At 45.1% G+C, this 72,089-nt stretch overlaps 1 protein-coding gene across 1 annotated transcript; it reads left to right on the plus strand.

Moving 5' to 3' along the window:
* Positions 1-14,240: 14,240 nt before the first annotated feature.
* On the plus strand, positions 14,241-16,923 carry LOC120699264. The gene is made up of 2 exons (XM_039983195.1): positions 14,241-14,612; positions 15,637-16,923. Exons 1-2 carry the CDS (start codon positions 14,278-14,280, stop codon positions 16,715-16,717), a joined length of 1,416 nt encoding a protein of 471 aa, XP_039839129.1. The 5' UTR covers positions 14,241-14,277; the 3' UTR covers positions 16,718-16,923.
* Positions 16,924-72,089: the final 55,166 nt, after the last annotated feature.

A 72,089-nucleotide genomic window follows, 5' to 3' on the forward strand; every position in this document is an offset into this window, starting at 1 on the left:
GCAAAGGGCGTTCGATAGTCTAAAGCAGTATCTGATTTCGCCACCAGTGTTGGTCCCACCCTAGCTGGACCAACCATTTATAGTGTACCTATCAGCCGATGAGGTTTCCATCGGCTCCGTGCTGATCTAGGAATTTCAGGAAAAGAGAGGGTTGTGTTCTACCTCAGCCGACGTCTGCTTGACACAGAAATAAGGTACAACGAGATGGAACGCCTTTGTTTGTGTCTATACTTCACATGCACCAAGTTGCGGCATTACCTGCTCAACGCGGAGACCCGCGTTGTCTGTAAGGCTGATGTCATCAAACACATCCTGTCGGCACCTATCCTCAAGGGGCGGCTTGGGAAGTGGATGTACGCCCTCTTAGAATTCAACGTCCGTTTTCAGCAAGCCAAAGTTGTCAAAGGTCAAGCTTTGGCAGATCTCATCACACAAAGGGAAGCACCATTGACTCAGTTTGTCGGTGTCAGACTCTGGGTTTTGTTCTTCAACGGATCAACCTGCGACCCCATGTGCAGTATCGGGCTCCACATCGTCTCTCCACGTGGGGTGGTTTATCAGTTCGCATTCCATTTGGTGTCCAAACTCACTAACAACTAGACTGAGTACGAAGCTATTCACAGGGGTCTGGAGTTGCTTCTCGACACCGGAGCCAAAGTGGTAGAAGTCTTCGGCGATTAAAAGGTGGTGATTCATCAGCTCATGGATGATTACAACTGCGTCAGTGATAATTTATATCCATACTTCATCAAGTGCCATGATCTGATGGTGAAATTTCATCAAGTCACTCTAACTTGGCTACCCCGTGAGTAGAATGATGAAGCAAACAGGCTGGCACAAGTGGCATCTGGGTATGTACCGCAGATAGATGACATTTCGACTGAGATATTATAGCTGGACACTGCTCACTGGAGAGCCGATCTCCTCCAATACTTGGAGGATCCGGCTCGTGGGACAGATAGGAAGACACGATGCCGAGCACTGAGGCATGTACTGGTTGGTGAAAAGATGTACTTTTGCACCATTGATGGAGTGTTACTGAAGTATCTCGGTGCGATCGAAATTTTGAGCATCATGCACAATGTACCCATCAGTCTGCACACAAGATGAAGTGGTTGATCAGGAGATCGAGATTCTATTGGCCGTTGATGCTGGAGGATTGCTTCAAATATTACAGAGGCTACCAAGATTGCTAGAGATTTGGCGCAGTGCATATGGCTCCAGCAGACTTGCTACACTCGATCGTCAAGCCATGGCTGTTCAGAGGATGGGGTATGGATATGATCGGCCAAATCAACCCTCCGACCAGTAAAGGGCACAAGTGGATCCTAGTAGCCACAGACTACTTCACTAAGTGGGTCAAAGCTATACCAACGAAGAATGTCATGGTTAAGGATGTGGTAAACTTCGTCAAAGAGCATATCATATACAGATTTGGCATATCTTAGACCATCACTACGGATCATGGAACAGTCTTTACAGTAGAGGAATTCAGGAAGTTCGCCAAAAAGATGGGCATATCTCTGATTCAGTCATCGCCGTACTATGCGCAAGCCAACGGGCAGGCTGAAGCTTCCAACAAAAGCCTGATTAAGTTGATCAAGCACAAGATCGACGAGTACCCGAAGCAGTGGCACGAGCGTTTGGCAGAGGCATTATTGGCTTATCGGATGTCGTGCCACGGGTTCGTCAAGTGTGCGCCATATCAGCTAGTTTATGGGCAAGAAGTCATGATGCCCTGGGAGATTAGCATCGGCTCTCGGCGCGTTGCACTACAGGACAGGATATCAGCCGATGACTATTCTTCCCTCATGAATATCAACACTTAAGATCTCACGGAACTTTAGCTCTGGGCTCTGGAAAAACTGAACTTTCCTCGGTGATCTCTTTCCTCAGTGCAGCTTCACTTTGCCGAGCTGCGACTTGTCCCGATGCGGCCGTCACTTCCTCTCGGTAAAAGTTGAGGTTGGCGGCGTAATGGAGCACTTGCCTGAGATCAGAGAGAAGATGCTCGGCTTTGGCATCCAGCTCCACACAAAGGCGGTCCTCACTTTGATCCAAGTGGTCTATGGGCATCTCCAGCAAGCTCACCATCTCCTTCAGCCGATCTGTGAAATCGGCTGGCACGTTCCCCCGCGACGAAGAAGGCAGCGCAGCCTTAATGGTGGCGCTCGGAAGAGAAGGGGCAGAGTCAAGCACGGATGGTGGCACCGAATGCTAGGCGTAAGTCAAAACATCAGTGCCGGCAGTATGAGAGGAGCCAAGTAAAGATGCTATATCAGTGGTTACCTCTGACGCCGATGGTACGTCATCCTAGGAGCTTCCTGGTATATCGGCTGAAGAGCCGATGGTTGGCTAAAGGTCTGGTGAAGGGACGTTAGCAAGCGGAAGCTCGGGCAAAGATTTGTCAATGACTGAGAGCAGCAAGCTAACTCTGTCCTCCGTGAGTCCATCGGTCTGCAAAAGGAAAGAATAATCAGAAAAAGCAGAGGTTTCAGAACAAAGACTCTTCTAATGCATAGTTTACAGGGACGTCTTCAGAATCAAAAATCGAGAGAATAGCAGCCTGTTTCTTCCTAGTAACTACTTTGGTCATCCTAGGTTTCTGGGCTGATGGTTGACATGCAGCATCGCACTGACGTCCCGTATCGAGGACGGCAAAAAGGATCTTCTCCAATGGTGGAGCGCTTCTCCCGTACAAAGATACTGGTGCTGTCGGCATGTACTAGAACAGCTCCCCCTCGGCATTCTTGGGGGCAGCTTTCTCATCAAGCTATAGGGAAGATGCAGTCAGTTCAGTAATAAGGATGCAGTTGAGCCTGGAGAAGACTGGATTGGTAGATTCACCTCATCTTGTGTTGGCACATGCGATGGGTCGATGCCGATCAGGAGGATCCCGAGTGGGCCGCAGAAGAGATGTGCTTTCCAGTGGGTCCACCAAGCGCTGAAGCCCTCGGATGAATATGTAAATTCTAGGTCATGAGGCATCAGGATGACTAGTTCAGAGAAGAGATTATATGCACGACTGGCTATCAGGCACTCAGTAAAGTTGGCTCGGCTTTGGAAGTTCTCATGGATGATGAAAGAAGGAGCGATTTGATTTAAGCCGAGTTGACGCGCAACAATCACTAGATGGTATGCCTCGTAACCTGGTTTGGTAATCCGGTTGCTGGAACTCATGCTGACAGGCAAGAGACAAGGGCGGATTATTAGCATGTACTGATCTCGTGTGTCATCATCATCGGCAAAGGCATCTTGTCTGTAGATGGAGTGGTTTTCAAAATTCTGAGATTCAGAGTAGATAGAGAAGGAGATTTGCGTGTGATCATGATAAAATAGCTTGAACCATCTAGCTATTTCCTTCTCGTCTGGCTTACTGCCAGGATGCCGATACAAAGCCTGTCCGAAAGAGGTGCAGCGGATGAGCCTGCCAGTAGAATTCGGAAAGGAAAGATCTACCAAGCGAGGGAAGTCAGGGATGCTTGGAGAAAAGTACAGTTGGCACCACAGTTGCAGAAACCACCATGGTCCACCGGCCTTGATTCGGTCGCAGGAAATGAGCCGGACATTGTTTAGAGATAAGTGGCAGTACAAGACGCCCAAGAAAAGTTTCCCTAGTGCCAAACAAGTTCCATGGGCCAAGGCTTTTGCTAGGTTCAGATAGTTCTTCATGGGTGCTAGAGAAGAACCAAAAAAAGGAAATGATCTAACCAGAGATTCAGGAACGCTGTATGTTCCCGGTGGTCAACGGTGACTTCCGATTTTTGGTGGTGCTCGATATATTGGCCCCAGTTGCACGCTGCAGCCTTGTCAACTATCTTATATGTGCTCTCCATTAAGGCAAAAGGAGATGGGCAGGTGGAGTAGATATCCAGATCCAGTATCATGACTACATCCATCAGAGTCAGGGTCATGGGGCCACAACCTAACATGAAGCAGTTCAGGGTATCCGACCAAAAGTAGCCGATGGATCTCAGAAAATTTTCATGTTTCTCTATGGAAGAAAGGGTTAAAGAAAGGGCATCGGCTATCCCTAATCTCTACCAGTTAACCTCATGGTCTCTGGCTACACGTTTGTACCAGTTCACCCAACCCTCCATGGGGAACGGCCAAGCCCGTAATTGGTGGATCCAAACATTCGGATTAGGATCTTAGGCCATGAAAGGGATTCTCTGCAGTTCTGCAGAAATCAGATCTAATGGTGGCTCAAAAGATTGAGGGCCCAAGCTAAAGGATTTGGAAGTAGGGGACTTGAGGATCAGATTGTCGCTCGCCTCAAAATTCATGAAAGAAGAGCGAGGTTCAAAAATCAGGATACTGTGCTCTCAGATTCGCAGAGGGGGAAGGGCCAAAATCTTACCTTCAGGCCAAAAAAATGGCTGATGAGAGTCTCCTAAAGATCCCATGCTCGATGAAGAAGCCATTCGATTGGTGAGATTAATGGCAAAGGAACTGTGCTTTGAGGGTTTGCTTTTCTGCTTTGGAACGAGTAGGGAGGTTTGCGCAACTAGCCTAAACAAAAGGCGGGATTTTTGGGCTAGTGGAGCGCAAGTATTTTCAAGTCGTGGTTTTAAAGCTAGGGCCTTGGGCCGCAGTTTTGGAGAAGCTGACGGAATTATCGGCGTGAAAGGATAAGGATGAACGGTTTCCCATCGGCTAAATGTGGCGGAACTACCCAAACAAACTGGGCCCATGTTCACGATTCAATGTTGCCAAGCAATGATGATACAAAAATTGCACTCGACGGCAGTTACACGAGTGAAGCCTCGATTAAAGCTACGCTTAACAGGATCGTACAGACAACACTCACACGAAGGTGAGCATAGAGATTACAAAACAAGACATTTCATACATCTCAGAGTTCACAGCAGAAATTTATTTATTACAAACCATGTTCTGAAAGTAGTGAAGTACCACAGAGTCTTATACTACATAAATTATTTCAGTCTCATTGTTGCAGTGGAAAAGATAAAACGATAGGTAGCTAAGCGAGGGTGCCTCGATAAGCCCATACGAGACATCACTCAGTAAGAGGAGCGACAGCACCTGCTGAGGAACCATCCCACTCGACAGACCAACCCGAAGGCAAAACACACAGCCAAGTAAGACTCGCAATCATGTCTTCAAAGTTAGTACCTAAAAATAGTGCCATAAGCAAGGCTGAGTATTCTAATACTCAGCAAGTCTTACCCTTCATCGAATATACCTTAGTCCGTTAACTAGACATACAAGTCTTTTGGGTTGGAGGGGTTCGTTTTGTTGAAGACGCGACTAGAAGTAAGTCCTTAGTTTTAGATTTTACTTTTCAAATTCTATTTGATTTAACCGTTCTACGTTTGCCCCTATTGCTAAGCATGCATGGTTGAGCAATCCATTACACATACATCTATTATTCTTTCCATTGGTTCCACTTGTTACTCTATGTGACAGAAATTATTAAGCAGTCTCAAACCGTGAGAGGCGGATGATACCGTTACAAGCATGGGAAAAAGATTAAACCTAGTATGCTAATATCAACCACAATTTATGGAGGATGTTCCCAAGGGTTTCTGTAGCTCAAACTTTTACAAGAACTACTACAAATGATATCCTTCCAACTATAGTTTTTCTAGAATTTAATTAAGCATATAACCATGGTAACAAAATAGGCATATGCATAACTAAGTTAATTTCTACCGAGAGTTCCTTAGGGTTTCTGTGTACCAAATTTTTACTATGGTTTACCATCCACCTAAAAATGTTCTAGTAAAAATACCAGCATTTATTTCCATTGATAACTCCAGTTAGTATTTATTCAATTAAAGACATGTATAAATAACCCAAATAGATTTTGTTAAGAACACAAGCTCAAACTTTTTGTACAAAGTTCTTATCAATCCAGGAGAAAAATCACAAATAAATCAATGTGATAGCAAGTGTAATTCATTTCTTAGGTTCTGTTCAAGATCTGTTCCCAAACTTTTCAGGCATGATTATATACTAAAAAAAATCTTTGGTATAAATTTCACATTTTTCTAGCTATGCTAACTAAATTCCATGATTTATGGCTATTTAATGAGGATTTAAGCACATAAATAGCTAAACAGTTTTAGAAATACCCAAACTAGTGTAATGATGTTCATTTACCAAAATCAACTCCTAGAAAAAGTTTCATGATCACATCTGCAGTAGATCTATCACAAACAAAATGTGAAGCTCCCTAGTACACTTACAAAGGTGAAATGTTTCATTTAGTTTCAAGGATGCATTGGTGTTTAAATTGTTACCAGATACTAGATCTAGCAAGAGGAACACTCTAGTAAAAAATCACTCAAAAACTCTAAGCCAAACTCCTAGAACAATTATTCCTCATTTAATCTTGCATTTATCCTAGAGAAAAAACTATTCTGATTTAGCTAAAGTGACTGTTGAGAAAAATGTAGATTTCAGTTCAAAGAGTTCAACCCAACTGAGTTTACATTTTTAGGATTTTTCTATGATTTTATACTAAATTTACAAGTTCACTAAATTTGAATCTAGGGTTCATGTAACATTTGCAAACTAACCCCTGGAATCTAGTTTTTAAATTGCAATGTGGTCCTTGGACTCGGCGGACCAGAGCAGGGAAGGCTCGCCAGCACGATTCCGGTGATGGCTGGCCTCAGCGGCATGGGGTAGGTGGGGGAAAGTGTAATGGAGCTCTTTGCGCACCTTAGGGTACTCAAAATCAAGCTCGGGGTGGTCGGGAAGGGGCTCGTCGGCGGTGAGGGGCGAAGCTCGGGCTCGGTGCTCGCCGGCGAGGGGGCTCCAGTGGCTCTAGGCTTCGGTTCTTGAGCTCCTGAGCACCACCAGGTGATGTGGAAGTCGAGTACAGGGTCGGTGGAGGGAATGCGGGGCTGTGCAGGCAGCTCCACGGGCGACTGGCGACCGCCGAAGGAACTGATCCGCGGCGGTGGCGCTCCGGCGTGGAATAGGTGGGATAGTTCGGCGCGGGAGCTTCAGCAGAAGCTGAGAAAGCTATTGGTGGGGTCTATTTAGATAATGTGGGGCTGCAGAGGGCTGGCCACGATGAGCTCGAGCTTGCCAGCGTTAATGGCGGGGCGGAGCAGGGAAGGAGGGGATTTGCGCGTGCAGGGGCTACCCTTTTTTATAGGCGGCCAGTGATGGGGAGGGTGATCTTGGGAACCATGTGCAACGCCTGGGGGAGGCTGAACTGGGCTGGTCGAGTTGGAACGCGGTGACGGCGAGGTGGCGACTCAACAGTGGCGCTGCAGGACATCGGGGGGTGGCGTGGCGCGTGCTCAACTGGTCCTGGATAGATGGCAAATGACCGTGCGGCCAGCTTGGGAGCCAGGAGGCAAACCCGGGGTGGTTTTCACCGAACCCGGGGCGGGTTTCTGTCACCGGACGGCCGGCGGCGTACGGCGCCGATAGCGCGGGGGAGGGGAGGGAGAGAGATAGAGATGAGGGGGGGTTTTGTAAATAGAGAAAAGTTCAGGGACCCTGCTATAAACTAAAATTTTCTCCTTCTTCATGGGCTCAATTGAAAAACTTTTGAATACCAATCTTGTTCAATTTTTCAAGATCTTCAACTTTTGTTTGATGCACTTTTTCATTTGAGCTCTAGTTTATGAATTAATTTCAAATTTCAAATTTACACAAAAGGGCTTCAAATTTGAGGCTGATTTAAAAAGAAAAACTGCACACATCAATGGAGCACATGTCATTTAGTGTACCATTTTCATCCACTAAATTTTTTATGCCTAGTTTGGAATTTGATTTAAAAGTGAATACTTATGAATTAAATTCATTCACTTGCTTTGCTAAAAAGGGAAAATTGAGTTTAAATTTAAATGAATTGCCTCTCATAATTAGATACTCTCCCCATTATGATGTAATTAAATTTAAATGTCTTGTTTAAAATATTTTAAAAACCTAGTGTGTCACACTGAATCGGAAGTCAAACGCAATTGACTTAGAGTGCTGGGTTTTGCCGATGTGAGGATAAGTCTGATGCGTTGCCATCGGGCCGAGAATATATATACAAGTCTGATGCGGTGCCATCGGACCCAAAAAAAAGAAGAGAAAGAGAAATTCATATGAAGATTAACAGCAAGGATAAGTAGCTTCATATTGATATTTTACAAAGATTATTTACATAAGCCATGATGATTTATTCATCACTATCGGCTTCGCTACTGCTACTTTTCCTAATGCTACTGGTGCCTTCATCATCGCTGCTGGAGCCGCTTGATGGAGAATCGGCCGACGACGCCTTCCACGACGACTCCAAAGTGTCGCCATTCTTGCTACCGTCGCTGGTGTCTGCCGAGGTTTGGCCTGCGGTCGACGAGTTGGATATGGTGGGGGAAGCTCTCATCTGCGACGTCGCCATCGTGTCCCACCAGCTGCAACGGTCGTCGAAGCTGGAGGAGCTGATGGTTGTGCCGAGTAGGAGACTTTTGAGGTCCTCCTCGGCACTCGTGAGGGGCGACGGCGTGTGGCAGCGGGGATCGTTGTAGCTCCATGATTTACCGCTGTCGTCATACCACGACGGGAGCTCTGCAGGAGGAGGAGGTGGAGGCGCATTCCATGGCAATGAACCCCTAACAACACTGGAGTTCATTGGGGTTTGAGGTGAACCCGGGAGGAAGTGGAAAGATGAAGAGAAGAGGGAGGAGGAGTCCTCGGACCTTTGAGGAGAGAACCCCAGTGGGTACTCCGGGATAGGCGGTGAAGGAGAAGGAGAGGGGAAACCTCTCGGGGTCCGTGGAGAAAACCCCGGAGGATACTCAAAAAATGGAGTCAATTGTGGAGAGGGTGAAGAAAGACTCGGTGTTGATGATGGCGAAGAAGGTGGGGTGGAGTTGCTATCGCAAGAAGAGACCTTCGAAAGATGAACAGAAAGGAGATTTTTCTGCCGATGGAAGAAATGTGTGGAAGCGGGGCAATAGCGAGAGATTATAGAGGCACCGAAGGGAAGATGAAGAGGTCTCGGACTCGGTTTCCGCTGAGTCATCGACAGTCAACACGGTGTTGTGGGTTTCCAAGGAGTCCTATGCTGATTTCGCAGTAATTTTTATTGACGAAACCAGGGGGGCATGTGTTACCACCGGTATTTGGCCAAGACGGATATGGGCTGGTTCGGATCATCCAAGGAAGAGGCAACTGCAGTCCGTACAAAGGAGCCGATGGGCTCTATTTATCTGTAATTGTTAGAGATAGGCTAGTTTTTCCATTCGTTTAAACTAGGGTTTGTTTAGCTTGATTATCAAGTCTCTGGACTATAAATATGTACCCATTCGCTATGAATAAAATTGACAGAAAATGTTCCCCAGCAGCGGTTGTCTCCAACATTCTCTCGGCGTATCGCCACCCCTAATCACATTAGAGTTTTCCTCAAGGTAAACATCATGTTTCTCTAATGATTCTCTCGTAGTATCGTTAGAGCATCATGGCTCCAGGCTTTTGCCTTGGTAGATCCTGTACTGAAGCATTTTTATGGCGAGATCTGCTATTTATCCTGGTTACCGTGTATGCTTCTCGATCTACTTTTGCATCTGTTCATTCAAGCTTATAGATCATCTTGTCATATCATTCGGAACGCGTTACCTAGCCGTTGGTTACAATCCACGACGTGCGCTGCAACACGTGCATGCGACCTGCCGATAGGATAGCACGTGCTGAACACCCTGCCCGATATGTCTTAGATTAGATCTATTTATGTAGATGGATTTCTTTGGAGATCCTGGGTTATGTTCACGTATGCTTAGATTGTTCTATGTTGTGCGTAGCAAGAGCCAATCTAGATGGATAGATTTACCTATATCATGTTCTGGAGCAGGTTTATACTCTTTATAGATGCGGTTTATATTCTATTTATTTTTTCTTTATCGAATGCATCTATAATCGGCAGATGTGCCGATATGCCTGTGAACATCCCCCGATCGGCTGATGATCCGAACGATCTGGCAGGAATTTGATATTTACTCATGTGACACAAGGAAAGTAGAAGACGAAAGCCGCATCACTCACCCCTTCCTGGCTGCAGGTCAAGCCAGGTGGCACGCCCTGAACCTCCACCGCCAGTACGAGCCACACGAGGAGAGACGAGGATAGCAGCAGCGCGATCTCCCGGCTCATCGATGTGTTGACTGCCGGATCTTTGTCCGTCAATTTCCCACGGCAACAATATCCTTACAAATTATTGGATGTCTGGTGCATTTTACTCTTTACGCTAATAGGAGCCTATAGGGACTGAAATGACCATGTTGCCCTCCTATCTTTCCCATACCCCGTGTAAGTATGCGACAACAATGTCTGTGTATCGCGTCCAATGAAAACAAAACTGAGAGCCTTCAAATAAATAGCTAGCCATATTATTGAAGGTTTTAATTAATCATCTGATTATATGAGTATGTAGTCACTTAAGTAGCGAGTCATGTGGCACATCCTTGTCTCTAGCTACTAGCAGCCTTCTGAATAGCCATTGCTATGTCAGTACTTGTTCGACCATACCATCCATCTACAATTCAAAAATCACAATATTAAGTCACTGTAGTTTTTCAATGCAACACACATCCATTTCATTATCGAATCCAGAGAACGCTCTCTGTTTTCAGCTCTCAATCCACACCTAACCCTAAAAATCAAGCAAACATCATTTGTTCGGATTTTACACCCGCAATCCTAGCTTGTAAAAATATACAGAAGGTCACAGAAACGTTTCGTCCCCCACATCACCCACCAGGGCGGCTTGGGTAGAAACCCACATCCCCGGCTGCCAAGCCCTCTTCTCCTCCTTCTCCCGCCATTGCCGCCGCTTGAGCGCTCTGCTGGAAGTCCACAGGGGCGCGAGGAAGGCGACGGTGGGGATCTCTTCTTCCCCACTCTTCCTCTCTATCCCATCGAGGCCTCATTGCAGCGGCAGGCGGCTGGCGGCGAGGCACCAGATCTGACCCCTTCATGCCTTTTTCAGTGCTCCCTTACCGGACCTGGCTGCTTGCAGCCCGCTTCGTGGTGATACGGTCGGGGGGGGGGGGGCGTGCGTGGTCCGCGCGCTGGGCTCGGCCAGGGAGCGGCAGCGGGCGTGCGGATGGTGGCGGCGAGCTACGGCTGGGCACCGATTCGGTAGCTGGTGTGTAGGCCATGGTCGCTAGCAGGGGTGAGGCGCGGCGGCTGGCAGCTATGGCTGTAGGCACTGTGTGTTATCCCCTCCCCCAGGCGTGGAGGATTTGTTGTGGTTCCACGTAAGTGGACAGCGTGCGACGATAGCAAGCGGCGATGGTGCCTTGATGGAGGTGGCGGCGTGAACCATGCTTGTCAGCCAATGTCCATTTGGTGCGCTCACATGACATGCATGGTCATTGGGGTGATGAGACTGATGCCTTGCCACTCTTTTTCTCAATGTGAAGCGGGAGGTGCTGGGCAAAGGCCCTGCACGGCTCTAACCGGTGCCGATGATGGCGACACCCGTCAGTGCCGCTCCTTTTCCTTGGAAGCGTTGTCGAGGTACCTCTTCCCTCAATCTTTTTGAGTCTCTGGAGGAAAGTTCTGCCTAGGTTCTACTAGGCGGGTGACAACGGCACTCAGCGTCGTATCCTTTCCAGAAGGCGTTGCCTGGAGTCTCCAACACCGAGTTGTGTGGTCGCTAGCTAGTGTGGGATGGTCACTGCTCTTCCTTGGCAGGGTGTTTTGGCAAGACCTTCACCTCTTGAAGCTTCACCTTTGAGATCCTTTGGTCTCATAGGCGACCGGATTTCAAGTTTATAAGAAAACGAGAGATGTGCTGGTTTCGTGCTGCATAAAGACTTTGCAAGGATGGAACTGGAGCGAAGAAAAAAATTTGAAGTTTAGTCTTCTAGATTTATTTCTTTGTTTTAGAGCATTCTTTATTGTATTTTGAGGTCCTCTTTTGAGGTTTAGAGTCTAAGAACTCATGTGACTCTTGGCAGCATATATCTACCAGTTTGATATAGAGGTCGGTTTATTCCTTTATCTAAAAAAATACAGAAACCCGAATTTTCTATTGCATACCCATTCATTTTTCAACGTCTTGTGTCATTCTTTGTTGCCAACTAATGAGCAAATAAACAACAGGGATGCTACCTCGGTGGTGCAGGTTGTGGAGCCACGAGGGGCACAGCATGAGGGCCAGGCCCGTGCATCACGAGGGACAGAAGCACAAGAAGTCGCCAACCTTGGAGGGCCTCGTGCATCACATTTGGTGGACCTCCATTGAGCCGAAACTGGGGGCACGTCAGAAATTGACAGCACTCAAGAGGACGGCAATGGTAATAGCTTGTACAAGCTACGTAGTCTGCTTATGTGTAGGTGAGAGATAAAAGAAAATACTATTTGGACCCACACGCTCCTCTCACACATTCTTGAGCTGCGTGAAATAGATAAGTTATTTGCTCATCGCTAGTAACTACTCTCTTCCCTACTTTTTTATTACCACATCAAATCTCGTTAGCTATTTAGCTAACCATTGCGGATGCCCTCAAATGACCCCCCACCTGTTGCCCTGGTCCCTTCTGCGTCTGCATTCTGCACTCAATGCCCAACCACATCAGAAGAGGTTCAGCACCCCCGGCCCCACCCCTATACCTTTGATTTCTTTTACTTTTCAACATACTACCTCCATTCATAAATGTATGAAGTTTAGGACAAGTCATTTAGTTCAAAAATGAACTAATTTGGTTGTCCTCCATCATACATTTGAGAATAGAGGGAGTATACGGAACATGCCATTTTCAACTGACGATACTCTTCAGCTTGCACTTCTCTCATTTTTTTTACATCATGAAATTATAACTCGGTTCTACGGGCCGAATGGCTTTGACATGAATTTCTCTTTGCAAATTTGTCATCCATCTATTTTAGAGGAAAAGTTATATTGAGGCCACTCTATTTAGGGCCTGTGGTTCTATTCAGATAGTTGTTAATCAGCTGCTAAAGAACCAAGCACCTTTAGCCACCCTCACATAGTTAACCAGCTAGGGCCTGTTTGAATCCATTCTACCTAAAGTTTAGCTAGCTCATCAACTTCGGTTGGGGGTGCTTGCATCGTCCAGCTAATTGAAGATAATGGACCATATTACCGCTGATGGAAATAATAGAAAATAGAGGATGATGGCTTCATTGATTTGAGGAGGGGCAATTTCGTCTTTAAACATGCTTTAGCTAGTTTTAGCTGAGTTCAACCAGCTACAGGAATAGTGCACTTTTTGACCCCTAGCTAAAGTTCGGCTGGGTTTTAGCTACTTCTGTTTGGATCCACCGCCTAAACTTAAAGTTTAGCTGGCGGATCCAAACGGACCCCTAATAGCACTCCCGGAAACAGCACATTTGCCGTGTGCTTACTGCTTTGCTTTGCGCACTATATCAGGCATATGGCAAAGAGGCGGTTTGCCATGCACCGCTGAGGAACACACAGCAAAAACAAAACACACAACATTTGCCATGTGCAGGATAAGAACACACACGACAAATATCTAACACATGGCAAAATACGCTATTTGTCGAGTACCTAACGCCAGGAACATGACAAATATCAGCACTAGTAATGTCCGGCCAACTGCTGTTAGCATTTGCTGTGTGCTAAGGCAGTCACTCGGCAAACCAAAATTTTTACCGTGTGTATTTGTCATATGCCTCATGTCAAGCACAGGGCAAAGTTTTTGGAAATTTTTTGATTCTGTCCTCCCAACTTTTTCTGCTATCCACGTACTGTACGTGGTACTTGGTATATTTCTCGGTCTTTTTCTGGAGTTTGCCGTGTGCCGTGTGCATTTCAGGTTTTGCCGTGTACCCTTGGCAATGGAAGTTTCATGAAGTGTTTCATGACATTAAATTCTATGTCACATCATCAATTTTACTGGCATGGCGAGGAGAGAGAATGAGGGAGTTCCATGGGATGACTCACCTGGCATAGTTTCCTAGTTCCCAGTTTTGGTAACTGTGCCATGAAATTGTGCATTGAGACTGACCAACTAGATAACTATTAAAGATATTAGAACCAAGTAGGTCCTTAATGAGAGTGAAAATTCTTGAGAGAATGCATGTCATTAATTATGATTGCTACCTTTCAAGGGTAAACACATGTGTGAATGATGTTTTAACAGAGGTGAAAGTTGCACGCACAGAACTTCACCCCGCAGAGATGTAGTAGAAGTTGCATTCTTCCTTCGTAACAAGTCACCCGGGCATGCTATAAATACATGGAAGAGCAGCGGCTTCAAAGCAAGGCGAAACACGCACACAACACGAGAGACAACCCACAGAGATAGAGAGAGAATGTCATCTCCTTTAGTGACCGGCGGGTGCTTTGCTCTTAAGTCTAAGATTAATGGCAAATACTTGCGCTACTCGCCTGAGAAAGAGAAAATCCTTGAGGTGAGTGGGGAAGATGTCCTCAGTCCCTACACTAGGTTTCGTGCAGAGCTGTCCAGGGAGCACGACGGCCACGTTCACATCAGATGCTGCTACAACAACAAGTACTGGGTCGCCCGTGAGGTTAACCAGCAGTGGTGCCTCATGGGTGATGCAAATGAGCCCCAAGAGGACCTATCAGATCCTTCTTGCACGGTGCTCCGGCATGAACCCAGCAGTGTTCACGTCGATGATGTCAAGTACGTCTGGCTTTCCATTTGACTACTCGCTCATATATGCCATAACTTGTGCCAAATACTACGTCATCATTGAAATTGTTGACGTCCCCACAGCTGATGAACTGAACTAATTTTGCACTGACTTTTCTGTGTTGAGGTCAACAAAACAAATATGGAGGGAGCACGTATATATGTGAAACTATTTCAAGGTCAATCCATGTGTGTAATTGTTGTCACAAAATATTGCAAAGAAGTTGATTACAGGAACCAAGAAACAACTTTGATTTGCTTGGCTTCACATATCCTTTTTAGGAGGGATTAATTATATGTGCATGTAGAGCTCTTGCAAGATAAAGGAAAATATGTGCTCAAGGTGATAGCTATAATTACGCCGTTTCGTCACACTGGAATTTAACGGACATTTCCCTGTTTCTGAAGGCTATATTCTTAACTCATCAGATTGGCATAATACCACGGATAATAAATATAATGATTCTTGGAACAGCAACCCCAGTAGCAACTGTAACTCATATATTTGTGGATATTCTGTCATATATTGAATTATTAGGTATATTTTTCACATTTACAAGTGGACAAACTATACACTGATGACATAAGCACAGACATGTCATCTTTTTTTGCTGGTAAGACATGTCATTTTTAATGCACTTTCTCCATGATGTTTTAGTATATTGGTACATATGGCAATAATGCTAAGTTTTGTAATAAACAAGTATACATGTTTTTTTTCAGATGCCATGACATAGTAAAAATATATATATGTGAATAAAATTAATCATAAATGGACTCCGGAAAAAAAAACAAGATTTCTATTAGTATGTGTAGGCTTAGCACAAAAAAGAAAGAAAGAAAGACACAGTTAACATGAGGGTTATACATGTTGGTAGTTAAATTGATGTAATCCCTACAAAGGAAACTTTCATATTTTTTGAAGCAAAGGAAAGTTTCATATTGTTGCTTATGGTGGCATATGAAAGCTTTGTAGAAGAATCTGACGCTAGATATATATATTTTTTTACGGCAGCTTGGAGCACGCCAGGCTCAAAAGAAGTGTTTACATGCGCGCCGATGCTCATCCAACCGAAAAGACCCTCAGAGCTGGCTCCTTGCTGCTAGGAAACAAAGATAAACCAGATGAAGAAGATGCCTACACGTTTAGTGTCATCAATCTAGAAGGACAAATGCTACTGCCCAAATACGTTTGTTTCAAGGGTGACAATGGCATGTACCTCAGGGCGAGGAAGGTTGAATGGAACCTCAACTACTTGGAGTTTTCGTCGGATGACATTGCTGATCCAACGGTGAGAAACATCATTCACACAAACAGCGATGGCACCATCCGCATATACTCGAGTCACTATGGTAAGTTCTGGAGGCGCAGCCCCAACTGGATCTGGGGAGACTCCGATGACACCACCAGTAGGAATCCTGACACGGTGTTCCGAGCGCTCTTGCTTGGGGGCGGCAAATGCGCACTTCAGAACCTCGGCAACAACAACTACTGCAAGAGGTTGACCACCGAAGGCAAGACGAGTTGCCTCAACGCTGCGGTTCCTACCATCACAAGGGAGGCACAGCTAGAGCTGCATGAAACTGTCCTATCTCGAAAGATCTATGGCGTTGAGTACCGCCTCAAAGATGTCAATATTCACGACCTCAAGCCCCGCACTTTTTACACTAAAACAATTGCTAACAGCACAAGTAGGCCCCACAAGAGTAAGCTAACCATATCTTACAGTGTAACGACGGAGAGGAGATGGGATTCAAATGTCTCCTGGAAGCTTGGTGTGACAACCACCATCAAAGCTGGGGTTCCAGCAATTGCAGAGACATCAGTTGAGATCTCAAGTGAGTTTAGTGGATCATACACCTGGGGAGAAACTCAATCTCACACTGAACAGCAATCAAATGAAGAAGAAATTGAGGTCCCTGCACACAGCAAGAGGACAGTTCGAGTGGTGGCAACAGAGGGAACATGTGAAATTCCCTTCTCATACATCCAGGAGGATATGTTAACAACCGGAGAGATAGTTGTTACGAAGATGCATGATGGGATCTACCGTGGAGTCAACAGCTATGGTTTCGAGACGCAGATCAACGAATAGAAGATCTGAGAAGACAACTCAATAATGCAGTCTGAGAAGCCCTTTGCATGTTGCCAGTATGATGGGATCTACCGTGTGCTTTTATTTGATGTGTTTTATGTTGCGTGTGCGCTATTATGTGTTGTACTTTGTAATAATACTTTCCTTAACTTGTTAAGGGGAGACGGTTTGTTGGATTATTAAGAATGATTTCACTACTTTTCACATTTGTGGGGACCAAGAACCGAGGCGCTACTACTTACAAATGATGGCTACATTAGTAGAAATGCAATGCGGGTTAGGCCTCTTTTTTTTGCAAGTAATGCTACACGTACCACTCGGATGTGCGACCATCATCCGAGACCATTGCAGCGCAAGTTAGGATCTGCTCACGGCATTTGAAGACATCGGCCAGAAGCATTAGGAAACTCTCTGCGGCGTGAGGCAGAACCACATTCTCGCTAAGCTCCTGGTCCAGGCTGCCGCGCTCCGCATCCATCCTGCCAAGAGCAGAGGCGCAAAGCAGTCATGACCCTCAGCCCTGCAGGCACGTCCAGGCTCCGCACTCCTGGTCCTGGCCTTCGTGCTCAGCCATCCTGCCAATAGCTGAGCGCATCCAATGCACGCAACACTGCAACAGCCATGCCCCTCGGCCATGCTAGCGCACCGCCGCCTGATTCAAGCGGCAGCGACCCCATCCAGCCCGCCGTGCGCCTGGTCCTTTCTGCCGTGTGCTCCGCATCCATCCCGCCAAGAGCCAAGTGCATCCGAGGCGCACAGCAACCATACCGCTCGGGCCTGGAGTTGCACATGCGCCCGCTGCAGCCGGTTGCCGTGGTCCATATCCATCCCACCTAGGGAAGGCAGCAGGGCGGGTGCCAGGCGGATATCTATGGATTTCGGGTCTGCAGGTTTCAGGTTTGGGTTCTAATTTTTATCCGTGGATTTACGGATTCCGATACCTGAAATACTTCATATTTGGGGCATATTCTAAATTTTAACCACGGAGCTCCATCAACACCCGAAACAATCAGCCAATAGACGCCTAGGGGAGTGGCAGGTATTTCATGAACTACGAACGAATCAGCAAGCGCACGGAATACCGCTGTAGCATTTTACCCGAGTGTATACTGAGGTGTCATTTATATTTCCGCTGGAAAGGCAGCGATAGGAAGTACATAAGCTAGTTAATGAACTAATCTAGATTAGATATTCAAATATATAAATAGGGGTAAGATAAATGATTGGATAGGAGGTACTGTGACACACAAGTTACACTCAACTCTAAATATATTCTATAGGCAGGGAGAAAGGAAGAAGTTAGTAGCTCGAGTCAAATGTACTAGACTAGCTATATCTATGCTATCTTATGGCTAGATCAATAGAAGATTAAACTGGTATAACAGGGAGACCGCTACTAGCTGGACGGCAGGAACCTGACCACACCATATGGTTTTATGCCGAGTATTTTTTGCACTCGGCGAAGACTTTAACAAGGGCTAAAAAGAAATCTGGGCAAATAGCCCTTTGCCGATTTTTTTTTTTGCCGGGTGGTCTTTGCCGAGTTTTGGGCACTCGGCAAGCATGGGGTTCCGGCAGTGGTGCATGGTGCGGTGCGCCACCTCCGGCTCCCGTTCATGCCGTGTGGGTCCTCCTCCTCTTCGCGCTCTTCCCTCTTCGTCTTCCCTGCTTGAGGCGACGCGGTGCGACGCATGAAGAGCCTGGGTCGTCAGACCATCCGGTCGCAGCACCGGCGTCGGCGAGCAGGGCAAGGATGGCTCCACCGGTGACGGAAGGTAAGAAGAGGCAGTTCTTCCCAAAATTATTAATTTCGCATGCTGGGCTCCTTGCTTCCCTGGTTCAACCTTTAAGGAATGGCAGTGTATCTTAAGCAATGGTTCCCTAGGTGACATGCGTGGCCATATCAGAGCAACAACTAGCACGCCGGTCAGCCGGCGGGCTGATCTCCACCAGCTGCGGCAACCCATTATCCGTCCATGTCTGTGCAGTTAACCTGTTCGATTAAATGCCTGCGAAAGACACAGTTGTGGATTAGTTAGTTTTCTTGTGCGTGCTCCAATTGATTAACCTTCAGACACAATTAACTAGCTTCGCCTGTGCCTTGACCGGGGACGCTGTGGTGAGGGCAGCGGCGGAGACCCGGCGTGCGGGACGTGCTGCGGGCATAGGGTTCTTGTACCGTGCAGTGTTGGTGCCTGCGCTGCGGCTCATGCGCACAGAGCTGGGCCGCCGTCGTGTACCCGCTATTGCTGCTCACGGGGTATGCCGAGATCGGGCACGATGCCGCGCTCGGGGGCTCGGCGAGCAAGACGATGGCAGGGGCCGACCAGAGTTCGACTAGCTCTCCGACATGGCCACTGCGCTGCTCAACACCATCGCCGGCGGGAGTTAGCCGGTCAGCAAGGCGCCCGCCCTGCCGTTGGTGGACATATTTATTAATAAATATGTGTTGCATATATTAGTAAAATTATCATAGTTTGCCTGCTGCTTGTCCTTTTCGGCAGTGTTCCGTAATCTTTAAGTTCTGACTGAATATTTTTTCTGAAACTTTATTCAGGGAAGCTTATTAGAGTGTAGTAGATATATAGCATTGGCATGAGAGTTGTAGTTGCTGCTGCCCTCCCCCCCACAGTCAAATCTTGTCTTGCATGTGAAAAGTGGACAATAACTTTTTATAAACAGTGATAGTTATAAAGTTTCGTCTTAGCATATGTGAATATTGACTTATTTTTTAGTACCTGTGTTCCAAAAAAAATTCACAAGGTTCTCAGCGATTTATTAACTACTTTCAGAGGCTTCAAGTCCTTCAGCAAACAAGCCAGCTAATGCTCAGGGAAGGGAGATAGGCACGTAAAAAAACTGCTACACATGCAATTAGTCAAAAATACTGAATGTAAAGAACATTAAGATACGATGAAGTCAAAATTTACAACTCTATCTGCAGAAGTTGCAGCAGCAAAAGTCGATCACTAGATGTGTTTGCATCATCGGTGTCTCAGGATAAAACTGGAGTCAGTGGAGCTATTGTGAAATCAAACAATGAACTAGCAAAAACTACGCCTGCTGGGGAGTACCTTACATCTGCGCTGATGGATTTTGATCTTGACCAATTTGAGGGATATCTCTGTTGTTTAGTTAACTTTAGATCTATTTGTCTTTTCTGGAAAACAAAATAGGCATAAGTTACAATAATTGGCCAATTACCTGATTCTACCATTCAACCAAGGTTTTCATGGATTATCTATAACCTTTACATTGTTCCAAAAGCATTTGACTGCCGTTTTTTTTAGTAAATTGAAGTTTCCACACTTTCCTGTGCAGAGATAATCACTATTTTTCTCTCTTTTATCCTCTTAACAAGGAATGATGGTATGTCTGGGTAATTGGAAGCATCAACTTCAGAGGAAGCTTCCAATTGCCTAATAAAAAGGCGTACCCAGTGCCATACTGCGCGGGGTCTGGGGAAGGGTTGTTTTAAGTGCCAAGCCTTTACCGTTCCATTTACTGATGATGAACAAACAACATGAGCGTTTGGATACAGTGTCAGCCTGGAATGATGTGTTCTGGTGACCAAAAAGCTCATCAAGACAAATTTCCATGACAAGCTGAATTTCACAGAGCTTGAGGCTTCTGACTGCAGACTCTAATGAACCAAAGGTATTCCATTAATTTAAAATTTTGGCATGCTTTTTAATGTTTATTTGCAAACATAGTTTTTCAATTTTTTCTTTGAATTACATGAACTAACAATGCTAGCATGTCTCTATACTTTTTCAGTTAGCAATTATGTTGATTAACCGATAACAATATTGGTTGACTGTAGATAATTTTTGATAGCAAAATGAATCAAGAAATGCCTTTGGCCACATGTTCTAGAGGAACTGAGTTTTGAAGTGTATAGTTTTATTGACAGGTCAGAAAAAATTAAGGTCTTAAAAAATTACAATACACCAGCAGTCTTCATGCTACAAATGTCATTTTGATTCATTTTCTTAACATGTTAGGCTGCTTATGAAAATCTGGTGCAAAGATTAGGCATGGCCGGTGCTGTCTTACCGTAGTTTTGAAAATTGACCAGTCTTATGCACATGACACTTCAATGAAATAAGCTATTAGAGCAGTTAAAGGCTCATCCCTTCTTGAAAGACATCAACTGGGATATGCTTTCTAGGCAAAAGGTTATTAAGCTAAACTACAGTTTCAACTGCACAGTCGTATAAAACTAAATTTAGAAAGCTCAAGAACTGCCTCCATGAGTGTCCCTTGATCTTACTTTGATTTTCCTTTTGAAACATTTTTTGTGAGTGTGGCAGCATGGAAGATTTCAGCATGCCATTGTTGCTGAAGTGTTCTTTCAACAACTTCTCATTCAAGGTAACCTATTATCTACAAAATTCCTTTTTATAAAAAAGTTATTTTTATCCAATTTTTACCACCGATATTATTGGATCTTGTCTTTGATAACTGAACTTTACTTTCTTTTTTTTTACTGACCTACTTGTGGTCCTACATTTTTTCATAAGATGACTAGTGCTTAGTCGCTAACCAATATTCTTTTGTTTTTCAGATGCTTCTATACAGAACTATTAGGCTTCGTTTGGATGTCGATATTGGAGGGCTTGACATTGAATTGGATCCAATACCAAATCAGCCTAGACATTGAAATGGGGTCAATATCAAACTGATTGTTTGGATGTAGATAGAATTATTAGATGGAATTCAGTTGGGAGACAAATGCCAATTCTTGTTTGGATGCACATATCGTAAATCTGGGACTTGACCCATCGTCCCATCATCATCTCCTCGGTATCGCTTGGTATTGGAGGAAAATTTTAATATCAATTCCAAGAGCATCCAAACAGCTGATATTGAGTACATTGAATATCAATTCCAAATTTCAAGTTCCAATATCTACATCCAAACGGTACCTTAGTGAACTGGCCGCTTATAGAAATCTTATCCTAATAAGGGTGTGTTTAATATTATACATATCTTTTTTTCCCGCAAAAAAGGGTGTGTTTAATATAATATTAGCTTGGTCATGCAAACTTTATCTCTCAGCATATGATTTCGTCGACCGTAGCAATGCACAAGCACGAAGAACCTAGTAGAAATACAATGCGGGTTAGGGCTTTTTTTTTGCAAGTAATGCTACACGTACGCCGCGGATGTGCGACTGTCATCCTAACTTGCAGTGCAAGTTAGGATCTGCTGACGGCATTTGAAGACATGGGCCAGAAGCATCAAGAAACTCTCTGCGGCGTGAGGCAGAAACGCATTCTCACTAAGCTCTTGGTCCAGGCTACCGCGCTTCGCATCCATCCTGCCAAGAGCAGAGCACATCCGATGTGTAAAGCAGTCATGACCCTCAACCCTGTAGGCGCACCGCGCCTGATCCGGTAGCTGTCGTGCTCCACGCACTACAGCAAACCTGACAACTTTCGGCGGTAAAAAAAACGCCGAAAATAGGGCTTCCCGCAAAAAATAAGCTATTTTCGACGGCTTTTGCTTATTTTCGGCAGTATACGGCCGCCATCCGAAAAGCGCCGAAAATAAGCCGGCGAAAATAATCTTATTTTCGGCGGCTAGTAAAAAGCCCCCGAAAATTAGTGAGTTCTAATATTTGGCGGCCACTAAAAGCAGCCGAAAATTATTTTGGTTAATTGTCGGCGGCCTGGGCACGGCCGCCGAAAATTAATATGGTTAATTTTCGGCGGCCACTCCCAGGCCGTCGAAAATTATTGCGACCAGGGGCCAAAATTTTCCCCAAATTTCATTTTAATTCCAGATTTTCATAGAAAATACACATATATACAATCTATTGACATCCATAATATATCACATGCATTCACATATCCATTCAAAACTTCCATAATTAACATCCATTGACACATGCCAAGTCCACAAACAATATTGCACAAATGTCAAATATATCACAAGTCCAGAAGTTATACAATTCGCAAGTCCATAATAAGTTTCATAAGTCTATTAAGTTCACTAGTCCACCACTTGACATAGAAATTCAACTGTCACCTGCAGGATTGTTGGAGTTTTGCCCGCTACCTCTGGAGGCAAAGAGGTTGTTGACGAATTGCATCTCTCCGGATTGCTAAGACAGAAATTACAAATGACACAATTAGTTCAATATTTTTATTGTGTGACAACACATTAATGGGACAAATGAAATATTTGATGCAGCTAACCTCCTCCGAAGGTTGTCCCAACGCAGGCGCCGGTGGGGTGTTTGGTAAATGTTGGGCGCAAAGTTGCCCGATCCCTATTACACACAAAATGAATAAGTTCTAATCACTACCCGATCCCTATTACACACAAAATGAATAAGTTCTAATGACTAGTGGACCGACTATAGTTGAAATTGAGTAAGTTTGGATAGAGTCAACAAGTTTGGCTACCATTAACTAGAGTTAGTTATATTGACAAATTTCTCTAACCTAAGCTGCAGGAGACGGCATCTGAGCAAACATTCCCCACTGTGGCGGTTGTGGTGGTGGCTGCATTTCCGGGAAGACAATGTTATGCCCCTGTTGCTGGAACACTGCCTGCAAAATGCATCGCACAAATATGAAGTCCTGTGAAAGATAGAAATGCAAGGTGTTGACATTCATACTCACTTGAATCGCTTCCTGCTGTTGCGCTTGAACTCTGAACCAGTACTCTTGATGCTCCTTCATGTACTGCTCTTGTGCTTTTTGATATTCATCACGCCGCCGAAGCTCTTCCTGTAACCTCTGTATCTCCATCTCTTGTGATGTGCGGTGCTGACTGCTGCTACTGCCGCCCCAACTCTGCGAGGAAGATCGCCTTGGAGGTAGAACATGTCTCGAGTCGATCATGCCATTGAACATAGAGTACCTTCAAAGTTTAGACATAGTGTTGATACTAGTACTATTATTTATCGAACACAACTAGGAAATTCCATGGACATACAGAACTTACCGTCCATGCAACTTGCCACCACTGCTAGTATACACAGCTTGACTGTCGATGGGTTCCTTTCTCCAGTCAAAATCTTCGCCGTGACGTCTAACTGCCTCCTTCCCATATTCAGCCTGTAAGTATCGTACAACAAAGTTGGACTAACCAGCCGGTCTGTGGCTAACTGAGTGCACAACACATTAGGTTGTGAAGGGTCTGGTCCCTTGTGACCAATGACATATAGGTCTATATCGCTGATCTGCTCTCCAGTCCTAGCTGTCTGTATGGAGATGTTAGTATCGTACAATGTTAAATAGTAGAACGGAAAAAACATGAAGCGCATATCTTACATAGCGTTGCGCTTTCCGACGGTATCCGTTGGCTCCAAGCTTATGACTGGAGTTCGCGGTCCCAACATTTCTTTTCTTTCTTGATAGCTCTTGAAATTCTTGGGAAGCCCACAACTCACAAAGTGCCCTGAATATCTGTGGATGGTCTTCAAACATCGGATGCCCGATCTGCATGTACACGGGTTAGTATATCATAAGAAAATCTTATAATATGAAAAAACATCACATGTCCCAAAAGTGGGTATTACCTCTTCATACTGCTCAGCGGTCAGGAAAATCTCCGAGCAGTCACGAAACCTGCCCAATCGCTGCCCTTGAGCCTTAAGCCAAGCATTTGTTACTTGTAGCCGAAGGTTGGAGAATGCATCACTGCATATCTTCCTGGCGGCCTGGTCAAGAACTCGATCTGCATACTCTTGCTCTGAGGGATCCACACGGAAGTAACTCTGCAACATCAAATTTAGTTCTATCAAGAAAATATCTGCATATATGATACAAATCAGACATATAATAGAAAGAAATTTACCCAAAATTTGTATCTCACGAGTCCCTGAGCAGTTCCATATGTAGCATTTGGTGCAAGGGCAAAATGCTTTCAACTAGTCACCACAATGGTGGCACCATCCTTATTCACAACTCCTGGATAGTGCAAATGAACCAGATTACCTAATACGGCGTTAGGAGACCTACGGTGTCCCGCCCCATCCCAAGAAACATCCTCCTATTGCCTACAAAACAAAATAACATATATCATGCATGCAAACATTTTAAAGTAAACAAATACCTATAGCAAATACATACCCGTCAGCCAATGGTCTGATCAGTCTTCTATCCGCAGGGTTGGGAACTGGAGGAGGGTTGACAGTGTGGCTCTTCCTAGTCCGTCACTGTTGGACCACCTCCTCTGAAGAATCCCCACCCATCGGGTCTTTGTCCTCCTGCTCTGCTCCAGCCTCGTCCTCCTGCTCTGCTGTAGCCTCCTCCTCCTCCTCATCATCATCCTGCTGTTGCATATATTTCAAACATATACATATGAAATAATATGTAGAAGTACCTCGGTTCTTTGAAAGGCAATTGGTACCCCTGGAAGAGGTTTCTGCCTGGGAGCATCTTCCCCGCAAACCCCCTCGCTGCTTGCTTGAGCTTACGATTCATCCTATTGATGAAAACATACATATCATTTAGTATACAAATAAATGATAACATGCATATGAAGTACAAAAATATAAATTACAGAAATTTAAAGTACAGAGAAAAATGATTTACTTATCAAAACTCATCAACATCACGGTTAAGTTGTCGCCTCCATTTTAAACCAGAGGAGCCAACTCTTTTCTTAGGTGCTTGTCGTTTTTGTTTCTTTGGAACCGTGAGGTTGTTATGGTCTCCTTCCAAGAAATTCAGACCTACACTGAGCTCGATAATGAAAGTTGTTGGCAATTATTCTTCTTGATAAACTTCAGGAACTTCATCAAGCTCACTAGGATGGTAACCAGGATCACTAGGAGTATGTAAACGTTCATGAGGATTCACTTTGTGAACTATCCACCAAGCTCACATCTTTTCGTTTGGATAAGGTAAATAATAAACTTGCTCAACTTGGTGTGCAAGGACCAAATTGTTGTTGCCCCTCAGCTTTTCATTATGTTTGACTTCAACCATGCCATAACGGTTCTCTTGAACCCCTTTAAAGGGATCAAACCAATCAAAAACAAAGAAGAATAGTTTTAGTTTCATATCATCGATGAACGTAAACTCCAGAATTTTTTGTATGACTCCGTAATAATTGGATTCACGTTCTTCCGCATCAATAGCCCTACACACCACCCCACTGTTACATGTGGCTGTGAGAGGACGAGTGGCTTCAAATGGGGCTGAACAAAATCGGAATCCATTTACATCGTACCGCCCGTAGCTTCTGACAGTCACTTTACCAAGCGATAGCTGAACCAAGTCTTTATGGACATTTTCATCTACTTCTGTGCACTACATAAGACATGTACCTAGTTAGTACAAGACAAATACTCTAGATATGTAATACGACACATAAATATGGCACGAAAAGGTTCATACATAATTTCTGAACCAGTCGATGAAATTTGGTTTCCCATTTATGCCATGCTGTCGCATGTTTTCGATTTGCTTACTTGTAGGTTGCTGCCTAGATGTCCAATTTTCTCTAAAAATGTACTATAGAAGAAAGCAAATAAATGGATAATGAGTACACCAAGATAGCAGTGGTAACTAAGAAACAAAGTACTCATTACGACACATACTCAAAATATTGTTCCATCTATCTTATGTTGGCGTACATGTAGAGCAAAACAGTTACTCATTCCTCCTGCTTAAGATAGTAGCGCGACCAGCTACTAGCACTAGTGCCTCTCCATTTGAAAATTTGAAGGTCCAAGAGAGGAGGTTCTTCAGGCACATTGTATCACAAAGTAGGAGCATTAACATTGTGTTTCTCGGTAAAATATACACTTGAAAAATATGATATCTCCTTAAGAAGAAATGCTTCTGCGATACACCCCTCAACTCTAGCCTTATTGCCAACCATTGACCTAAGATATTTGAGAGCCCTTTCAATGTGGTACATCCACCTATATTGCGTTGGCCCGCCAACCTTAGCTTCATAGGAAAGATGAACAAGGAGATGTTGCATTGGATTGAAGAACCCTGGAGGGAAAATTTTCTCCAATTTACATATCAGCACAGGTACAGATATCTCTAGCTTGTCCATCATCTCTCTTTTAATCTCTTTAGCACATAACTGTCTATAGAAATGGCTTAGCTCAGCAAGCGCCGACCAAACTTCATCGTCCAGATAACTGCGAAACATCACAAGTACGAGCCTTTCCATGATAACGTGATAGTCATGCACCTTCAAACCATTAAGCTTCATGGTCTTCAGATTCACAACCCTTTTCAACCCCACTGCGTACCCATCAGGAAATTTCAAAATTTTCATCCATCTCATCACTTCTTTCCGCTCCTTAGGTTTTAGACAAAACGGGGCATGAGGTTTACCTCGACTTGGGGTGAGTTCAAGGGTTGGGCGGTTGCAAATCTGTGTCAAGTCCCTTTGGGCCTTTATATTGTCCTTTGTTTTGTCACTGAAATCCATGCAAGTGCTTATGATGCTTTCAGCAACATTACGTTCCTGATGCATAATATCAATGTTGTGTGGAAGAATCAATGCCTTGGTATATGGGAGTTCCCATATTCCACATATGTGAGTCCAGCTATGCTTCACTCCAAAGCCTTCATACCTAGTATTTTCCTTGTTTGGTTTAAGGCCTGTGAGCTGATCAGCAATTTCTTGCCCGCTTAGCCTTTTTGGTGGTCCCTGATAGTAGACGTTGTCTTTCCTGAAGCTATCCTTTTCGCCTCTAAATATATGATCGGAAGGCAACCAACATCTGTGGCAGTCAAAGTAGCAGATCTTCCCACCAAACTCAAGACGAAAACATCTAGTGTCAGCTGCACATATCGGACAAGTCAAGGTTCCATGAACACTCCATCCAGTAAAGATTCCATACGCTAAGAAATCATGAATTGACCACAGGTACGCGGCCCTAAGGGTGAATTTCTGCTTCAAGGAAATGTCATATGCTTTGATACCTATCCATAGTTCTTTCAACTCTTTGATCAACGGTTGTAACATCACATTGAGTTTTGTTCCAGCATGTTCCGGACTGGGTATGATGAAGCAAAGGAATATGAATTCATACTTCATGCACATGGAAGGTGGAAGGTTGTATGGAATAACAAACACAAGCCAACAAGAGTATGAAGATGCCATTTGACCGAAAGGTGTGAAGCCGTCTGTTGCCAAACCGATGCAAATATTTCTCGGGTCCTTAACGAACTCAGGGTCAAAGGCATCCAAAGCCTTTGCATGCATCGGAAGCAGAAGGATGCGCCATGACCCTTGGGTTGTCACATATACCTTCTTTGTGCCACCGCATGTGGGGGGCCACATTCTTTGAGACGAGGAGCCTTTTAAACAAAGGTGACATAGGGAAGAAACGTAGATGCTTTTCTGCAATGTCCGTCTTCATCTTTTTGTCATCCTCGTTTACTACCTCAATATATCTCCCTTGGCCACAGTGTAAGCACTTTTTCTCCTTGTAGTCATCCCAGAAAAGCATGCAGCCATCTGGACACATATCTATTTTCTCATAGCCCATACCGAGGGCTTTGGTCAACTTCTTGCACTGATACATGTCTTTAGGCAACTTGTGAGGTTGTGGAAACACATCACGGATCAATTTCACAAGCTCATTGAAACAACTATTCGAAAAGAAATACTTGGACTTAATGGCCATGAGCCGAGTCACAAATGCGAGAACAGACACTTTTGTGTGTTTGTGCAAGGGCTCTTCCGAAGCTTCAAGGTGCTTGAAGAACTCCTCAACCTCCTTTGTAGGTGGATCCTCAGAATTTACATTGAACTCAGACTGAATAGCGTCTAGCATTTCATCCATCCTATCAACATCCGTCAAATCATCAGCCGCTTCACCTTCCACCTCAACCGGGGTTTCATTCTCACCGTGGAAGGTCCACGTTTCGTAGTTCGGCGTAAAACCAAATTCAACCAAATCCCTCACCACAGCCATTCTGCTACATAATACTTGGTTTCCATGCTTGTTACATGGACACCAGATCTTATCCCAACCATGCTTGCTGCATGCTGCAAATGCACGGTCGATAAAAGCCTGTGTCTTACTCCTCCACTCAGCAGAGTGAGCTTTACCCCACTCTTATCCCAACCATCATACATTCATCGGCGATCTTCGCCCATACTTGAAGCTATAGATGAAACCAAAATGGATGTTAAGTATTTTTTTTAATTCTACGTATTGCGGCCCTACATCTATAGGTAAAGATATATCCTAAACCCACCCAAGAGTGGCCGATAGAGCACGGATTTATGATGGGTCCGCGGGGTCCGAACGAAATTTCGGCAGCATAACCCCGCTGTTCTCCAGCGGCACGCCTAAATATGGTGCAGTGGACAACAACAGGGTTATGCTGCCGAAACCTCGCTTAGACCCCGTGACTCATCATAACTACCAAGCTCTATCGGTTACTCAGAGGCTGTCCAATAAAAGGACAATTCCAGACCTGCACGTCTCACACGCGCAAGGCACGTGAGACGTGCCGGTCTGAAATGGGTGACGCATAGGTTTCGTAACTCTACCGTTATGTGGAAGTTCAAACAGTAAAAGGAATTATTAATTGCTGATTTCATTATTACTATTTTATTTTCAACCCCGGATATCAACAAAACTATATTCCGGAACCCTCATCCACTTGGGATTTACGTATTCAAATAGACTAAACTAAACTAAACTCGGCTTATTGACTAATTATTAGATGTTTTTGTTGAATTATTGACTAATTATTATTAGTTTCAATTTATCTTTTACTTTTAGAAAATGCCTAAACTAAACTAGCATGCCAAATTCATTAATTATTTAAGAAAACATCATGAACATAAATAATAACTACCTAACATTTGGAAAAAAAATGATAACTTAACTTATAATATATACTATTAAACTTTTAATCGCTACTTTCGACGGCCAAATACATAAAACCGCCGAAAATTAACTATACAATAAATAAATAAAATAAAAAACAATTACCTGGCTGCGGGTGCGGGGGCCGGGCGTGCGGCGGCGTAGGTGTGCGCGGGGTGGGCCGGGCGGGCAGCGGGCGCCGGTCAGCGCAGGCAGCGGTGGGCGGGCGGCGGCGCTGGTTCGCGAGACGGGCAGGGGCTGGAATTTTTGGAATGAAGAAGCGGGCGTTGCTACCGCTGGGGGTAATTGATCGACCTTAATTTTTGGCAGCCAGGGGCTTCGGCCGCCGAAAATTAATTAATTTTTGGTGGCCAGATCCTGCGGCCGCCAAAAATAACACAAATTTCGACGGCCAGGGACTTCGGCTGCCGAAAATAACACAATTTTCGGCGGCCATAGGTTTGGCGACCGAAAATTATATAATTTTCGGCAGCCAGGGACTTCGGCCGCCGAAAATAACACAATTTTCAGCGGCCAGCCTCTGTCCGCCGAAAATTACATAGGTATTTTCGGGGGTGAACTCTGGCTGCTGAAATTAAATTTCGCCGAAAGTCTTTAGGTTTCCTGTAGTGATAGGGTTAGATCATTTAATAGTTATGATGTTAATGGATATCGCGTTCACACAACAAGACATGAGTAGAGTCGGCCTTGATGAGTTTTTACGTCAGGTCTTGATGAGGTTGAGTATTATGGAAGAATTAAAGATATATACGAACTCACATTTCATGGTTGCAAACCTCTTAATCATGTCATATTGAAATGCCATTAGTTTGATCCTTAGGTAGTGAGACAGACCCCTAATCTTGGGCTAGTCGAAATTTGACAGTCACCCGTCTTAATAGGAGACGATGTCTATATTGTGACTCAACAGGCCCCACAAGTTTACTATCTCTCATACCCGTGCCAAACTTATGACCGTCTTAAGGGTTGGGATGTTGTGTACAAGGTATCTCCACATGGTAAACTACCTATTCCAAACAATGAAGATTACACATAGACCCAAACACATATGACAGAGTGTTCTTTCAAGAAGTTGTGTTACAAGGAAGTTTTGAGATAGACCTAACCGAAGCGATCGGAATGAAAGTAGACAATGAAAGGGGTGTTGATGAGGTCGCTTGAGATGAGGTTCATAATGTGAAGGACTTAAAATTACTTCAGAGATTACATCTAGGCAATGATAGTGATGACAACATTTCTCCATCAGAGCACGGGCATGATTATATCGACATATGTGATATTGTTGATGACACTTATGATCCATCTAATCCCGATCATGATGATTATTTCAAAAATACATGTATGTTCCGTACTAATTAATTTACTATTTGTACTACTATGTTATTTTCTAATAATGTTTTGTTTATTTTGTATCTCTTCGTAAGTACGTCTTGTTTATCTGTGTTGATTGGTTTACTCTTTTCAATTGCAGGTGATTGAACAAAGATGGTGGGCGGTTTGAGGAAGATAACGTCACTTTACCAAAGAGGGTGTGATGCATCTGAGGACTCCAGGAGGATCAGGAGTCGAGGGAAGGGTGCAGCGAGGTCATCATCACCTGTAGCTATGTCGTTGTCTTTGTCTTTGTCCGAGGAGGAGGTATCTTTTGCACACGACGACTCTGGTGATGAGGAGCAGGTAGAGGTGGAGTGCAAGAGGAGGAGGAGGAGGAGGAGGAGGCAAGGGGCTCCGCCGTTCGTCGGGTGTCTGGTTGTGAGGTCCCTCAAGCTCCCGAGGTGACCAATACTGTGACACCCTAGGTGTTTAAAATTCCAAATAAGTAATTTTGGAAAACAAATAAAAAAATTTAAGTTAAAGGAAAAATTTCATAAAGGCAAATTAACAAAGAAAGATTAAATGGGAATTCAAAATATACATTTAAATGCACAAAATCAAGTGAATAATGCGTGAGGATTAATTTCATTTTAAAAACAACCCACAAAAATAAATTGAGCTGAAAAAAAGTACATTTAGTGACATGTGCTATATTAGTAGTGGACCTTTGCAAATCAGCCCAAAATAAAAAGAAATCCATCCTTTTTAGCACAAGTTTGCAATTTTAAATTAGTTTGCAAACCATAGCTCAAATGAAAAATTGCATGAAACAAGAGTTGTAGATCTTGAAAAACTGAACAAAAAATTGTATTCAAAAGTTTTTCATTTAAGGCTAGGAACAGGGAGTAAATTTTAGTTTACAGTTGGGTCCCTAGATTTTTCTCTATTCATAGAAATAGCCCTAACTCTATCTCTCTCCTTCCACCCGCTCTCTCTCATGGCGCCGTACGCCGCCGGCGCTCAGGGACGGCAATCCGCCCTAGGTTCAGCCGATTCCTTCCCCGGTTTGCCTCCTGGCCATCCCAGCTGGCCGCGCGAGAGTTCGCCACGCACCCAAGATCCCTAGACCGGCTGCCACGCCGCCAGCCGTGCGTCATGCAGCCCCGACGCCATCGCCGTTCGCCATCGACGCCCTTCCAAGCCGTGGCCATATTAACCTCCCCAAGCGTTGTGCAGCACGCCCAGAACGACCTCCCCCTCGCCCAGGCCTATAAAAGGGGCAGCACCCCTGTGCGCGCGCCCAGACACGCCCACCCTCTCGCCATTGTCGCTGGCGAGCTCGCCGTGGCCAGCCCTCTACAGACCCACATTGCCCAAACTGCCCACGCTATTACCTTTCCTAGCCACTACTTAAGCTCCCAAGCCGGACCGCCCCACCTCTTCCCCGCCGGAGCGCCGCCGCCACGATTCAGTCCCGCCGCCGGCCGCCGGTTCCTGTGGAACCGCCTGCTCCACCCCACATTGCCTCCCTCGACCCCGTACTTGCCTTCCTCGTCGCCTGGTGGTGCTCAGGAGCCTAAGAACCGACGCCCAGAACCACCGGAACCCCCTCGCCGGCGTCCACCTAGCTCGAGCTCCGCCCCTCACCGCCGACGAGCCACTTCCGGCCACCCCAACCTCAATTCCGAGCACGTGCGCAAGGCTCTTCCCTATCCATTCCCCCACCTAACCCATGCCGTCGTGGACGGCCATAGCCGGAACAGCGCGGACGAGTAGCGCTCTGCTCGGCTCCGGCGAGCCCAAGGACCCAAATGCAATTTTAAAACTTGATTTCAAGGGTCAAAGTGCAAATGTTACATGAACCCCTATATTCAAAAATGTGAATTTGTAAATTCGATATAAAATTGTAGAAAAATCCTAAAAATGCGAACTCGAATGGGATGGACTTTCTGAACTAAAAGCTACAACTTTCTCAACAGCCACATTAGCTAAATCCGAATAGTTTTCCCTCTAGGTTAAATGCAAGTTTAAATGTAGTATAAATGTTCTAGGAGTTTGGCTTATAGTTTTTGAATAATTTTTTACCAGAATGTTCCTCTTGCTGGATCTAGTACCTGGTAAAAGTTTGAACCCCAATGCATCCTTGGAACTAGATGAAAACCATTCACTTTTGTAAATCTACTAGAAAGCTTCACAGTTTATTTGTGATAGATCTACTACATTTCTGTTCATGAAACTTTTTCTAGGAGTTAGACTTGGTAAATAAACCTCAATGCACCAGTTTGGTTATTTCTAGATCTGTTTTGCTCTTTATATGTTTTAATCCTCATTAAATAGCCATAAATCATGGAATATAGTTGGATTAGCTGGAAAAATATCAAATTTATATCAAATCTTGTTCTTGAGTATATAACCATGCCTGAAAAGTTTGGGAACCAGATCTTTAATAGAACATGAGTTATGGATTACTCTTGCTATCACATTAATTTGTTTGTAAATTTTCTCCTGGTAGATATAGCATGTTTTTATCTCTGCAAATCAAACACAATAATACTAGATTGATAAGTATACTGTGCAAAAAGTTTGAACATGTTTACATTAAAGAATCTATCCTGAATATTTATGCATGTTTAAAAAAAAAGTAAATACAAAAATAAATATTGTGCTGTAGAAAAATGCTCATATTTTTACTGAAGCACGCTAACATTGCAAGAAAGATATGGTAAAATTTCGAAACACAAATACACTATATAACTCTCTGTAGAATTTAAGCTTGTTGTATTAAGTTTAAAATTGTCGAAATTATTACTTCTGTTATATGCTTAGTTAAATAATGGAAAAATTATAGTAAGACGGATATCATTTGTAGTAGTCCCTATAAAAATTTGAGTTACAAAAACTTTAGGAATCATTCTGTATATATTGTGATTGATATTAACATACTAGGTTTTAATCATTTTTTTATACTTGCTGTGCTTACTGTTTTTGGCTGAAAATTTCATCTTGATTACCTAAATATAGGTTCTGCATCGCGTAATTTTTGCAGCACCAGAAAATTCTCTTAGCTCATGGAATAAAAAGGTCAAATCCCTTTATGAATAATAGCTTTGAAAGAAAAACCTAACCAAGTTCACCTTATGAAAATAAATTTAATTAGAACTACTCTATAAATGATTGCCCAGTAAAATTATGTTAAAAGAAGTCCATCACTTAAAACACATAATCTTGGTTTACAACTCTATAGTGAAGGAAAGCTATACATATTAAAAACACCTTTTGTAACAAACACTTCTTGCATTCATATAGAAACGGTCAATTTATCGGATGCCGTATACGAGTTGACTCCTACTGGCGAGACCGTTGTGGACGGTAGTTCTTTGAATCAAACTGAATTGAATCAAGACCCGGACTAATGTCTGGAAGAGCCCAAGGCTATTTTTGATAGTGACCAAGAAGGCAAGCCACGGTGCATAATCCCATTATTTTCATGCATATTTACATTCACGTATTATATATCTGTTGTAATAATTTTTCTGCGCATTTACGTTCTTAGGAGTCAATTGAAATCGTAGTTCCATACCCCTAGGTACCTATGTAATGTTACCCGGTGCTTTTTTCTCGATTAGTAGCCCCACTAAGTAGGTACGATAGAAGTCGAGTCGTTTCCTACCTCTCGCGAGATTATAGGAGTTGACTATCTTTCACTACAAAAAATCTGTTGATCCATGGCGATTAAATTTCGTCATAGATCACTAAAAAACCGTCATAAAATAATATCTATGATGATCTCAAATTGCATCATGTATTGAGCGTCATAGATTACACCTCGTGACGTTCCTTAAATTTTCGTCACAAATTACTTGATCCATGACGTTTTGAAACTGTCATAAAATGTCTCCGGGACCCCAAAGCCCAACCCCAACCCATTTTCTATGACGAAAGTAAACGTCACAAACAGTATAATTTTCATCACGAATTCAATTACCATGTCACACATTGATGACATGGCTGTTGACATGGCGATGACATGGATGACAACGATGATATGTAAATTGACGTGTACGATGACATGGCTGCTGACATGGCAATCGACATAGCTCGTGACATGGCAAGCGACGTGGCAGGTGACGTCAACAGCACATCACATGAGTAAATGGCCCAATTCAGAGTGGGACACTAAGTTGGGCCTAATTTCAGCCCAAGATTAATTATCAGCAAACCAGATTTAGCTTTATACACAGCCCATTTATTAAAAATGAAGTTCCAACCCAGAATTCACAATAAGCAATTCAAGCCCAAATTCACATGAATAAGGTTTCCATCACATACATTTCCATCTATCAAAACTAGTAGTAACATTCCAAGACAACATTGACCCGAAACAACAAAAGGTAGGTTTCATCAAGAATAGGAACCAGCAGTAGCAAAGTGTGATTCCTGCGGAAGTTGAAGTTCCACCAAAAGCCAACAGACCACCAAAATAGCAAGCTGCAGCAGCAAAGTTTATTTGATTCTTACAAAGTTGAACCTGCACAGCAAAACTCAAGCAGATTAGAGTCACGGTACAAAGATGAGTAGATCAAAAGTGAGCTACATGTTAGGCAACATGAAACAATCATAAATAATCTGAGCAGACCACCAACTGAGTGACACCCAGCAGCTGCTTTACTACTAACATCAAGAAATAGGAATAGTGCTAAACTGATTGAATAGCCAAATGAAGTAACTAAACATGGCCAACAAACTTGCGTTAGCAAATAACCTGAGCTGTTGCTGGACTGCAGAACAAAACAGAGATTGAAGAGAACGCAAGGTAAACCTTTAATTCTAGATAGGTTCTCATGATATAGAACAATAAGACATATCTTTCTTGCCCATCTAACAATCCATTTTGTTACAGCCAAGTGACCCAAATTAATAGCTAAAAGTAATGAAGACTCACTATATGAAAGCTAAGAGCACTGGAATTAATTAACAATGAAAGAAGCTGCAAGTGCACTCAAGCTCAACCTATATGTTATATCCCAAAGCACAGGAGTATGTGGTGAAACATGATCATAGGAGACTTCATATTTGAATGGTAAAATTATCGAATAGCATTTAATTATACTGTAAATATTTGAAGCAGCATGACGGCATTGAGGTGCTCACAGGGAGTAATGCTGTGGCTGGATGCCTGGATCCATGAGCGCCTGGTCCTCCTACCGCAATGCGCAAAGCATGTCACGCACCTGCTGCTGGCTCAGCGCTGAAATGACCAACGAGCACTCAGACCACTATTATCATTTTAGCCCAGCCCAAGACATAATGCATATTTACACAATCAAACAAACACAATGTCATCACATACAATAATATAAGTTCGATCTCATGACAAGGGATAAATTAAATTGCACGCATTAGGGTTGACTGACACATTTAACAAATTGCACAAAAATACAACACTATTAAGAGAAGAATAGAATTTATACCGGAGCTATTGGCCTGCTACTGGATCGGGTACTAATTACTAACTTCTGCTATTTTATTAATGGAATAACATGCAAACTATAGGCAATATCATTTATATCCCAGCTAAGCATTTCAACAAACAGTTGATGTATAGATGTGTATGGGAATCGGAGCACCTAGACCACAAATCCAATTCAAACATGCACTCTCTTGGTCTACCTAGATGCTCAAAAGCCACACATTAAATTATGCTAGGATTGAGTTCACTAGCTTAAAAGCAAGGTATTGAACTAGAGCACCTGCAACTTGGCATGGTGACCTAAAGTAGCCAGGGTGGCCGATGGTGAGATCCAGAACTCCCTACCATCCACCTCTAGCTGAATCGACCATTATAAACCTCAGCTCCTCAACCTTGAGCACACTGAACAAACATCACACAGTATCAAACTTTGCAACAGAAATAGCAGTGCTCAGATATTGTGCAGCAACAAACAAGCGAGCACTATGCAGAGAGGAGGCACCTTCCACAGGCCCTGAAGAAGCTGCGACGGGGTGCGCACATCATCCCCGATCCTGACAAGGCCTAGTGCCGCATGGCGAGGAGGTTACGCAGGCACCCCGCGAGGCGCATCCACTGCCTGCAGACCAGCGAGGCGGCCCCCGTGAGGTGAGGCTCCGGATCCAGGCATGTCGGAAGCAGTCGAGCCCCTCACGGGATAGGGGGAGGTGAGAGCTCGCCCCAGATCTGGGGAGAAGAGAGGAGGATTTGGGAGAGAGTGGAGGAGAAGTGAGGAGGTAGAAAGAGAGAGAGAGGCTGGGCCAGCGTAGCATTGGAGGAGGAGATGCGCGGCGCTGGGAGGGGATGGGAGCGGCGCCGCGTGCGGAGAGGGAGGAGCGGCGCCGCGCCGAGGAGAGGGGGTGGAGTCTGAGGGCGCGGATTCTAGGGTTTCAGCTAGTTTTATTTTATACGATAGGAGTGCGATCAGAGCCATCAGATTGGAGATGGATGGTTAAAAATGATTGGGCTATATGGGCTGAAATGGCCTTCTATGGTTAGCTTTCTCTTTTTCTTTTTACATTTTATTCACCATTGTAAAATAACACATAAAAATAATTATCTTACATACATCGATATTGTTTATATATAATAGAAACATATACATTGGCTATTAGAACTTTCAAGAATTTTCGAACCATTTAAATGAATTTCTGCATACTTGATATTCTCATGTGACTATGTTGTGGGAGAAATGAATCTTCATGTAACGTGGCTTTGTTAGCTTAGAGCGCACCTTAATGTTATCTTTGGTTGTAATTGGAGCTATGTTTATGTGCACTATATGAACAAGTTTCAGCATCTTCTTTGGCTAATCTGAGCCGTTGGCGAAAGAGTACCCGAAGACTCTGAGTATATGCCATGATACTCCGGACAGCTGTTCGGACATCCGAACGACAATCCGAAGACTCCAGGTATATGTCCGGATACTCCGGATTTAGTGTCTGGACATTCTGGACAGTGACCCGGACACTCCAGATTTCCGCTGAAACACTCACAGAAAGGTCATTTTCATTTCTTTTTTGAGGGAACATGCTTCACCGTATGATTTATCTGTTCAACTGTAGCACGTGTACACACGCTATATTACAGAATTAAACGTACATGTGTTTTGTTATCAAATACCAAAACCCACTTAAACGCATCGGTAGAGGGCCCAATTAACCGTAGTAGTGTGAATACCTCATAATCTTATTTGAAAATTTTGTAACTTCTTATTGAATAATTTTACAAATGTATAATCTTGTCATAAAAGTTTAATAATACAAATTTATAATCTTGATCTCGGTCTACCTGGTAATGCCTTTAACGCTAATCAAACAAATCAAAGGCCGCAGTCCAGTGGGCCGCACAACTCTCTGACGAATGTGGTTGGTCGAACCCAAGGCCCATCTAATTTCTATTCTCATTTTAACTATGTCGTGCATGTAGTTTTATACAAATAAAATTAACGCCACATTGTTGTACTAATGACGAAAGTAGTTCAGTGGTTAAGCATGCACGTGTGGGTTGGTGATGCGGGTTCGATCCCCATATGCTCTGTTACCCAGGTTTTGGCGTGTATTATGCAACAACATACATACAAAAACTAAACCTCTTGAATATTGTCGCGAAACAGCAAGGAGCGTAGTGGTGAGGCTTCTACTTCCCTTTGCTCATGATCTTAGGTTCGATTCCCCCTCCCCAAGTGCAGCTTTTTTTTTTAATTAATGGTTGCGGTGGGTGGCGGGGCTGCTAACTGGGCTGGTGCGGTGGGTAATGAGGTGGTCTGGTGACGTGGCCTTGCTGGTGACTGGGCTGTATTGCTAACTGGGCTGGTGCGGTCGTTGATGAGGTGGCCCTGTGACGTGGCTTTGCTGGCTGGTGCGGTGGGTGATGAGGTGGTCTGGTGACGTGGCCTTGCTGGTGACTGGGCTGTATTGCTAAGACTGACCTCACCAGCGTGTGGCGGAGGCGTCGAGAGGGTGACGTGGCGGGCGGGCGGGCGGAGGTGGCGGGGCCGGGGCCGGGTCCGGGCCACGTGTGCGGTGGCGTCGAGAAGGCGACGGCTGGTGAGGTCAGTCTAACTGGGCTGGTGCGGTCGTTGATGAGGTGGCCCGGTGACGTGGCCTTGCTGGTGACTGGGCTGTATTGCTAACTGGGCTGGTGCGGTCGTTGATGAGGTGGCCCGGTGACGTGGCTTTGCTGGCTGGTGCGGTGGGTGATGAGGTGGTCTGGTGACGTGGCCTTGCTGGTGACTGGGCTGTATTGCTAAGACTGACCTCACCAGCGTGTGGCGGAGGCGTCGAGAGGGTGACGTGGCGGGCGGGCGGGCGGAGGTGGCGGGGCCGGGGCCGGGGCCGGGCCACGTGTGCGGTGGCGTCGAGAAGGCGACGGCTGGTGAGGTCAGTCTAACTGGGCTAGTGCGGTCGTTGATGAGGTGGCCCGGTGACGTGGCTACCTACCTTCAAACGAAGATCAGCAAACCTAATGCAAGAAACATGAGGCTAACCCGGGGACAATACTTGCAGGTAAATATAGAACAATAATACTAATTTTTTCTAAGGTTAAGTATGCTTAATTTGATCTTAATATATGTCATATACTTGATGATGTGTAGGTGCCTCCGCGGTGGTGCACTCAGCATCTACAGTGCTGGGCAGTTATGGTGGACAAGTGGTGCGACCCCGAGTAGGAGGAGACACACAACACTTGCCGGGAGCGGCGTTTGATGATGCCAGGTGCACCACACCATCAAGGAAACCTTACCCTTGACAAATATGTTGCTAGATGGGTACATGAATTTATTTCTTTATTCTAACACTCAATTCAACATAGGTACTAATCCATCTTGATGTTTTTTCATAGTCGCCGGCACATAGTGGCCAGCCTTGCTCCCAGTTCAAGGCATTGGCTATGGCCAACAAGGGCAAGGCAATGTCCGACGTCGACTTCAACCTAGACGACACACCCTCGGCGTACAACAATGCAATCGTCCACAGCTGCCTCACTGAGTACACATCGATGGCAAGGGAGGTCCAGGGGCCAGATTATGATCTGAGCACCCGGAACCTTGATGGATAAGTCGTCATGAGGGTGGGAGGAGGCAAGAAGCATGGACAGTACTGGATTGGCGACAGCACACTTGACACAGCCACTACTCCCACTCTATCCCAGATTCGAGTAAGGAGCACGAGTTCAAGCCGGGCCATACGCCCATGACCAGACACTGCATAGTCCAGGATGAAGGCACTCCAGGTTATTTCTATTTTATTCATTGTTCATTATTTTTTACATATATTTGGTTTGCATTGTAACATTATTGGGGTAAAATATTGTAGGCCTAACTGGAAGAAGAGAGGAGGCTACAGGAGGAGATAGCATAGAGGATGGAGGCTGATCGACCGAGGATGGAGAGGCAGAGGATGGAGCAAATCTTTTAGTGGACGCAAAGTCTTGGCGAGAGGATGGGTCAACCTATGCCACCGATGCTATTCCGTACTCCAGCTCCTCCTGCAACTACTCCTGTGGGTATGAATGATTTAGTTTGTATGTTCCTACCTTAAATCTTGTCTCACACATGTAATCCCTTATCCTTTGTGCAGAATCAATCGGCCAGATCCAATGATGGGCCTCATGACCCATATTTGTCATAGTGGCATCAGTGGCCACCTTAGTGACACACTTGATTTGTATGGACTTGCTTGCATTTGCATTTGTGGACTACTTTAAGGTTGTGGATGAACGATGCTAAAGTTTATTTGCATTTGGGGTTTAATTGTGACTATATGAACTGTCTATGATGCTTATTGTGATATATGTGTGATGCTTATATATTTATTTGAGTTGGGTGCCAGATTTGTGACCGAATAATGAAAACAGGGAAAATAGCATGCTTTTCCGTGTGTAACACTTGGCAAAAAGTGCCTTTGCTGAGTGTTTTTGCCACAGCACTCGGCAAAGTGACCATTTCTGTAAATTCTGGACATTGCTTGGCCGTGTGCCACATGTTTTTCCAAGTGTTATGGTAAAAACACTTGGCAAATCTTACGGCTTTGTCGAGTGTCTTTATGCCGACACTTGGCAAAGTCTTAAAATTTGCCAAGTGTTTTGCCCTTGGCTCTCGACAAAGTCTTAATCTTTGCCGAGTGTCTCTCCATCATGGCCCTTAGCAAAGATGCCATCACTGTCATCTTATCATCCCCTTCGTTTTTTTTGTCGCGAGTTGTTTCAACAATCGGAAAAGGCTTTGCCAAGTGCTCGACAAAAAGCCACTACTACACAACAGGCCTTTGATCCTTGCCATTAATCTCGGCCACAGTTGGACCCGAGACTAATTTAGGCATTAGTCCTGGGTCCAACAGCTAGAGAAGAAAGAGCTCTTTAGTCTAGGTTGGTGGCTCCAACCGGGACTAAAGAGTCAAACCCTTTAGTCCTGGTTGGTGGTACCATCCTGGACCAAAGGACCCATCCGGACTAAAGGGTCCTCCACAAATTACTTCAAAAGAAAGGCATCCCATTCATAGTCATATGTGCAATGTATGTGGGGGGTGGTAAAGGAGCTATGCATGAAGCAATAGGTCTTGGGTTCGAATCCATGGTGGGAGTAAATTTTTTGGCTTTTCATGGACCTTTAGTCCCAGTTGTGGAAACGAGGACTAATAATTCGGGTCTTTAGTCTCGGATTCCGGGTCCAGTTCCAAAACAGAGATAAAAAAGGGTTAGGAATCGGTACAAATTACATATTCGGTACTAGTAAGCTCTCAGCAAATATCTATTTGCTGATAGAATCGATGCTGAGTGAGCTATGCCCAGGGTTGTACTAGTAAGCTCTCGGCAAATATCAATTTGCTGATAGAATCGATGCTGAGTTAGCTACGCCGAGGGTGGCACTTGACAAAACTTTTGCCGAGTGTGTTCCAAGCTTTGCCGAGTGCCATGAGCGGCTCTGCAAATTAGCTGAATCCCGTGGTGATTATCTAATTCAGACAATGCTCTCTGTTTTCAGCTCTCAATCTAGACCTACCCCTCTTACCAATTGTTAAAAATCAAGCAAACATCAGTTTTTTGGATTTTACACCCGCAATCTTAATTTGTAAAAATATATATAAACCCAAATTTTCTATTGCATACCGTCCATTTTTCTACACCTTGTCACCTTGCGTCATTCTTGGTTGCCAAACTAATGAGCAAAAAAAAAAAACAGGGATGCTCACCTCGGCAGTGCAGGTTGTGGAGCCATGAGGAGCATAGCACGAGGCCCAGGACCGTGCATCACGAGCGACTACTGAAGCACAAGAAGAGGCCAACCTCGGAGAGCCTCGTGCATCACATTTGGTGGACCTCTGGTGAACCAAAACAGTTGGAACGTCATAAATTGACAGCGCTCTGTTTCCCTGATCCCTTCTGCGTCGGCACTCTGCACTCAATGCCCAACCGCATCAGAACATATGTATGGAATTTATGCGATTTCCATTAGTAAAAAAAAAGAAAAACCGGGAATCAAAACAAGGGAATAAGGCAGTGAATAAAATATTTTAAGAGTTTGAACCTTAATTATATATATATTTAAGCAATTATATTGTTGCAGTAACTACCTGCATCAATGTGATCTAGAAAGATCAATGCACCCACTGTGTGTTGCTAAGTACGTGCCGCATAGTTGTAGTGTCCATCGAGAAAGCAAACAACAAATCGACATTCATTGAACAGGCATCAATGACCATTGAGCGCTGTTTACTAGATTTTGCAGGTTTGCTTTTGTCTAACGTCAGAGTCGATCGGCTACATCAGAAGAACTAATAAGACCATTTCCCTCTTTTTTTTTAACATCGTGATATTACAATTCAACTCGGTTCTATGGACCTAATGGCTTGGGCATGAAGTCCTGTTTGCAAATTTGTCAATCCATCTCTTTTAGAGGAAAAGGATATTTCGGGTTGGTTCGGATCCCAGAGGCTTAAAACAAGCCCTAGAGAATCTTAATGCTTAGGAGTATTTAATAAAGTCTATGTACTAAACTATTTGCAGAACCCTTGATAAGCAAATTCGCAAGATGAATCTAACGAGGTATATCAATCCATGATTAGCGAATAATTATTGTCACATCGTTGTAGCAAATTATGGGTTAATAAGGCTCATTAGATTCGTCTCGCAAATAAGCCTAGGGGTTATGGAAAAGATATTAACAGTAATCTACATTTAATACTCCTAAATATCATGATTTTGGAGGGCTTATTATAAGCCTTCTCGAATCCAAACAGGGTATTAGGCCACTCTATTTAGGGCCTGTTTGGTTCCATTCAGGTAGTTGTTAGCTGTTAAGGAACCATGCACCTTTAGGTAATAGATCAGCTTATGATTACCTAGACACTAACTAACAATTGTCTCACTATCTACAACAACCAAGTTAATTTAAGCTAATAGGAGCTAATATGGACCGAAATGACCATGTTGGTCTCCAACCTTTCCCATACCCCATGTAAGTATGTGACAACAGTGTCTGTGTATCGCGTCCAGGAAAACGAAACTGAGAGCGCTCAAATAAATAGTTAGCCATATTATTAAAGGTTCTAATTAATCATCGGATTATATGAGTACGTAGTCACTTAAGTAGCGAGTCATGTGGCACATCCTTATCTCTATCTAGTAGCAGCCTTCTGAATAGCCATTGCTATGTCAGTAGCTATGTTTTTCGTATCATCCATATACAATTCAAAAATCACAATATTAAGTCACGGTAGTTTTTCCAATGCAAAACACATCCATTTCATTATCAAATCCAGGGAATGCTCTCCGTTTTCAGCTCTCAATCTACACCTACCCATTTTACCAATTGTTAAAAATAAAGCAAACATCACTTATTTGGATTTTACACCCGCAATCCTAATTTGTAAAAATATTCAGAAACCCCAATTTTCTATTGCATATCTATCCATTTTTCTACGCCTTGTGTCATTCTTGGTTGCCAACCTAATGAGCATAAAAACAAGGATGCTTATCTCGGCAGTGCAGGTTGTGGAGCAAGGAGCACAGCGCGAGGGCCAGGCCCGTGCATCACGAGCGACTACTGAAGCACAAGAAGACGCCAACCTGGGAAACCCTCGTGCATCACATTTGGTGGAAACAACAAACCGACATTCATTGGCAGGCATCCAAGACCATTGCACGCACTTTACTGGATTTGGCAGCTTTGCTTGTGTCTAACGTCAGAGTCGGCATCAGAATAACCCGTAAAGGACTACTCGCGAAGACCACGGCCCACTCGGAGAAAGGAAAGTAAGACTTTGCTTACAAGACAAAGAAATAAGCATAGTTGTATCTGATTTCATCTCGGACTCTTTGTAAATACATAGGAAGCTAGAGTTGGATTTCGAGTAGGACTTTGTGAAATCTCCCTGTCCCTAGTGTTGGAATTAGAGATATTTTACGGTACAATTTAATCCGAATTAAAGTATAAATCATGACATTGATAAGCATAAAAAGGAGCATGATGAATTGTGCTTGTAATAAAAATAAGAAACATGAACATGAAGTTCAGGAAGTACCCATTGGCGGGGCCAGTTCCGAGGGAACTAGATGGCCACTACCCAACATCACTAGTCGAGCCTGTTCGATATAGCCAATCGAAGTTGATGCCGTGCAAGTGTTTGCAGTGCAGAGGCTACGCCGGAAAGTAGACAATCACTACTTAAAAAAACATTAACCGCGACATTTAAAAATAGCCTTGGAGGCGAGCATGATTTGTAACCGCCTCAGTTAATGCCTGCAATTAATCGAGATGGTCATTTTTTATTAACCGAGACGGTTAAAAAACCGCCTCGCAAAATCGATTAACTGAGGTGGGTGCCTTAAAATGTCTGCCTTGATCAATGTCTATTAACTGAGATGGTTGTTTTAACATAAATGCCTCGGTTAATGTATTAACCGAGGCGGATTTTGTAACTCAACCGCATCTGTAAATCAAATTCAGCCAGCTAGCCAAAAAGCCCAGTTGTGAGCACCTATATAAGTACTCCCTTCGCACAAACCCTAGCTCTATCCTCTCATTTTCCCCCAACCAACTCCTCCCTGCAGGCGGCGGCCACCAACAGACCCTCCTCCCTCTCTCTCTCTCTCTCCCTCTCTCTCTCTCCCTCCCTCCCTCCCTTCGACTCCCTCCTCCCTCTCCTCCCAGAGCCGCACTTCCTCCTCTCTCTCCCTCCGATGGGGACCTCATGGCGAACGGTTGCGCGTCCTCACGCGGATTGCTGTAGTAGCACTATAGAAGAGTTCAAGGTCGATCTCTCGGGAAAGACTCACTTCGGGCACCAACTTACCCCTGAAATGGTCAATAGACTCCGGCCAATATCTCTATGCTATATCCGAACATGGAGGGTTACAAGGGTCCAACAGGGCTGTCACCACCTGCGGCCTACCTCTACAAATCGTGGGATATAAGGCAAATGAAGGTAACCCTTGGCCTAGACACCACATATATACCACTGATTACTACCGCAGTCTAACTACATTTGGATCCTTGTAGCAAACTACGGCACTTTGTATAAATACATAGCAACGACGAACCCGCGAGTAAGAGATATGATCTCACTCAAGTATATATACTATGCAATACAAGAATAAAATAAATACTAACTTACTCATACCGGAGGAAGATAGCATCTGCAGATGTACATATCTAGGGTAGAGTGCTAAGGAACTCTGCACTACTCCGAGCTACTTCCTCTCTCTCTACCTCTCCCTCTCCCTACTCTAAGGACTAGCCTAGGAAGAGCTTTGCCATGGAGTGGAGTGCTACATCTTCACAAGAAGGTGGTGGTGTGTGGAATGAGGAGGGGAGACCTCCTTTTATAGTGCAGAGGAAGAGTGGGGGCTAAGCAAACATGTGGGCCCCACCTTCAAGAAGATAACATCAAATCTCCCGCCATCTCTTCTTATGGTAACCTTAACCACGGGGGTTGAGGATGCTTAGGGGCTACTCCACGTCAAAATGCACCTGGACGGGCTTTTGGCTAGGTTCGGCTGACCCCACATGGCAGCCTCCTTGGTAGAAGCTGCTTCAGGAAGTCAGTGTGAGACTGCACGAGAAAGATGGGCCCGGTTTGGCTCAATAGGGGTTCGGCCACACCCTTGTTGACACCATTTGGGCCCATCTTTGGTCGGTATACTCCTTGTGGGATCCTTATGGGGATCGCGGGGTGGACGGCCTGAAGTTGAGTTGATTTGGCATGTCATGTGGACCCTCAATCCTTATGTGGTGCTGTATAGGATCTTCTGTGAATTCCTATGGCGTCTTCTGCGTGTTTTGCTCTTATTCCCAACATGTGTTCCTGAAATAGCTATGCATACAATACATGTGGAACTAAGTTAATGATAAGTCCTACCATTACTATTTATGTTCATTCATGGCGTGTTCAAGTAGGAGTCGACGACATAAATTTTGTACTTAAGAGCCGTCAACAACACCCCCACACTTAGCCTTTGCTCGTCCTCGAGTGAAGGAGAAAGGACTAAGGTGAAACATGACTTCCAAAGGAATGTAGCGAGCATAAGAGATATTCCGTACCTCATCTTGCACTTGTGAGCTTTGTTGTGTCTATCATTCCATCTTGGGCAGTTAAAGAATGGAACAGTTTCGGATCAAGTCACCTCAACTCCTTATGTCAAGTAGCTTGGGAAATTTTTTATGTGTTTTCAAAACAAGCCTTGCTTATCTCTTCATTTGATTCTCTTAGATCGCTCAATGTGTATATGTCCTCACCAAGGCATTTGACTTGACTTTTCTTCATCCTACTTTTAGTGGTGGCTATATGTGGAGCTCAAGGTAGGTATGAATGATAAGGCATAATTGCATCACATATATTGCAATGTCAAAAACCGGATCCAAGGAGAAAAACTAGTCATCTAATCAGATCAAGATGTGCATGTGTATGGATATAGTGGATGGTAATGGTGGATGAAAACTCCTTTTGTAATCTTTTTTGACGAGAACATGGCTATCTTTCTTTTTTTTCCTTTTTTTGTTTTCTTTTTTTCTTCAACCTTCACGTGCTCAATTTTTTTTGAATGCTTGGGCCTTCATGTGTCCATATTTTTTTAGATAGCCCTTGTCTCTTTTGTAACAATAGATGGAGAGAGAGGGACCAATACATATCATGGAGCTTTTATTTTATGTGATAAAAGTGGATGGTTGTTGACGGCTCCTAAACACCAAATTTAGGCCGTCAATCTCTGCATAAATACATAAAATGTGAATATCAACCTAGTGGTTGGGGTTTATTACTAAACATTTCAATGAGTGTTGGTAAATATTTGTATGCAGGTGAAATAAGGCAGAAAACACACTTCAAGAGCATGGAAACACACTCCTCAATCGAAGGCAAAAGACGTCGACCAATCAGAGCACGTGTTCAGGCTCAATTGGATCTAAACAAGCCCAAAGACCAAAGAAAATCAGCTTAGGATAGGCCATGACACATGGGATTAGGACAAGGCAGCCCAGGACGGCCCAACAACCAATGTTGGGGGTGGTTGGCGCCACTGGGCCGTTGGCCGACCACCATGGTCAGCCGACCAGCTTGTGGACCCACTGCCTCAACTCAAGCATGTGGCAGCTCCTCATTTGCTCACAACATTGGGTTCAGGTGACTTCACCTCATTCCCCGGCCGAAAGCACCATGTACCCCCTTTATAAATATGAGGGGAGGGGCTCCAAATGAAGACATCCATCAAGTGATCAATAAGCCTTCTCTTGGTTTAGAGTTGTCATAAAATAGGAGAGAGGGTTGAGGTACTCAGGAGAGGCGCTGGTCGTCATCGCTCTTCTCCATTTTCTACCTCTACAAGGGTGAGAGAATAGTTCGGGAGAGGTGCTGGGGTGTCGGCACTCTGCCCTTGCTTGTACCTCTACGGATGCTGCTACATTCTTCGGGTATTAGTAAATATTCGTGGTTCCTATCTCTGGTATTTTACTTAGTATAGTAGATGCTAGTCGTGCTTGTAGTTGAGTGAGATTAGTTCTCTTACTCGCTGGTTCGTCACTCTGTATTCACACAGAGTGCTTTAGTTTGCTACGGGGTACCAAACATAGTTAGACTGTAGTAGTAATCTATTGCATAGACGTGGTGCCTAGGCTAGAGGTTATCCTTCATTTTCCTTATATCCCATGATTTGTTAGAGGTAGGCCATAGGTGGTGACAGCCCTATTAGTCCTTAGTAATCCTCCATGTTCCGATATAGTGTAGAGCTGTTGGCCGGAGTCGCCTGGCAGACCAGGTGTAAGCCGATGCCCGAAGCGTGTATTATGCTCGAGAGATCGACCTTTAACTTAGCTATAGTGCTATCTTAGGAATCCTCTCTATCCTTCTACCTATCTTGGTGTGTCCTTGGAACGACTAGAATAGAAGTTAGTGCATACACGTTCCCTGTGGATTCAATAACCCTTGGAATACTCTAAGGTGAAAGATACAATGGTATCCTTGCGCTTGCGGATTTATTTGTAACGCTAAAATACCCAACAAGCTTTCTGGCGCTATTGCCGGGGAACGGTTGCTTCTCTAGGTTAGATGACGAAAACCCATACCATCATCTACGGGAGTTTGAGCAGACGTGTTCATGCTATGCCTTGGCGGGCATGACACATGATACCCTTAGGTGGAAGTTGTTCCCCTTTTCTCTCATAGAGGAGGGTAGACAATGGTACACAAAAAACATAGAGAGTGTGAATGGAAGCTGCAGTAAACTCAGAGACAAGTTCTGTCTTTGATTTTTTCCTGAGTGCCATATTGTCACTCTACAAAAGGATATCCTCTGCTTTCAGCAGAGTGAGGAGGAAACCATAGGTGTGGCTTGGGCAAGATTTTCACTCCTAGTAAAATCCGGCCCTATCTTGTCCATACCCAATCATATGTTGCTTCAACACTTTTTCTTGGGACTCGACACGGAATCCGCCTCTCGTCTTGATGTAAGCGCTGGAGGGTCATTTTCCCACAAGACTCCGATCCGCATGGAAATCCTAGAACGTATCACCAAAAACAATTCCTTTGCATCCATATCCAAACCCTCCCGAGAAGAGCGTACATCAAGCCATGTGGATATTCTAGTAGCCGAATCTGATCTTCCATTTCCCACAAACTCAGATTCAGCTCTAGAATCCTCTCCTGAATCATGAGTTCCGGACAAAGAAGAAATTCAACCTCTAGAACTCCCTTTCAAATTCGAGGACAAACTCTTTGAAGATTTCGAAAACACCTCAAATTATTTATGCAAGAGGAAACCACCGGTTCCTGTTGCTTCCATAGATCCTATAGAAACTGCCTTCCATAAAAAAAATGTTAAGTAGCTGATGGCCATTATGAGCAGTGAGTGGTCAAGAGAGATTGAGCTGTCTCCAGAAATTCTTCGGATCAGCTCTCCTCCTTCAACTATTCCTAGCACCATAAGAGGAACCCTGGTAGACACCCTCTACAGTCCCACTGTCGGAGCCAACATAATCTCTGGTGAATGTGCATTCTACCTTTTTACAGATGTGCCATTAGTTCGTACCGACAAAACCTTCCGGACTTCTTCTGGAGAAATCCTAGAAGGAAGTGGGATTTTGTAGAACTTGTCTATTAGGCACAAGGACATCGATGTAATCCTTGAACTTCACGTTTTTGATGTCCATGACTTCGATCTCCTGATTGGGCACCTCATTGAGAAATTGCTCATAGATGCTTCGACTCAAGGTAAGATCGATGTCCGTCTAGGGAAGGAAACCATTTCTGTCAAAATCGCTAGAGCCACAAATTTGATGATAGAACCATCCCTAGACTCTGAACCGATTAAGGAGGTGAAGGGAATTCTCCTAGTTGACTTACCAGAATCCCTCCTTGAAAAAGATGCTCAACAGTTCATCAAGGAGGAGGAGGATTCTACCGGACCTGTAGATTTATCTAAGTTCGAGATTCCCCGTAGACCTTGGATTGAGTTAAAGCCCTTACACACAGGCCTCTGTTATGCCTTCCTCCAAGGTGATACTGAGTCTCCCGTAATCATTTGTGACAAACTATCGGAAAAAGAATCCGCGAGACTCATCACCGTCCTAGAGAAACACCGAACTGTTTTGGGATATTCCCTTCAACATCTCAAGGGAATTAGCCCAGCTCTTTGTACCCATCACATTCCCTTGGATTCTGCTATCACACCTTCGAGGGAATGTCAGAGGAGGTTGAATAATACGATAAGGGAGATCATCAAGAAGGAGGTCCTGAAACTCCTAGATGCCGAGATTATCTACCCCGTGCCGTATAGTGAGTGGGTTAGTCCCGTTCAGGTAGTGCCTAAAAAGGGAGGGATGATAGTTGTTCCTAATGACAAGAATGAGCTGATCACTCAACGTCTCCCTTGTGGATGGAAGATGTGTATTGACTATAGGAAACTCAACAAGGCTACAAAGAAGGATCACTTCCCACTGCCCTTCATTGATGAAATGTTGGAACAACTTGCAAATCATTCTTTCTTTTGTTTCCTTGATGGGTATTATGGTTATCACCAAATCCCCATCCACCCCAATGATCAAAGCAAGACCTCTTTCACATGCCCCTATAGAACCTATGCCTATCGTAGGATGTCATTCGGGTTATGCAATGCACCCACCTCATTTCAAAGGTGAATGATGTCTATTTTATCAAATATGATTGAAGAAATCATGGAAGTTTTTATGGATGACTCCTCCATTTATGGAAAAAATTTTGATCACTGTCTTGAGAATCTAGACAAGGTCTTGCAATGATGCCGCAAAAAAGACTTGGTGCTTAATTGAGAAAAATGCCACTTCATGGTTCGCGAAGGCATCATCTTAGGGACCTTGTTTCTGAACGAGGAATAGAGGTGGACCGAGCCAAGATTGAAGTTATAGAAAAGCTTCCACCTCCTATCAATGTTAAGGGAATCCGTAGCTTCCTAGGCCATGCTGGGTTCTATCGTTGTTTTATCAAAGACTTTTCTCAAATTGCTAGACCCCTCATGAGTGTAACACCCTAGTTTAATTTCCAGCTTTTTATAATAAATTTAATTGGTTTTATCTAATTTTTCTAAGGTATATTGTGTTAGACTTGCATTTTAATCTAAATTTTTGTTCTATAAGTAATTAAAATTTATCATAGGTTTAATCTTTGTTGATGCATTCATGCTGATGCATTGTTTTAATTGTTTGTTTTCATAGGGGTTTGAATTCAAAATTTCTTTTGAATTCAAATAGTTGAGCTTGAGTGAGAAATAGAATAGAAATAGGAAAGAGAGAGAAAGGAAACCCAAACCAGACCCAACCCAAGAAAACCCGACGGCCCAGTCGGCCCTTTTTCTTTTTTTTCCGCGACCCAGCCCAGCACGGCTCCGCACCGGCCCACGCTCCGGCCCAGCTCGCAGCGGCCCGTCTCGCTTTCCCCCGCGACGCACGCCACGCCCAGCTCCGTGCTCGGCGCCCCGCTCCCGCACCCCGGCCCACCTGCCAGCGCCCGCTGCCTCCGCTGACAGCCAGGCCCCGCCCGTCAGGACCTCCTCTCTCCTTCCCTTCCCGGCTCCACGCAACCGCGCCCGAAACGGCTGGCGAGATCACCGGGGATCTCTTTCCCCCGCGCGCACGCCGAGATCCCCGGCCATCCCTTCTTAAACGCGCCCTGGCCCTCTCCCGCACCCCACCTCGCCCTGCCGCAGCCGCACCAACCCTAGCGCACCGCCCCGCTCTGCTCCGCCGCGCCGAGCCCCCTGTGCCGCCGTGCCCGCGGTGCTCCGCCGCTCCCCAGCCAACCCGAGCCACTGCAGGAGTTTCGCCTGTGCACCAGGAACCCCCCCCGAGGCCGCCATCTCCGACATCGGGCCCCACCTCACCGGAATTTCGCCCGGAGCTCAACTCAGGTGAGCCGCTCCGCCCTGGAATTCCCTCGCCGCCGGTGGTCCCTGGCCCACGCTGACCCCCGTGATGCCTCCGCAGCACCACCCCGCGGCGACCCGTGGAGATCTGGAGCCCGGAGGACCACCCCAGCGACCGGTCCACGAGCTCCGCCACGCCATCGCCGTCGGACTTCGCCGCCGACCCCGCTACGTCACACCTCCGGCCACCACGACCCCCCGGTGAGCATCAGCTTAGTATCCCCTTCCTTTTGCGCTAGTTTCGGTAGGCTATAACCCTGGAAAATCCCGACCGGTCTACTCCGGCGAGATCACGCCGCCCTGCGCCGCCGCAGGCCTCAATCGAGCCCCGCACCGCCTGTCCAGGCCCACCTGTGCCTTACACGTGCCACGCTCGAGCTCTAGGACCCAAATCCGAGTCGAATCAGGCCCCGGAGCACGCTAGCGGTGTTCTCCGGCCGTGCGCCGCCGCGGGAACTCAAGTCCGGCGAGCCGCGCCACCGCCCCGCGCGCCCGTTTTGTCTCGGCCATCGGATCCGCTTCCTACGGCTGAGATCAAATCGCGAAACCTTATATCCTCAGCCGCCGGATCGTGATCCAACGGATCAGATCCGTGCGTACCGTTTCAGCCGGGCCCTTTTGCGTAAGAGCCCCTAGGTTTCTGAGTATTTAACCCGCCGTCCAGTATAGTTCAAAAATATTTCCAGTTAGGTCCGGTTTTTATCGAATAGGACCCTGAGCTTTTCCCTATTTGAACCCGCCGTCCAACACTTGACTTTTTGCGTGTTAGCCCCTGAGTCTATGGGTTAATTGCGTATAAGTCCCCGGTTTTTGCCCAGAAGCCCCCTGGAACTCCAGTTTTCTTACAATTAGGTCCCTGGATCTTGTTTTTAGCCTAGATTATGCGTTTTAGCTCCGTTTTAGGCGTTCTTTATGTCCACGCGATCGTTGTAACGCGTAGAATAGTTTTAGACTAGTTTAGTGTGCTGTTTTTATGTATTGATGTACTGTTTCTTAGCTTTTGTTTGTGTTTGCTTGTATGCTTATTGTTGTGAACTGTTTTTGGCCATGTGATCGTGAGTAGACGTTGATCCATCTGAGGAGACCCAGTACCAGTACCAGGAGCAGCCGTCTTCCGAGCACTTTGAGTAGCAGCAGGAGCAGTACGAAGAAGGCAAGTATAACATGAACAACCTATCACCTTTAATTACAATTTCATACTGCATTTTAATACTGTATGCCTTTAAGGACTTTCCTAGCCACTTTATATCCTTTATATATACCTTTGGGTTGCATTTTGGTTAGTTGTGCTAGGTTGCTGCGCTATAACACACTCTGGTCCTTTTTAATTAAATTGATTAATGGTTTACTTGAATTTAATTCTGAGAGTGGCACTCTGTGTGGCTTGAGTGGCTCACGTCTCATTAAAAGATGGTTTTTATAGAAACATGGTTTAGGGGGCCAGCACGGTGCTTAGTGCTTGGTTGGCCACTCTCCATAAGGACCGGTTCATAGAGCGACAACCTGGGACAACAGCGCTACCACAAGGCTAGAATGGGATAGACTTGGCTTACTAATTAGGTCTTTTTGGTTTGGAGTAACTTACCTGCGGGGCAAGAGTAGTAAGCTTCAATGGTCCCTGCTCCTCCGTCTTGGTCTGTGCTTGGATTGCGCTCCTATGCTTGTACCCCCGGAGGTGGGCCCCATCGTCGCTGACCTAACTCTCGCGGTTACGCCTTACCAATGAGATTCTTTGTAACGGCCTCGTAGTGAGTCGCTAGTCATCTCACCTAAGGAAGTGTGATGAACCTCTAGCGTAGCTCACGACTTGTGGGTAAAGATGTGCAACCTCTGCAGAGTGTAAAACTGGTATACTAGCCGTGCTCACGGTTATGAGCGGCCCAGATCCTCCTTTTGATTAGTGGGGTTGTCTCCTTCCGACGAGGGAGGTGCCTCTCGGGGTTACCTTGGTGGCTTGGTTTTGGTATGGTTCTCAGTAGTTACATAATTAATTCTGATTAATTACTATGTAACTGGGTTTATGGTAATTCATCAACTCGTAGTAAATAGTTTTAATAAAATTTTGCCAAGACTTAAAAGCTAATGCAGTCAGTCAGCCAACCTTAGAGCCTCATAGTTTGTGTTATACTTGTTGAGTACAAGTTGTGTACTCACCCTTGCCTCTTCTCTACTTTTTCCTCTTGGCTACGCTACTGCTGCTCAGTTCCTGCCGACACGAGGGAGTTCGTCCAGCGCTACCAGGACTACGAGGACTTCTAGGTGTTCGTCTCCCAGTCGACGTCCCTGTGGCGCCCTGCTTCAGCTTCGGAGAGCTTTATTCGTATTTTTGTACTTCGCTTCCGCTGTATCAGACATTTTGTCATTTATTGTAATAAATAACATTCGTATTTCGATTTATTATGTCTTATTCGTGATATGTGCTGTGATATACTGTTCATTCTGTTGTATATACGTGTGACTTGATCCTGGCACGTATATGATTGCTCGGTTTATGTCCTTTTATAAACCGGGTGTTACAATGAGCCTCTTAGCTAAGGATGTACCCTTTGACTTTACCGATGAGTGCCTCGTTGCCTTTCAAACCCTCAAAAAGGCACTCATCTCAGCACCAATCATCCTACCCTCAGATTGGACGCTACCATTTGAGATCATGTGTGATGCTAGTGACTATGCCGTAGGAGCCGTTCTTGGCCAAACTAAGGACAAGAAGCATCACGCGATCGCTTATGCTAGCAAGACTCTAACAAGAGCTCAACTAAACTATGTCACCACCGAAAAAGCGCTCCTTGCCATTGTCTTTGCCATAGACAAGTTTAGATCTTACTTAATAGGAGTTATGATCATTGTTTACACCGATCATGCTGCATTGAAATATATGCTCACTAAGAAAGATGCTAAACCCCGCTTGATACGATGGATCCTTCTACTCCAATAATTTGACCTTGAAATAAAAATTAAAAAAGGAATAGAAAACTATGTTGCAGATCATTTGTCACGTATGCATTGTACTAACACGAAGGAACTACTGATAAATGATTTCCTTCGGGATGACATGCTGATGAAGGTAACAGACTCTACCCCCTAGTACGTAAATATTGTGAACTTTATGGTTTCAAGATATGTACCACCAGGAGAAAGCAAGAAAAACTGGATCTATGAAAGTAGACTCCACTTGTGGGATGATCTGTACCTCTACAGAGTTTGTTCTGATGGCTTGCTGAAAAGGTGTGTACCAGCAGCTGAAGAAACAAGGATCATTGAAAAATGCCATGCATCACCACATGGGGGACACTATGGTGTATTTCGTACTCAAGAGCAAAGGCTAAGTGTGGGGGTGTTGTTGACGGCTCCTAAACACCAAATTTAGGCCGTCAATCCCTGCATAAATACATAAAATATGAATATCAACCTAGTGGTAGGGGTTTATTACTAACCATTTCCACAAGTGTTGGTAAATATTTGTATGCAGGTGAAATAAGGCAGAAAACACACCTCAAGAGCATGGAAACACACTCCTCAATCCAAGGAAAAAGACGTCGACCAATCAGAGCACGTGTTCAGGCTCAATTGGATCCAAACAAGCTCAAAGACCAAAGCAAATCAGCTTAGGACAGGCCATGACACATGGGATTAGGACAAGGCAGCCCAGGACGACCCGACAACCAAAGTTAGGGGCAGTTGGCACCACTAGGCCGTCGGCCGACCACCATGGTTGGCCGACCAGCTCGTGGGCCCCACTGCCTCAACTCAAACATGTGGCAGCTCCTCATTTGCTGCCAGTGTCAGTTCCAGGTGACTTCACCTCATTCCCCAGCCAAAAGCACCATGTAGCCCCTCTATAAATATGAGGGGAGGGGCTCCAAATGAAGACATCCATCAAGTGCTCCACAAGACTTCTCTTGGTTTAGAGTTGTCTTAGAATAGGAGAGAGGGTAGAGGTACTCAGTAGGGGCGCCGGTCATTGATGCTCTTCTCCATTTTGTACCTCTATGAGCGTGAGATAATAGTTTGGGAGAGGTGCTGCGGTGTCGGCGCTCTTCCCCAGCTTGTACCTCTATGGGTGCTGCTACATTTTTAGGGTATTAGTAAGTATTTGTGATTCCTATCTCTAGTATTTTACTTGGTATAGTAGATGCCTGTTGTGCTTGTAGTTGAGTGAGACCAATTCTCTTACTCGTGGGTTCGTCGCTCTGTATTCAGATAGAGTGTTGTAGTTTGCTATGGGGTACCAAATGTAGTTAGACTGCAGTAGTAATCTATAGCGTAGACGTGGTGTCTTGGCTAGAGGTTATCCTTCGTTTGCCTTGTATCCCATGGTTTGTTAGAGGTAGGCCATAGTTGGTGACAGCCTTATTGGTCCTTTTTAATCCTCCACATTCGGATATAGCGTAGAGCTATTGGCCGGAGTCGCCTGGCAGACCAGGTGTAAGCCGATGTCCGAAGCAAGTATTGTGCCCGAGAGATCGACCTTTAACTTAGCTATAGTGCTATCTTAGGAACCCTCTCTATCCTTCTACCTATCTTGGTGTGTCCTTGGACCGACTAGAATAGAAGTTAGTGCACACACATTCCCTGTGGATTTGATAACCCTTGGAATACTCTGAGGTGAAAGCTACAATGGTATCCGTGCACTTACGGATTTATTCATGATGCTAAAATATTCAACAATACTACAATGCTAACTTCTCATAGGAGCATAGCAAGAGGGTATATGGTGTGCACATGAATGTTGATCATGAAAGCTTGAAAATAATTTCTCCAAGGGTCACAACAATTTGACAAAGCTCAATACAAAGACAAGCAGCATATGCATAAGGTTTTCAAGGTAACTCATCATATGGCTTTGGTAGGACTTTGGCATATCAAAAAAGAGCTTGCAAAGGTTTTTTAAGTTTTTCAAATAAAATTTCTCAAGCACTTAAGAATTAAGAGCGAAGATCGTATCATTTAACCATATCACAAACATCAATAACTTAGATGACCAAGCTTTCCTAAAGATATTGTTGACAAGCATCAAGATGATAAGCAAAGAATAGAACTTATGCAAGCCAACCACAGAAAGTATGTAGAGCAAGTGGGGCATGTTGATTCATTTTATTTGAGCTCAATTGAAAGGATTTGACTTAAAAATTCATTCAGAGCTCAAGAATCAGGGGCATGAGGGAGTTTAGAGACACAAACCAATGCGGTGGATGAAGATGGACCTGAGTGGGCCACCCTTTTGCGTGTATGTGCAACATGGTGCGCTCTTTTCATTGGTGCCTATGCGTCATTTCAGAAATGGAGAGGCTTACCTTGGTGCTATTTTAAAGGATAGGTGACACAAGGACTCTACTAGGTTAGATGATGTGTGAGTCAAAACTTTGTTGAATTGAGAAAAAAATGGAGGCATCTTTCCTTAAAAAGAAGTTCATTTAAATCAAAAGAAGCCTATGATCGTGGGCAATCTTGCTCAACCACGTGTACGTCCACCTTGCTTGACATTCACAGTAGATCAAATAAAGTCTCGGCTATATGGTTAGTGCACAAAAGCAACAACGAGCCCTACATAGATATCATTATAAAGCAACACCATCAAAAGGGCACTAGGGGAAGGATTCCGTAAGATGATCATACAGCTGTTATCGCCATAAATTAACAAGGTTAATTAATGGGCCACGAGCAAGTTGGGCTTAGTGTAGAAATTAAAGAAGGCTTATGAATTGGCTCCTGCGCGAGCATTTGGACCATATGGGCCATGTATCTTTATATTTAGTTCAGTTCAGTTAGGGTTAGAGTCCACCATGGTTGTGTTGGTTTAGATTGTGTTCCAAGTCTACGGACTATAAATATGTACCCTTTGACATTCGTGAAAAGAGGACGTCATTCACGTTCAACAACAACAAACCACGGCGCGCCGCCACCCCAGTTTCTAGGGTTTCATCCAAGTAAGCACCATGCTGCCTTGATCGTTTCTTGCGATCAAGGCAGTATTGTTCTTTCTTTTACCTTTGGTATTACTCGTGCTGAAGCATTTTTGATGGCGAGTAATGTAGTTATCCTGGTATTTGCAGCATGTTTTTAGTAGATTTATTATGTGCTTACACGCTTATCATCTGCAAATATCATGTTATTCATGCATGACCATATTTTCAATCTTGTACTAGTTCTTGCTACGTGGAATTAGTCATGCAGGAGTAACGCTTTGCTTTATTCCATCTAGTAGATCCGATCTGTTATGGTGTGTTCTTATTCTTTAAGAATTGGTTAAATATCTGCTAGTTTAGGCCTTGCAAACGGATTGGATGTTCCGGCGACGTAGTAGATGCTTTGCTTTAGTCTTAGTGGGGATTGATCCGGGAATTAGCTCTTGCTATTTCTTAGGCCTCTATTCTGGTTAAAGTTTAGTTGTCTATCATGTTCGTTAGGCCTAATTACGTGTAGGATGTTCCGATCTAGCAGTGAGGCTTTTACCATCGTGGGTTGGATTAACTGAATGTATTTGCAGCAAGTTATTACAGTTATATGCTTCATTTATCAAAATCCGGATATACAGATCTGACTGACTGGGACTCGATCGACTCTTTAAAACCGATGCAAGAGTTGTCCCGGGGAGCCGATCGTGGCTCGGACTAATGTTTACACATGTCTATGCATGCAGGCGAATCACTGAAACACGTTTTGCACCTTCCTGATCAGGTATAGGTCAGGTGGCACGCCCTCCGACTATGGAAGCAATAGGCATGTGCCAGGATCTGGGCCGTTGACCGAGGGACTGGTGCCAGCCAGCGCCCCGGCAGCCTCCCGGCTCCTCGTGTTGCCTGTCACTACTTGCCGGTGGGTTTTGACCGACAACACATTCTGGCACGCCCGGTGGGACATTCATCGACAACGACGTCAACCGCTGGGATGACCGGATCCCAGAATCAAGCACCAGATCCACCAGCCACAAAGCCCGTCACGTATGAAGAGCTAACTCCTGAATACAAGTAGAAATATGATAAAGTCAAAGCTCAGTTTGAAGTTGATCTCATTGGCTCTTTTGAGAGGACCCACCACCATGGCATCAGGAGGAGGGGATTCTTGTTTGAAGGTGCTCTTGCCAATATAGATTTGTCCATGCCGTCAGAGGAGTGCACCAGAGCCTTGCGCCAGGAGATGAACTACATGGTGGCTCACTTACTCCATCGGCATTCTGAAAGCCTGATGAATGAGATCGAACATGTGGCACATCATGTTGTTCAAGAGGTGATCAAGAACCAGTACTCCCCATCAGGACCAGTCTTGGGGAGTCACCGGGGAGAAGCTGCACTTCAATCTAGGCCACCATTGCCATACTCACTCACAGCTCCAGAGCCACGGAGTTCGCCGATCTATGTCGTCTACAAGATCGGCAGTGATCCCGGAGAGGGCCAGTTTCTGAGTGAGCCGCCCAAGGAAATCCCGCATGGCTACACGTGCGTCTACATACCCGACAACGTCAACCAGACGCGCCCGGGGCAACTGACAAGTGCAGCACCTTCAGGAACTGATGCGGAGAAGCAAGCATGGCTAGCGAAGTACGCTACCAGGCCGAGTACTAAGCCCTCAGCCCTAGGAGTTATCGGTGTGGAGAAGATCAGGACGATACTGAGAGATCAGTTCGGCATACTACCCAAGAGGAAGGCAATTGGCTATTCCAAGCTGTACCCAAGCGAATACGACTCGATCCCCTTACCACCCAAGTATTCGCTCCCTGAGTTCACCAAGTCAATGGATCGAAGGGATCTAGCTCCATCAAGCATGTGAGCCAGTACCTGACACAGCTCGTGATGATCTCCATGTCGGATCCTCTGCGGGTCTGATTCTTCTGCCAGTCTCTCACGGGTCCAGCATTTGGATGGTACACGTCATTGGCTCCGGAATCGATCCGTACCTAGAAACAGCTGGAAGATCAGTTCCATATTCAGTACACATGGAGGCTACAGATGCCGGGATTGCCGACCTTGCCAAAGTCAGGCAGAAGCGAGGGGAAACTATGTCAGAATACGTGCAGCGCTTCAGGGAGGTCAAGAACCGGTGCTACTCATCACGCATCACTGAAAAAGAGGCAGTCGACTTAGCAGTTCTGGGCCTCGCAAAGGCGATCAAGGATCTGGCTTTCCAGTTGGATTTCAACTCTCTGGTGCACATGATGCAGAAGCTCACAACATATGAACGCTATCACCCTGAGCTGTACAAAGAAAAGTTCAAGCGCCAGGTGAATATGGCCCAGGCAGATGATTCTGACGAGTCTGATGAAGAAGAAGTGGCAGTGGCAGAGTGGACCCAGGGGGCAAACCCCGTCCCGTGCAAGTGGGTCAAGCAGAAGGGACCTGCGAAGGGCTTTGACTTTGATGTGTCCAAGGTGGAGCAGATATTCGATCTGCTGCTCAAAGAGAAATAGTTGAAGCTTCGAGAGAATCATAAGTTCCCGATGACACAAGAGCTACAAGGAAGGCCATACTGCAAGTGGCACTACTCGTTCACCCATGCCACGAACAACTGCAAGGAGTTACGTTGACAGGTGCAATCGGCTATTGAGCAAGGCCGATTAATTCTTGCACAGCATACGATGAAGGTTGACAGTCAACCATTCCCACAAGCTAACATGGTAGAGCTGTCAGATCCTGGAAGGGAGTGCCAGAATTTTGCATTCCATATCAACATGGTGGGACCTATACGCCGCCATGACAAGCAAAAGAGAGAGGCCGTTTCCGGCAAAAGGCCCTATATTGAAGACAAGTCGGAGCGGTAAAACATCACGGAAGAACAAGTGCGCCATATCCGCAATCAAATCCCAGCTTCCGACCGACTTCTTGAAAAATATGAATATCAGTACAAGCTACTTCGCCAGTATGAATCGGAGGAAGAGCAGTACAAGCACCGCATGGGAAGAACGCTTGGAAGACGACAAGCCATACGCGATCACTGGCACTGCCCGTTCTTCAAGTACTGCTAGAATTCTAGTATGAGCCGATTGCCTACTATTGATGACTGTCTAGAGTGCAGGCCTTGGGGACAACAGTCAAGTCGGACTTCGGTATTCCAGCGCTTGGGACCCAAAGTGGGTCGCGACGGTCGTACTACACGGCCACCTGAAGATGATCCCGAGCTGGAGGAGGACAAGTTCCACCGGCCATGATGGTGTCCTGACGGGCTCAGCTGCTCGCAAAAGCGCAGGGTGCAACGCCTACGCAACTTGGAAGAGACAGAAGCAAAATACCTCGACGTGCTGAGGAAAGCGTGCCCGGATCTTGTGGAGCAAGTCAGGCGCCCGCAGAAGAAAGAACGGCGCCCCCTGAGGAAGGAGTGGCGCATCAAGCGGCCAAAAGCCGATAAGAACCCATCGGCTGATTTGAACATGGTGTTCGTGCTCCCGTCAGAATTTCAGGCACCTCAATCTAAAGAGTTGGCTTTCGCACAGTTGGACCTCGGCCCGCAACCGATCATCTTCGAGAAACCCAAGGAGAAGAGCTATAAGCACCTTAAGGGCCTATATCTCAAGGGCCTCATCGACGGCAAGCTGGTCAACAGGATGTTGGTCGACACTGGCACTGCAATCAACTTGATGCCATATTCAGTTTTGCGCCGGTTGGGTCGTTCTACTGCTGACCTCATCAAGACCAATGTTATGCTCAATGACTTCAACAGTCAGCCAACAGAGGTGAAGGGGGTCTTCAGCGTAGAGTTGACAGTTGGCCGCAAGACCATCCCAACCTCGTTCTTAATCGTCAACAGTAAGAGCACATACACAGTGCTGCTTGGGAGAGATTGGATTCATGCCAATTGCTGCGTTCCTTCCACAATGCATCAATATTTGGTCCAATGGGATGGCGACGAGGTGGAGGTGGTTCCTGCAGATGACTCCAGCGAAGTCTCGCTCGCGGACATGAATATGCGGGATGCGGAAGGATAAGTGCCGATCTCCGTGGTTGCTCTAAAGGATTGTGATCGGATCGAGGATAGAAAAAATGGATTGAGGCTGGTCTTATCCATTGGCCTCACAGAGTAGACACTTCATGGCACACTGCACAGTGTGTCGAGTTTTTAGAGGCCGATCCCAACGATCGGCCCCAAAAAATATTCAATTCTTGTTCGGAGTTAAGACTATGTAATCATGTACTAAATGTAGCCTGCTCTAACAGTCGGCTAATTAATGGGTGTACAATGATGGATGTTAATGGAAATACGAGAATGGCCAGCCCATGCGGTTGGACAAAATTTTTCTTTGGTCATTTTTCTGTCTTCACCATCAACCTGACAAGTGATGACGAGTCATCTGCATTCACCGTCGACTTAATAGGTGACGACAAGTTAGGATTCGGGTTTACATCAGCTGATGTTCTAGAGGAAGTCGACATTGGTCCCGGGGATAAGCCGCGGTTGGCAGTTATCAGCAAAAAGTTAGACCCGAGCCTACGAGAGCTGATGATAACACTATTGAGAGAATACCGAGATTGCTTCGCATGGGATTATATGGAGATGCCCGGTCTAGATAGAAGCATCGTTGAGCATCGGCTCCCGCTCAAGAACGGATTTCGGCCGTTTCAACAACGGGCACGCCAGATGAAGGCCGAAGTTCTAGAAGAAGTCAAGAAAGAGGTACAAAAGATGTTGGATGCGGGATTCATCAATCCCTGTGGAGAAGAAAGATGGCCGATGGAGAGTCTGTGTGGATTTCAAAAACCTCAACAGAGCAACACCAAAGGATGAGTATCCGATGCCTATCGTGGAAACATTGATCAATGTGGCTGCCGGTCATAAGATGCTGAGCTTTATGGATGGAAATGCCGGCTACAATCAGATCTTTATGGCCCCGGAGGATGTGCACAAGCCCGCGTTTAGAGTACCCGGCGCGGTCGGCTTGTTCAAGTATGTGGTTATGACCTTTGGATTGAGAAATGCCAGTGCAACATATCAACGCGCCATGAACTACATTTTTCATGATCTCATTGGCAAGTTGGTGGAAATCTACATTGATGATGTCGTGGTCAAATCCGTATCGACTGGGGGGCATCTGGAAGATTTACGTCAGGTCTTGGAGCAGGCTCGGAAGTTTGGGCTCAGAATGAACCCAAAGAAATGTGCCTTTGGTGTATCAGCCAGTCAGTTCTTGGGATTCCTAGTGCATGAATGAGGAGTTGAGATTGGCTTAAAGAGTCAAGAAGCTGTGAAGACGATGAAGCCACCCACTACAAAGAAGGAGTTGCAGAAGCTCATCGGCAAAATCAACTTTGTCAGACGATTCATCTCCAATCTATCTGTGCGTATAGAGCCATTCATTGGTCTAGTGAAGATCAAGTCTGATGACAAGTTTCGCTTGGGGGCAAAGCAGCAGCAAGCTTTTGACGAAATCAAAGAATACTTGTCGAAGCCCTCAGTGTTGGTTCCTCGACAACAAGACGGACCCTTCTACATGTACCTATCCGTGGGTGACACGTCTATCGCCTCGGTGCTAGTTCAGAAGCATGACGATCAGGAGAGGGTTGTATTCTACCTCAGCAGGCGCATGTTGGATGCCGAGAACAGGTATCCTAAGATTGAGAAGTGATGCCTCTGTTTATTCTTTACATGTTCAAAGCTTCGTCATATATTGCTCTCGGCGGAGACGATCGTCATTTGCAAATCGGATGTCATAAAGCATATGCTGTCGGCCCCTGCCCTAAAAGGCTGACTTGGGAAGTGGATGTTCGCTCTATCGGAGTTCGACATCCGATATCAACCGGCAAAAGTAGTCAAGGGTCAGGCACTGGCGGATCTCATTGCAGACAGGATCAACACCGATGTGGCTGCACTTTTCATACGTGCCTGGGCCATGTTTTTCGACGGATCGGCCTGTGATGATGGGTGCGGTGTGGGAATCCTTTTGGTATCGCATCGAGGGGCGACTTATTTCTTTTCCATCAAGGTTACCACTCCATGCACTAACAACATAGTGGAGTATGAGGCTGTCCGCAAGGGAATGGAGTTACTCCTGGAAGCCGGTGCTGAGGCAGTGGAAATATTTGGAGATTCGAAGTTGGTGATCTCTCAGCTCACGGAAGAATATAGGTGTGAGAGCGAGGCTCTTTTTCCGATATGGGTGCAATGCCGAGAGTTGATGTCACAGTTCAGGTACATTAATTTCCACTGGATACGCAGGACACTAAAAAAAGAGGCCAACAGTTTGGTGCAGATGGCCTCTGGGTACAATGAAACAGCCAATGGCATCGATGTCGAGGTTCAGTTTCTGAAACCTGGAGATTGGAGAGCCGATATCTTCAATTATTTGAAGTATTCGGCTCGGGGGGCATCCAGAAGGACAAGATTCAAGGCTATGAAGTATGTTCTGATGGGGGATGACATGTTCTATAGGACCTTAGAAGGACTGCTGCTTAAATGTCTGGGGCCTTCGGAGTCAAATCGGCTTTTACATGAGGTTCACGAGGGAGCCTGCGGCACGCACCAATCGGCTCATAAGATGAAGTGGCTGGTTAGGCGATCGGGATATTATTGGCCTACCATGCTTGAGGATTGTTTTAAGTATTACAAGGGATGTCAGGCATGTCAGAGGTTCGGCAAGATTCAAATGGTGCTGGCATCAGTAATGAATCCTATCATCAAGCCATGGCCATTCAGAGGATGGGCCATGGATATGATTGGCCAGATTAACCCGCCATCCAGCAAAGGCCACCAATGGATTCTGGCTGTCATGGATTATTTCACAAAATGGGTGGAAGCGGTACCCATGAGGTTAGTGGCAATAAAAGATGTTATTAATTTCATGAAAGAGCACATCATCCATAGGTTTGGGATTCCTTAGACCATCACGACTGATGGAGGATCGGTCTTTATATCGGCAGAGTTCAGAAAGTTTGCCGATGACATGGGGTTCAAGTTGATCAGATCATCCCCATATTATGCCCAGGCTAATGGACAGGCTGAAGCATCCAACCAGAGCCTCATCAAGTGGATCAAGAGAAAGATCGATGAATATCCTAGGCGCTGGCATGAGGTGTTGTCAGAGGTGTTGTGGGCATACCGCATTTCGTGCCATGGATCTACCAAGACATCGCCGTATCATTTGGTCTATGGTCAAGACGCAGTGTTGCCGTGGGAAATTACAGCTGGGTCAAGGCGCATTGAGTTCCAAAATGATCTATCGGCTGAGGAATACGCAGCCTTGATGAGCGACAATGTGGAGGATCTCACGGAGCTGAGGCTTTGGTTGCTAGAGAAAATCAAGGAAAATAAGGCCAAAGTCGCTCGTGCGTACGACAAAAAGGTCAGACCAAAAGAGTTCCAGGCCGGAGACTTGGTTTGGGAGGCAGTGCTACCATTGGGAACCAAAGATAAGAAGTATGGCAAGTGGTCTCTAAATTGGCATGGGCCCTACAAGGTTGATCAAGTCCTACCTGGAAATACGTACATGCTTGATGAACTAGATGGTGTCAAGTTTCCCGTGGCCGTCAACGGTCAACACCTCAAGAAGTATTTTCCAAGCATGTGGGAAAGTGAGTGATGAAAGCCGATGAGAACCATCTAGCTATATATATAAAAAAAGGGAAAAGAGAGAGAGGCCAACACGTTGAAAAAAAGAGAGAGGCCAACACATTGAGTTGGCCAGTAAAAAAAAAAAGAGAGAGACCAACACGTTGAGTTGGCCAGTAAAAAAAAAAGAGAAGAAAGAAAGGGAAAGAGGGCCAACACGTTGAGTTGGCCAGTAAAAAAAAAGAAAAGAGAGAGAAAAGAAAGGAAGCCAATATGGAAAATTGGCCACGCAATATGAAGTTCTGCTTGAATTAACCAAAGCAGCCGATGTTTAACCATCGACTAAAGTTGTTTTTAACAGGCAAGGTCAAATGTTTTCTGGATTGTTCTACTAGTTCAGGAACTCTTCTATGGCATGGATGGCTTCAGTGTGGACAGCGTCGACTCGTGCTATGATGGCTTCGTCATCCTTGTCATCGCGTGTGGCGATCTGCTGACTCAAGGTGCTGATCTCCGCGAACTCTACCTATATTTTTTCTGTGATTTCTTGGGTTTCTTTCTTGGAGTTCGCGATCGCAGTCTTCTCTTCCTGGATGAGCCTCTGGGTGGTGCGGACCTTCTCTTCGAGTTCTGCTGGTTCTTTCTCAAGGAGGTCAAGTCGCTTGATACTAGCAGAAATGTCAGCTTTGGCGTCCAAAGTCACCTTCCTCTGGTTGAGTGCCGCGCACCTCTGAGCAATGTTGGCTTTCAGAAAGGTTTGGAAATGATGCACCTCTATCCTGTGATGTGCTGCTTTCACCTCTGCCCGGAAGAAGGGAAGGTGGCCGGCTGGATAGAGCTTGACCCGAAGTGACTCTGGAAGCTAGGATTCTATCTGCTCTAGGATGTGCTGTATTTCGCTGGAGTCGTCGACCAGAGTGCTGATTGGAGCAGATAGCAGACCTTTGATGTGTTGAAGCTGATCCGCAAGGTCAATCGGCTGATGAAATGATGGTTTCTTCGCGCCAGGGGCAGAGAGACCCATTGATGCCGGATCAAATGAGAGCAAATCCGAAATATTGAAGCCCTGCGAAGATATTGGAGTTAGTTTGGGAACAAGATCCAGCAACTGAGTTATCGGCTGATTCAAATCAGCTCATATAGTGTTACCTGTCCTAAAAAAGCAAAAGCTGGTCTGGGTGCAATCGGCTCGGTTGGGTTGGAGGTAGCAGCAGGAGTATTGGCTGTGTCTGCCTGCTCGTCACGGACCTCCATCGGAGCCTTGGGAGTCCCAGCTTGTTCAGTATGAGCTTCCGTTGTGGCGTCAGCTGTTGTAGTCCCTTTGCTACAGGAGTTTGTAGGGACAACGGTTGCTTCTTGTTGCTCTTGGACTTTGGTGGTTCCGGTGTCGGCTTTTGAGGCCGTAATCACCTATTGTGCCGGACTCCCAATGCTGATGGTACCCTCACTTGCATCCTAGGGAAAGTGTTACAATCAACCGGAGTATATGTGCCAAAGGAAGAAATCTCGAAGGAAGTCGATTACCTGGTTGGTGTCGGGCTCCGACGGGTCCGAGGAAGGTTGTGATGTTCTCTTGACGACTCGTTTTGTGGTTATCTTTCTCTTCTTGGTCGAAACTTGGGAGGCAACACTCCCAAAGATTGGTCTCCGACTAGAAGCTGACTGAGGTGAGTCTGGCGGAGCATTCATTATTACTGTTTTCATTGGCAGGGACCTCTTGCAAAAGAGAACGTCAGGAGCAGTCTGGAAGAAATGGAACGGTTCACCGCTGCTAGTCACGGGTTCTGGACCTGTGGCGGAACCACCCCAAAACTACTGGGCCCGGGTGCACTGATCTTTGTTGCTAAGCAACTCTGACCCAAATTGGCACTCACCGGTAGTTCCTCAAGTGAAGCCTTGATAAAAGCCACGCTATTCCAGGATCAGCAGACAACACTCACACGAAGGTGAGCCCAGAGATTACAACACAGAACATTTCATACATCTCAGAGTGATTGCAGCGGAAAGGAAATTTATTACAAACCATGTTCAGAGTAGCAAAGTACTACAGAATTCCAAACTACACAAATTATTCAAGTCTCATTGTTCAGCGGAAGCATTAAAAGATAACTAGCGACATAACATGACACATCGATAAAGCCTGTACGAAAGCGTCACTCAGCGGGAGGGTGGTCAGCACCAGCTGAAGGGACATCCCACTCAACAGACCAACCCGGAGGCAAGATACACGGCCAAGTAAGACTCGCAAACAGATCTTCGAAGTTAGTACCTAAAAAACAGTGCCACAAGCAAGGCTGAGTATACTAATACTCAGCAAGACTGACCCGTCACCGGATATAACATAGTCCGATAACTAGACATGCAAGACTTTTTGGTTGGTGGGGTTTGTTTTGCCAAAAATGCCACTAAATGTTGATCCTTATTTTCAAATTTTAATTAGCCATCTTCTAGTTGGATTAACCATTCTAAGTTTGCATCTAACTCTACACAAACATGGTAGAGAAACCATTTAATCAACCAGCAGCATTAACATCAACATGTTCCACTTGTTACTCTATGTGACTGAAAATATTAAGCAATCTCATGCCGTGAGAGGCGGACGATTCTGAATCGAATTTCAACCTGGCCAGGGGAACCTAACACACACGCATGGGGATCGACTTCGCTCCCGCCCACACAACTTTTCCCCTTTCTTTCCAGTCTGTGGATCCGGGTCACCCTTCCCGACTACAGAGTCCGACCACTCTGCCCCCGTACGTCCGGACAAAAAAAATAAAACCTACTTCTACCAAGAGGGTGAAGAGTCGTTCCACTCGCCGGTCCAATCAGGTACTTAAGCTTACCGATTATCATATTTCTCGGCATGTGGCTAGTACTTTCAAACGCTTAACGAAATGAGCCACACACCGCGACCTTAACCATTTTCGACTACACTAGCGGGGTATCACAACTACACAACCCCGCCCGTTGTCCTTATATTTCAGCAGGAATTTAAAGTCAGTAAAATTCCTATTTGCTCGTGAGAGGTAGGAAACCCCTCGACTACTACCGTACCTAATTAGCATGGCAACTAGTCGCTAAAAAGATCCGCGTATCAAACATAGAGACCTAGGGATCATGCATCTAAGGTTTTCGATCAACGCCTAGAAAACTTAAATGCAGAAATAAAATTATTACAACACATTATAAATAGCTAGATGAATAATAACTCGGAAAAAAAATAGTGGGATTATGCACCGGGGCTTGCCTTCTTGGGCACTGTCAGGTAGAAAAACTTCTGGGGCTTGGCCCAGGCCTTGAGATAAGTTAGTACAGTTCAAATTAACCTCCTGATCAACACGAGAGTCCGCGGGCACCAATTCGTAGTCACCGTCCGCGAGATTAACCGTTTCTATATGCAATGCAAGATTATGAGTTATTCATGAATAATGATTTCTTTCCTTCACGATAAAGTTGTAGTTCAACAAAAGTTAATTCAGTGATGATCTCAACATTTCATTTCATGGGCAGTCATTTATGGAGTAGTAAACATAACTATGTTTCTTCATGGATGAGTGTGGGTTTGGTTTTCATTTTATCATTAAAACATAGCATGCTTTCACTATTTCATAAGAACAAATCTACTCATGAGCATGTGAGGAAAAATTAAAGTAATACAGATCCCAAACTTTAGCATCTATAGTATAAAATTCAGCATCTACCCATAAAGCAATTTACCACAACTATTCATGTAAGTAGATTACTCTAGTTGCTTCACCTTTTTTCACAGAACGTTTTACATGGGTTTTGGTGTTACAAATTTTACGGGAGCATCTACAATGCATCTACTCAGTACTGAAATTTTTCCAGATTTTATTCACTTATACAGCAGAGGCGACAAAATGAACAAATTTAGCAAGCCAGTAACTAAGATTAATTCTACAGAGAGTTATACTAGGGATATGGTCCTGAAGTTTTTACCAGATCCTAGTCATAAGCTAAAGATACTCCACAAAAATTATCAAGCTTTATATCATCAAGATAAATTAGTTATGCAGTTAACTTATCATGAGTTAGCATAAATTTTTCAAAGTTCATCTGATCAGTACTGTATGTGAACTTTTTATTATAGCGAGCATAAACTCTAACTAAGAACATGTCCAAAACTCATGATCAGATACGGCCTAGTTTACTCAAAACAAAAATGGTAAATCTAACCATGAGATGCTAATCATGATTTTTAAGTAAAGCAAAACTCAGTAACTGTAGCTCAAAATTTTCAGGAAGGATCACAGAACTAAAGTGAGACTTCAGAAATAAATATAGATTTTTCTGAGCAAAAAACTATATATGATGAATTAAGTTGATTAAACAATCATAAATCATGGTATATAGAAAATGAACTCTAATAAATCTGAAATTTATGGATTAACAAGGCTTCATTTAAACATGTTTGAAGTAAAAATTCCAGAGCAAGTTTAGGTATATGTTTTTCAGTATTAAATCCTAAAAGTCAACAACAGATTAGAGAATCTTGATTGTTCCAACATGATAACTGTTTTAGTTGGGTGCCATCTTTTTATGGTGAGCTTAATATTCCATCAGTGACAACATATTCGAAAATCAAGGTCGTTTGTTGAGTGGAATTTCCTGAACATGCATGGGTTGATTTTCTTATTCTTTTTCCTAGATTAAATTTGGTAGAGTTTCTGCAGATTTCACTGTTACAAAACTTGTATATCTTGTTACAAGGATTCCAGATCAGTTGAGTTTGCATTTTTATGATTTTTCTGTGATTTGTTTTGCATTTTAGAAGTTCACTGACAAACACTGGAATTCTTGCAAACACACCCTCAAGCAAAAAAAAACAAATTACAACCGGGTCCTTCGCCGGCCTTCTCCGCCATTGCATCTTGCCGGTGGTGTTCTGCTAGGCAGGGCTTACCGGGGCTGCAACGGGGAGGCGCGTGAGAGAGAGGAGGTCGAGGAACACCTACCCAGGTCGGCGTTCGAGTGCAAGGTGACAGGAAGCAAGCTCGTCGGCGTCAATGGTGGAGGTGGAGTTCGGGTCGCCAGCGTTGTAGGCGAAGGAGGGCTCGGGGTAGAGGAACATCGCGTGCACGAGCACCGCGAGAGCGTGAGGAAGCTCCTGGGTAGCTCTCGTGCACGGTCTCCCTCTGGGTTGGCCGGTCCGCGGTGAGCCCGAGCTCGCCGGTGGCGGCGCAGAAGGGGAACAGTGACGGGGGTGCGTTTGGGCTCGATTCCGCGCGCGTGGAGCTTAACTGTGGTGGGGCGAAGCTACTGGGGTGGTTGGATGGAGCAATGCGGGGCTGTGGTGGCCGGTCCGCGCGAGCTAGATCTCGCCGGCCATGGCGGACGGTGGAAGGAGGGAGAAGAAGGGGAAGTCGCGCGACGGCGGGGCTCTGGGGCTACTTATAGGCCGGAGAGCAACTGGGCGAGGAGAGTGGTGTCTGGGGAGGGTTGATTTGGTCCAGGATGACTCGATGGTGGGCTGGCGGAGCCAGCAGCGGCGCTGCGCATGGCGGGGCGGCGTGGCAGCTCGGGAGGGTGCCAGGGACGCGTGTTAGCATGGAGAGGTGCCAAGGGGCAGGCCAGGTGCCGCTGGAGGGCTTCCCTGGTCCACTTGGCCGCGGACGCGCCGTGGACGAGGTCCACCGCTGGCGTACGGCGAGCGGCGGGCGAAACAGAGCAGCCGAGAAGAGAGATGGAGGTGAGGGCCTTTTTGTGATTTCTGAAAATTCAGGGACCTCTCGGTAAACTAAAAATATCTCCTACTTAGAGGGCTCAAACGAAAAAGTGTTGAATACCAAACTTGCATAACTTTTCAAGATCTAAAACTTTTGTGTTATGCAAATTTTCATTTGAAACTCACATTTTGAATTATTTGTAAATTTTTAAACTTGCACAAAAGGACTTTGGTTTTATTCAATTTTTGGGTGGTTTTTGGCTGAAGTTCAATTGAGCACATGTCAATTGAAGTACCTCTCATGAGCCAACTAAAATTTTGTGCACATTTTTGAATTGAAATTTGAGTAGCTTTTCACTCCTTTTTCTTTCTCCTTTAATTTCTTTTATATACTTTGACTTTTATTTGATCTCTCCTCTTTGAATTAATTTCCCACATTTTTCTTTTAAGTTTACATGAGGTACAATGATCTGTATTTAAGTGTACTGACACCTGAGGTGTCACAGGACCATCTTGTTGCTGCAAGGAGAATGAGCAGAGTTAGCCGAGTGAAGCGGTAGAAGGTTCAGAGAAGGTGACATGCAGATTCAATGCCTCTTCCTTGGGGATCACGTACTCGGGATCGATTTGCTGCAACAGGGGACCCAGGGCCTTCCTGAATACATGGGTTTTCCATATTTCCTGCCATGTGCCGAAGTCATCTGACGAGAAGGTGAAAGATAGATCGGCAGGGATGGGGATGCGAAGGTGATTGAACATGCTGTAATATCTTGAGCTAGTGATAGTATCAGGCAAATCGGCTCTGCTCTCTACCAAGTGGTGAATATGGAAGTGGGGAGGGATCTGTCCTAGGCCAAATTGCCGGGCTGCTACAACTGGTTTGTAGGCTTCATATCCAGGTTTGATGATTCTATTAAAAGTGCTCATGCCAACAGGGAGGAAGCCAGGCCGGATCATTAGAAAATATAGATGCCGAGCGTCAACATCATCGGTAAAGTTATCCAGCCTGAATGAAACTGGATTCTCAAAAGTTTCAAAATCAGCAATTGGAAAGAGCGGGTTATCTGAGCCTTTGAAGAAGATTCTGAACCAGTTTGCTGCATCTTTTGAATTCAGTTTGCTGCCAAGGATACTATACAAGCCTTGGCCGAAGCTGGTGCTTTTGATCGGC

This window comes from Panicum virgatum, chromosome 1K (genome assembly GCF_016808335.1).
Source record: "Panicum virgatum strain AP13 chromosome 1K, P.virgatum_v5, whole genome shotgun sequence".
In the NCBI taxonomy this organism is placed as follows: Eukaryota; Viridiplantae; Streptophyta; class Magnoliopsida; order Poales; family Poaceae; genus Panicum; species Panicum virgatum.

What these genes read in the sequence shown, in the direction of transcription:
- LOC120699264 (XM_039983195.1), top strand. Translation starts at nt 14,278, where the DNA reads ATGTCATCTCCTTTAGTGACCGGCGGGTGCTTTGCTCTTAAGTCTAAG. An exon ending in GTTCACGTCGATGATGTCAA is followed by an intron (nt 14,613 to 15,636) that starts GTACGTCTGGCT and finishes TTTTTACGGCAG; the next exon opens with CTTGGAGCACGCCAGGCTCA.